The 60,948-nt window shown below is 38.7% G+C and overlaps 1 protein-coding gene across 7 annotated transcripts; it reads left to right on the forward strand.

The window, feature by feature from the left end:
• The first annotated feature begins 10,290 nt into the window (after nucleotides 1-10,290).
• Nucleotides 10,291-59,969, forward strand: PLGRKT (plasminogen receptor with a C-terminal lysine). Of its 7 annotated transcripts, XM_082694346.1 has the most exons (7): nucleotides 10,291-10,450; nucleotides 10,571-10,663; nucleotides 11,464-11,591; nucleotides 13,955-14,041; nucleotides 55,080-55,210; nucleotides 55,745-55,854; nucleotides 59,575-59,969. In XM_082694346.1, the coding sequence occupies exons 4-7, from the start codon at nucleotides 13,961-13,963 to the stop codon at nucleotides 59,694-59,696; spliced, it is 444 nt and encodes a 147-aa protein (XP_082550472.1). In that variant the 5' UTR covers nucleotides 10,291-10,450; nucleotides 10,571-10,663; nucleotides 11,464-11,591; nucleotides 13,955-13,960; the 3' UTR covers nucleotides 59,697-59,969. The 7 variants fall into 7 exon arrangements, 4 of the variants coding, with proteins under 4 accessions (XP_082550472.1, XP_082550471.1, XP_082550469.1 ...); XM_082694345.1 differs by lacking the exon at nucleotides 10,571-10,663 and having other exon boundaries at nucleotides 10,296-10,450; XM_082694343.1 differs by having other exon boundaries at nucleotides 10,305-10,663.
• The last annotated feature ends 979 nt before the right edge of the window (nucleotides 59,970-60,948 follow it).

Genomic DNA, 60,948 nt, shown 5'->3' on the forward strand with positions numbered 1-60,948 from the left:
TTTCTGCCAAAAACTTGTTGAATCCAGTTTTCTTGGGGCCATCCCTGGGTGGCTCATGTGCACACTAAAGCTTTAAAACTGATGGTATAATGTTTAAGGGAAAAATGAGCAAGAGTTGTTTGCTATTATAGTCTTAACTCCCCTTTCTCTATCTAATTTTGTTAATTGTTATCAATACCACCCTTCACTCTACCTCCGCTTATCCCACTTCCACTCTTGCTCCTAAAATAAGAGACGATCTTTGTTTGTCCTGATCTTAAAAGGAGGATAGATTCCAGGTTCTTATAGGGCTTGAAATCATGTTAGCAATTTCCCAGCAAAGGAGCAATTTCCAGTTAACTTTCTTGATCATCAAAAACAGGGTAAAAGTGAAGATACTTTAAAAATATCAACAACATGCTTTTTTCGCATTGAATATTTAAAAATGCATTTTATTACTATATATAAAGACAATATCCAGATTTGTCTCCATGTTCTATTTTTTATTGTGTAGGACTATAAACCGCTGCTCTATGTTATGCCTATTTCTCTCTCTGTGTCCCCATCCACCAACTCCTGTCTTCTGTTGGTTCTACCTTCACCATCTATTCCCAGTCTGTAGATTTGTGCCCAACAGATTTCACAGAGCACACTTTGCCCATGTTATACAACTGTTTAAAATATAGGAGTAATTTACATGCATGAACGGCCAGAGAGCAGCACCTGTCACCACTTGGTGCCCCCACTCAGATGTTTCCCTCGCTTGCACTGTATATGTCTCCCTCCTTCCTGTCCTGAGCTCTGGGGAAGAGCTGGCTGAGTGAAAAGCTCTAGCCTTCAAAGGGCAGCTCCCATATCATGGGTACTTTAAAACAAAGTTGAGACCTCCAACAAGTCCCCTGTCCTCAGGAATTCATAAACCCAGACATTAATAATTGTGACTTGAAAAACTGTTGTAGAGCTTTGGGCTCTATGGTGAATAATTTAATTCTAAGGAACCTTAACAAAAGAAGTGAAGGCCACTGAAAATAAAGTTTACAACTGAGAGATACCCTTTTAGAGGATACTAGGAAATATTTTATTGACTTAATATCCTAGAACTAACTGACCTAAGTGAATGCTGTACACATGAAATAGCCCCTTTGAGTCATTTCACTTGATTAAAGGGCATGATTTAGTTCAAATGTCTCTTGTGGAATTGCTTCCAGAAGTATTATTTTATATTCACACTTAGATTTAAACTGAGAACAATATGAGTCTTAAATGTCTAAAAGTCTTTGAAGCTTTTCCTTCCAAGGAATAACTGATTTTTGTTTTCTGGTCTGAGTAAGTGATCAAACACTAAGTAAGTTAGTCAAACACTAAGTTATTTAAAGGTTATTAGTCACATCTGAATTACTGGATTGAGAACCTACTTAATCTACCACTCATGACTGCAGACTCATCATAAAAAAATGAGAAGTAGATTTGCTTTCCCCACCTTACTGAAAGGACATTTAGGCCTTTCTGTTTCAAGAGAGAATGTGTCAGGAAGATAAGCAGTTTCGCCAAAACCCAGTAAGGGTTGTTGTAGGTTTGGTTTGGAAAAGGTAGTCCTAGTTTTGCTTCTGGTATAGTAGGGTTGGTTGGTATCTGTCACTCTGTATTTCACAGATGCCAGTAATTCTGGAGATAACCCTCATTGGATTGATTTTGGTGAAGGAGATAATTAATGCCTGCTGTAACCACAAACAATTTAGCATATCATTTTTCAGGTGTTTATGGAGGACAAGGGGAAGATGAGGAGTTGGCATGGAGAAGAATAAATTCTAATGTTGAAATGCTTCTTCCCAGTCTTACTTAGAAGAAATCAACAGGCCTGTACCAGTGGTGTAGCACTTCCCAGGGCTGCTTGCCATAGGAAGAGAGAAAAAGAATTAACACTGAGGTCTGGGTATGGTTTTTCTGTCCTTGGGTAGCGCAAACATATGTTGTGCCAAAGTGGATCATTTTATTCATCAGAGTTCAGAGACTGTTCTCAATTTTTTTAAAAAAGGGAATTCGTGCTGAATTTCTCAGGGGTGCAAGCGGCTGAGAATCACAGGTAGAGAACAGGATCACGTGAGCTGCAGGAGGAGGGAGTTAAGAAGGCTGTAGTCTAGTGGGATGGAGACCTCATAGTTGAGAATGAGGAGAAATATAAATAGCTACTGTGGTGGAAAAAATTCGGTAAGAGAGAAAGATCTAGAGAAGATTTTGGAGTCTTAAATATGCTATGCAGAGCATTGCAGGGACTCCTTAAGAAAGCTTAAGTATTATTTTTCAGTATTTCAGCTGTCAGTTTACGTTTCCTTAGAAAGCTACTACATGCTTGGCCTGAACCATGTGAAGCCTCAGCTTTATTCATGTTGCACTCTGAAATATAATTGCCCCCGGCTCAAAAAACTTCCCTTGACCTTGCTGCCCCCTTAAATTACTGTCATCTCGGGACTGTGGATTCTGAGAAACAAACTGAGGGTTATGGAGGGGAGAGGAGTGGGGAGTCTGGTGAGCCTGTGGTGGCTATTAAGGAGGGCACTATTCCATGGAGCACTGGGTGTGGTGCATAAACAATGAAGCTTAGAACACGAGTAAAATACAGTTAAATTAAGATGTTAAAAAAAATTACTATCATCTCTGACTACTCCATTTCAGTGGCAAACCTCAGCAAACTCTATCATCACTTTCAACTCTCAAATTAACAAAACAAAATGCAGTAATTACAATATAGATTGATGAGCAGTAATAAAACATATAGCATTTTTTACATGTTAGATACTTGGTAATTGACATGTATTAGCACATTTAAATTTTATCCTGTGAGAAGGATACTACTTTTTAAAATTTTTATTTATTTTTTAAATTTCTTTTCAGTGTTCCAGAATTCATTGTTTATGCACCATACCCAGTGCTCCATGCAATACGTGCCCTCCTTAATACCTAACACCAGGCTCACCCAACCTCACACCCCCCACCCCTCCAAAACCCTCAGATTGTTTCTCAGAGTCCATAGTCTCTCATGGTTCATCCCCCGCTCCAATTTCCCCCAACTCCCTTCTCTCCATCTCCCCATGTCCTCCATGTTATTCCTTATGCTCCACAAGTAAGTGAAATCATATGATAATTGACTCTCTCTGCTTGACTTACTTCACTCAGCATAATCTCTTCGAGTCCCATTCATGTTGATACAAAAGTTGGGTATTCATCCTTTCTGATGGAGGCATAATACTCCATAGTATATATGGAACACATCTTCCTTATCAATTCGGAGAAGGATACTATTATTGCCCCTATTTTAGAGCTGTGGGTACTGAGGCATAATGCTTAAGTAACTTGTTTAGGTTTTCACAGTTAGGAAGTGGCACAGCCAAGATTCAAACCCAGGTACCCTGGCTCCAGTGTACATGCTCTTAACTACTACATGGTGTGCAGTGAAATCAGTATCCTTATGCACTGCTGGTGGCATGGTGTATTTGTTCAACATCAAAAATTGAAACAGAGTCAGTTATACCTAAGAACTGAAAGCATATGTGCAAAAACCTATACACAGATGTTCACAACAGCATTACTCAGAAAGTGGGGATAATATCAGCCCATCAGTTTTGAATGGGTAAACAAAATGTGGTGTTTATTATTTTTTATTTGTATTTTTATCCATACATTTGAACATTATTCAGCCACAGAAATGAATGAAATACTAATATATGCCACAACCTGGATGTACCCTGAAAACCTTATGCTATGTGGAAGAAGCCAGATGCAGAAGACCAGCATACCGTATGACTCCATTTACATGAATGTCTAGAATAGGCAACTGTGTTGAGAAAGAAAGCAGATCAGGGATTGCCAGGAGCTGGGGGAAGTGGGAGAACGTACAAAGCTCACCGATGTTCTGCCGGTTCAAATTGTGCCCGAGCTACAAGCACACACCATGATTAAAGTGTTAGGTTAAAATTTAGACTGTGTTCCCCGCAGCATGGGACACCATTCCAGAACAGCTTAATATTGAAGTGCTTCTAGCGTGAGTGCACACCGTGCAACTACTTGCCCTCCTTTAGACAGGTTCTTGGCTAAACCTAGTTGCCAGATTAATAATGGAGAAATTCACACTCATTGTGAAATCATTTAACAGAAATGATTTCACAATGAGTGAAATACTACTATGCATATTTTGAATTTTCAAAAACTTCATTTTTTAAAAAGCTACTTTATGGTGTACTAGGAAATACTGAATATTTTTATGGTCCTGAGGGAGAGGACTTCCACTGAGTTCATGATTTTACATCAATTCTCTCTAACATTTATACTACTTAACTCAATATTTATAATCCACATATTAAAAAGTTATATATATGAAGCTGGTCATCACAGTGTTACTGACATAGCAAAAAAAAAAAGAAAAAAAATCCAACAATGAGAATTATATACATACTTGCAGAAAATCATGCACCTTTTAAAAATGGGACATATGAATGCTATTTAACAATATGAAAATTATTATGCTATAATGCAAAATGATTAAAAGCACCTATTTGTATATATAAAAACATAGACAATACATTCACAAATTCATCCACTTAGAAATAATGCACATATCCATGAAAGTTATATGTCATTTGATACTGAAATAAATTTCCTTTAATCCTCTTAGCCCACATTCTATTAAGTATGTTCAAAATTTATACCTAGATTTCTCTCCGTTCCCAAGGTATATATTCTCATGGTCGCCTTTTTCACTTATATTTTAAAATTGTGAATGATATAATACATACAAGAATATAATGTAGGTATACAGTTTAAAAGGTCAGTGCTGAGAGCATCAAGGGGAGCCTAGAAGGCTGGTTTGGTGTTTGTTCATGTGCTCAGCCTGGGGATGATTAGACATCTTCTCCACTGATGTGATGATCAACCAGGGCTAAGGGCAGGGATGGCCCTTCTTCAAAGCTAGAGCATATTCAAGTACATGCTATTCTCCCAAGTCATTTAGTAGCAAAGAACATAGTACCAACAGTTCAAGTATTTTTTTTTCCCATGAGGCTAGCTAGGAGAGCAGCTTGACATACTCAAGATGGAAACTGCTGGTGAGAGTAAGAAGAAATAGGTATTTCTCAGAGCAGTGGAGGAGAAAGATGGCTTTGTCCAAAAATAAAATTAGTAACTCTGGTCAAATCTGCTCTTTTTCATTTCCTGCCTTAACCTTTTTTGGCACTTAAAGAGCAGCAGACTGAGGCTCCAACAGATTGAATAAACCATGCTTGTGTTTAGGAGTGCCTGGGTGGCACAGTCATTTACACATATGACTCTTGGTTTGGGCTCAGGTTGTGATCTCAGGGTCTGGAGATGGAGCCCCTGGTCGGGCTCTGAGCTCAGTATAGTCTGCTTAAGACTCTTCCCTTCAGTAGTTCATTTTTGCCTTTGTTTCCCTTACCTTTGGCGATATATCTAGGAAGAAGTTGCTGTGGCTGAGGTCGAAGAGGTTGCTACCTGTATTATTCTTAAGGGTTTTGATGGACTCCCATCTCACATTTAGGGCTTTCATCCATTTTGAGCCTGTTTTTTGTGTGTGGCGTAAGGAAATGGTCCAGTTTCATTCTTCTCCATGTGGCTGTCCAATTTTCCCAACACCGTTAGCTAAAGAGAACTTTTTCCATTGGATATTCTGTCCTGCTTTGTCAAATATTACTTGACCATAGAGTTGAGTGTCCATTTTTGAGTTCTCTATTCTGTTCCATTGATCTAGGTGTCTGTTTTTGTGCCAGTAATATACTGTTTTGATGATTACAGCTTTGTAATAGAGCTTAAAGTCCAGGATTGTGATACCACCAGCTTTGGTTTTCTTTTTCAACATTCCTTTGGCTATTCAGGGTTTTTTCTGGTTCCATACAAATTTTAGGATTACTTGTTACAGCTTTGTGAAAAAAGTTGATGGTATTTTGATAGAGATTGTGTTGAATATGTGGACTGCTCTAGGCAGCACGAACATTTTTACAATATTTGTTCTTCCAATCCATGAGCATGGAACATTGTTTCATTTCTTTGTGTCTTCTTCAATTTCTTTCATGAGTTTTCTATAGTTTTCTGAGTACAAATCCTTTGCCAATCATTAGGTTTATTCCTATGCATCTTATGGTTTGGGGTACAATCATAAATGGGACTGAATCCTTAATTTCTCTTTCTCTGTCTTGCTGTTGGTGCTTAAAAATGCAAATGATTTCTGTGTATTGATTTTATATCTTGACACTTCACTGAATTCCTGTATGAGTTCTAGCAGTTTGGGGGTAGAGTCTTTTGGGTTTTCCACATAAAGCATTATATCATCTGCAGAGAGTGAAAGTTTGACTTCTTCTTTGCCAATTCAGATGCCTTTTATTTCTTTTTGTTGTCTGATTGCTGAGGCTAGGACTTCTAGTGGTGGCAGTGGTGATAGTGAACATCCCTGCTGTGTTCCTGACCTTAGGGGAAAAATCTCTTAGTTTTTCCCCATTGAGAATGATATTTGCTGTGGGTTTTTCATAGATGGCTTTGAGGATATTGAGGTATGCACCCTCTATCCCTATACTGTGAAGAGTTTTGATCAAGAAAGAATGCTGTACTTCGTCATAATGCTTTATCTGCATCTACTGAGAAAATCATATAGTTCTTATCCTATCTTTTATTAATGTAGTGTATCACATTGGTTGATTCACAGGTGTTGAACCAACCTTGCAGCCCAGGAATAAATCCCACTTTGTCCTGATGAATAATCTTTTTAAAGTACTGTTGGATCCTCCTGGCTAATATTTTGGTTAGACTTTTTATATCCATCATCCCATCATCAGGGATCCTGGTCTGTAATTTTCCTTTTTGGTGGAGTAATTGTCTGGTTTTGGGATCAAGGTAATATTGGCCTCTTAAAAAGAGTTTGGGAGTCTTCCTTCCATTTCTATTTTTTGAAACACTTTCAGAAGAATAAGTACTAATGCAAACCAACTTTTAATTTCTCTTTATCTTGCAGCCATTTAAAAAAATGAAATCTTGTCATTTGCAACAATGTGGATGGAACTAGAGGGTATTATGCTAAGCGACATAAGTCAATCAGAGAAAGACAATTATTATATGATCTCACTGATATGTGGAATTTAAGAAACAAGGCAGAGGATCATAGGGGAAGAGAGGAAAAAATGAAACAAGATGAAACTAGAGAGGGAGACAAACCACAAGCGACTCTTAATCTCAGGAAAAAAACTGAGGGTTGCTGGAGTGGATGGGAGTCGTAGGGATGGTGTGGCTTGGTGATGGACACTGGGGAAGGTGTGTGTTGTGGTGAGCGCTGTGTGTTGTGTAAACTGATGAATCACAGACCTGTTCCCTTGAAACAAATAATACATTCTATGTTAATAATAAAAAAATTTTTTTAAAGAATCAACAATGGACAGCAAATTAGTGGCTGTAACTATAAGAAACAGGCTATTGCTTTATTTTAGTATTTCTCCCCAAGAATTTTATTAATTCCAAAGATATAAATAAATAAATAAATCTTTAAACTGTGCTTAGATTCAAACAAACAAACAAACAAATTCCAACTTCAACACTAAACCTATTCTGCAAACAGAAAATCCATTTAAAATGTTGATAACTGTGAAAACTCTCAACAAAGTGGGTTTAGAGGAAAATGTGTTATAATAAAGGTCATATATTAAAAACTCATAGCTAACATTATACTCAGTAGTGAAAAACAGAATTTTCCTCTAAGATCAGAAATAAGACTAGGATGTACACTCTTGCCACTTTTATTCACACAATACTCGGAGTTCTAGCCACAGCAATCAGACAAGAAAAAGAAACAAAAAGCTTCCAAATTGGTAAGAAAGAAGATAAACTGTCACTATTTGTGGATGACATGGTACTGTACATAGAAAACCCTAAAGTCTCCACAAAGAAAAAACCATGAGAACTAATAAATTCAGTAAAGTTGCAAGATACAAAGTTAACATACAGAAATCAGTGCATTTTTTAACATCAATAAGTAGCAGAAAGAGAAATTAAGAAAACAATTCCATTTATAATTGTACCAAAAAGAATAGGATGACTAGTAATAAACTTAACCAAGGAGGTGAAAGACCTGCACTCTTAAAACTATAAATCACTCATGAAAGAAACTTAAAATAACACAAGCAAATGGAAAGATGTTCCATACTCATGAATTGGAAGAATTAATATTGTTAAAATGTCCATACTACCCAAAGCAGTCTATAATTTCAATACAATCTCTATCAAAATACCCACTGACTTATTTAACTTAGCATAATAACGTCTATGTCTACAGTGTTTTACACAGAACTAGAACAAATTAATACTAAGATCTGTATGGAACTACAAAGAAAAGACCCTGACAAGCCAAAGCAATCTGGTGAAAAAAGCTGGACATATTAAAATCCTAGATTTTAAGATACACTTCAAAACTGTAGCATAAGTAGTAACAGTATGAAACTGCACAAGAATAGATGCACAGATCAATGGAACAGAATATAGAGCCCATAAATAAACCCTCATTTTTATGGGTAATTAATCTACAACAAAGGAGGCAAGAATATAGAGTGGAGAAATGAAAGTCTCTTCAATAAATGGTCCTGCGAAACTGGACAGCCACATGCAAAACAATGAAGCTGAACCACTTTCTTACACCACACACAAAAATAAACTCAAAATGGATTATAGATCTAAATATGAGACATGAAACCACAGAACTCCTAGCACAAAGCATAGGCAGTGATTTCTTTGACATTGGCCTTAATAACATTTTCCTACATACATTTCCTCAAGCAAGGGAAACAAAAGCAAACATAAACTATTGGGACTACAAAATAAAAAGCTTTTGCACAGCAAAATAAAAAAGCAACCTACCAAATGGGAGAAGATATTTGCAAATGATACATCTAATAAGGGCTTAATATCCAAAATATATAAAGAACTTATACAATTAACACCTAAAAATAAACGATCCAATTAAAAATGGGCAAATGACCTGAATAGACATTTTTCCAAAGCAGACATACAGATGGTCAAAAGACATGTGAAAAGACACTCAACATCACTAATCATCAAGGGAATGTAAATCAAAACCACAATGAGATATCATATTACACATGTAAGAATGGCCAGAATCAAAAAGACAAGAAATAATAAGTATTTGCAAGAATGTGGAGGAAAAGAAAATCTCATGCACTGTTGGTGGGAACGCAAACTGGTGCAGCCACTGTGGGAAACAATATAGAGTTTCCTCAAAAAATTAAAATTAGAATTACCATATGATCCAGTAATTACACTACTGGGTGTTTACCCAAAGAAAATCAGAACACTAATTCGGAAAGATATACCCATCCCTGTTTATAGCAGTACTATTTATACTAATCAACATACGAGCAACCCAACATCCATCAGTAGATGAATGGGTAAAGAAGAGGTGGTGTATACACACACACATACACACACACAAACACACACATACACTGGAATACTACTCATCCATAAAAAAAAGAATTGAGATCTTCCCATTTGTAACCGTGGATAGACATAGATGTTATTATGCTAAGTGAAATAAGTCAGACAGAGAAAGACAAATATCATATGATTTCACTTATATGTGGAATCTAATAAACAAATGGAAAAAAAAAAAAAAAAAAGGAAAATCGGACCTATGAATGCAGAGAAGAAACAGATGGTTGCCAGACCGGAGTGGGTAAGGGAGATGGGCAAAATGCGTGAAGGGGAGTGAGAGGTACAGGCTCCCAGGGCTGGAGTGAGTAAGTCACAAGTGTGAAAGGTACAGGGAGGGACTATGGTCATTGGTACTGTGGTCAGGTTGTATGGTAGTGAACACAGAATAAGGTATAGACTTGTCAAATCACCATGTTGTACACTCGACACTAAAGTAACATTGTGTATCAACTCTACTTCAATTTTTAAAAAAATGTTTGCATTGGATTTTACGTTTAAGGGACAACCTCTCATGAGACACATTCTCTTCTGGGAAACAGACACAGCAGGGGTGGCTGACACCATTTCTGGAGAGTAACAGTGAGATGGCTCAGCTCGGCAGGGGAGCATGGATTTCTCACATGCTCCGGTAACTCAGGGACCTCCGTGAGGCCGTTATGTGAGATTTTCATCCTGCTTCCTCTTCGTCCCCTCGAAATCTGACAGCGGAGCCGCTGTTGGTTTGAATCTGCCTCTGCAGTCCCCGCGCCCGCCTGGCCGCAAAGCACACACCAGGCCTCAGTCGGGCGAGCGGCCCCTTTAAGGAAGCAAGCGCTGCCCTGATTGGCCGAGCTTCGGCGTCACTGTCACGGCCGTCTAGTCCCGCCCGAGGCTTAGCCCGGCGCGTCCCGGTCCGGTCACGATCCACGGGACCCCCGGGGTCTGCAGGCCTCTGCAGCGAGTACGGTCTCTGCGCACCTCCGCCACCTGCTGCCCAGTGAGTGAGCGCCGGTCGCACAGCCGGCATTCCGAGAGCTGGGGTGGGGAGGCCGGGCCGCCGGGCCGCGCTGGCCCCCTCCTCGGGCGCACCTCCAGTTGGCTCCCCTCCCGCCCCCAGGGCTGACCTGCATCTCCAGCCTCGCTTTCGAAGACCGCTGGGAAGGACTCCTGGCCCCTCCCCTATCGATGTAACGCAGTTGGGGGAAAGTAGGCAGGGCATTATTAACGGAAATAATCTCAGGACTGCAGGAAATCCCCGAGTTACAACAATGGGTCTACACTAGGGAAAACCTCCCGGAAGCTGTGGGGTGGTTCTGAGCTGGAATACTTTGGGGAAGTGGCCCAGATTGAATGGAATGTAAAAAAGACCAGAAACCCAATGAAATTATGCCACCAGTCATAAATGTGTGTACTGTGTTATTTGATCAGGAAATGAATCAGCACAGACATGTGGATGACAAGAGGTCATGGGTCATGAACTTATCTCTCTCTCTCTCTCTGTCTCTCTTTCAATAAGTAAAATCAAATCCTCATTCCCAGGGTGACTGGAGGAAGGCTGCCTGGAGCTTGCTGCCCCTGCACTCCTCAGAAATAGCCCTTCCCATTGTAAACTCTGGCACGGAGGAAAGGGGCTGGAGCATTGGAGAGCCCTTTCTAAGGTCTCAGGAATAAGCAAAGGAAAAATGAAGGCAGAAGAGACCAAATCAGCACTCTAAGCCCTCTGAGACATACTGGTATCTTAGTTGTAAATAGTGAAACATTTGTCACCAATGATAAAGTATTGGGAGTTTTGAAGGACTTAACCTTATTCAATTGAGTGAATTCAAAATTATCCCTATTACAAGATCACTCTTGCTTGATTTCATAGAGAGAAAGCTGAGAGTATTCTGGGCATCCTAAGGAACCTCCTAGACTTTGGAAAATGGCTTTGTTAGGATGTGAATGGAGAGGGAACTTGACAATACTGAACCCCAGCACATAGTTCACAAGGTGTTGTACACTCACTTTCAGGTGTGGCTTCTGTTGAGGAAAACAGGGAAGTTCTTCAACCTGCTTGGATTCTACCTTTAACCCTTGGGAGTGTTCTCTAACACATCCAAAATACCATCCAGACCCAAGAAACCAAGGTCCAAAACCAGGTAAGTCTACACCCTAAGCTTCCAGATAGTTTCTCTTCCCTAGAGGGCGGACATGAGGACCATCTCTCCACTTCAGGAGAGGTCCCACCCCTTTATAAACAGGAGCTCTATAAGAGACATAGTTCTGTGATATATGGTGTGTATGTGTAGGAGTAGGATTAGAGGACAGTTGTTTCCTTTATAATGTTTACAAAATATGGAAAAATTCAATCATCTACTCCTATGTACAGAAAAAAAAAAAAAAAAAAAGGGAATGGAAAGTGACCTGAGCTAGGTTTCTCTTGTACCAGTCATACTCTATGCAAACATTTATGGGAAAAAGACGTTATGGGGACTGCCCAGATGGAAAACATTGCTCCTTCCTTCAAGCAAGTTCTGGTCTGCTGTTGGAGTCAGCTGACGTGTGTGTGTGTGGGGGGGGTGCTGTGTGTCAAAGTCTGCAGAAAGGAAAGAACTTCTGTAAGGTCTCCCTGTCCTCATGGGGTGGCCTCTAACTCTCTGGACAGAGAGGATGGAGTGGGGGAGTGGCAGAGGGACAGGGAAACCTCATGACCTGCCTGTTCTGTACAGTTTAGTTTCCTGTGTCCATCATTGAGGCTGACTCTGGCTCAGAGGTTCCTATCTTTCAAAGATGCAACCTTGGCCATAATACAGGGAAGACACTGAAGGATGGCTTGCAGTTCCCACTCACATGGAGCCAGAGTAGCAAGGATAACACATTCTACCTGCCTGGCATGAAATGCCCTCCGGCCCCCAGTATCTTCTCCTCAGTTAACCAGAAGCTACTACTTCCTGATGATAGGGAAAAATAGAAGCTCTGCTGGGTTTCTCACAGAAGAATGTGAATTTGGGGTAGAAAGCATTGAGACTGACTACTCAGACCTAAGGTTCACAACCCTTCTGAGTAGCTTACCAAAGAAAACCAGCAATATTACTAGACATAGAGCAGTTGTAACATCCCTGAGTTTTGCAGTCTTCTGAAAGTAAAATTAACAACTAACTGAAAGCCTTCTGTAACTATCCAATTGGATTAAGAACAAAAAATTGAGGGTGCCTGGGTGGCTCAGTGGGTTAAGCCGCTGCCTTCGGCTCGGGTCATGATCTCAGGGTCCTGGGATCGAGTCCCACATCGGGCTCTCTGCTCAGCGGGGAGCCTGCTTCCCTCTCTCTCTCTGCCTGCCTCTCCATCTACTTGTGATTTCTCTCTGTCAAATAAATAAATAAAATCTTAAAAAAAAAAAAAAAAAGAACAAAAAATTGAAATTTGGGCCCCCTAGAAGTGATGGCTCACTTAAGAACTTTTTTTTTCTTTTAAGATTTTATTTATTTAACAGAGATCACAAGTAGGCAGAGAGGCAGGCAGAGAGAGAAGAGGAAGCAGGCTCGCCACTGAGCAGAGAGCCCGATGCGGTGCTTGATCCCAGGACCCTGAGCTCATGACCTGAGCCAAAGGCCAGAGGCTTAACCCACTGAGCCACCCAGGTGCCCCAAGAACTTCTTGAGTAAGATAAATAAGACAGGCAATGCCATGTATTCATTTAAAAATTGCTTTTCTCATGTGTTTTGGTGAGTGCTGTGAAGTGTGTAAACCTGGTGATTCACAGACCTGTACCCCTGGGGATAAAAATATATGTTTATAAAAAATAAAAAATTATATTAAAAAAATTGCTTTTCTCAGGACATTTAAGTATCATTTTGTTCTTCCCCTCTTGAGAAACTTCGGCAGTAGCCTAAAGAGAACAAAGGTGAAGCCAGAAGAGGAAAACTAAGGGATATTAGCAGTGTGTGACAGAATAAGGGGTACTGTAGGAGAGAGGCAGGGATTACAGCAAGAGTACTGACATAGTGACCTTGAGACACCTAAAACTCCCTAAAACACAAATTCAAGGAGCACAGAGAAATTTCTCCTCAAGGGGTACAATGCATCTTCTGAATCACCCCTTCTCAGAAGCAAAGTTTCTGTCATCCAATACAGGATGTCAGAGAATGGATGGTGTCCACCCTGTCGCTCACAGAAAAGAGTGGTCTCTTTGTTCGTTTGTAAGCATTCAGTTCTTTAAGATTTACAGTGGGAAGAAAAATCAGAAACATGGAGCTGTATGGCTATAGGGCAGGAGAAGATTTTGGAATTTGTCTAAGTTTAGTCCCCTGGTCTTAGGTGAGCAAATGTTGAGCAGGCTGGTTATATTTGCCAAAGATCAGACAGCTAGTTAGAAGCAAGAACTATAATCTACACCATGTTCCCAGGAAATCTTTTTTTTTTCTTTTTACATTGTTATAAGCTTACAGTAGCTCAAAGCAGAGCATATGAGGATATACATGAGCTATATTGTTTTACGCCTCTTTGCTTTTTCACATTTTAGGTCAAGATGGGATTTATATTTTCAAAATCCATGAGTGAAAACATGAAAAACCAACAGGAGTTTATGCTTATGAATGCTCGACTCCAGGTACATTTTCAAATAATTAAGCTTTTATGTTGTTACAGTGGTTAAAGTTTCTGCGACATGTACTCCAGAAGTACTGTTCTCTTTGACCTCAAAAGGTAAAATATTGGGGCGCCTGGGTGGCTCAGTGGGTTAAGCTTCTGCCTTTGGCTCAGGTCGTGATCCCAGGGTCCTGGGATGGAGCCCCTCGTAGGGCTCTCTGCTCAGCAGGGAGCCTGCTTCCCTTCCTCTCTCTCTGCCTCCCTCTCTGCCTACTTGTGATCTCTGTCTGTCAAATGAATAAATAAAAAAATTTAAAAAAAAAGGTAAAATATTCTTGGGGCTCTATCCTTAGGATCAAGATGAAATGCACTATTAATTATCTGGTGAATGGGTGTGTTTAGATCTCCAATCCAGATACTTTTTAAAAATCTCCATCCTGAAGTAAGACATACCTGCTTAGAGTATAGGGCAGGTAGAATGAGGCTGCTCCCCTCACCACATATCTGCAACCTAATCCTCTGTGAACACCTTGCCTTACATAGCAAAAGGGACTTTGCAATGTGATTAAGTTAAGGAGTTTTTGATAGGGAAGATCCTGGGTTATCCTAGTTTATCTGGATGGGCTCAAGGTAATCACAAAGGTCCTTATAAAGGATACAGAGTGGCAGGAGGGTCAAAGTGAGAGTGAAAGAAAGGTTTGAAGATGTATACACTGTTGGCTTTGAAGATCTAAGGAAGGGCAAAGGAATTCAGATAGCCTCTTGGAGCTGGAAAAGGAAAGGGTGTGGATTCTCTCCTAGAGCTGAGAGAAGGAATACAATCTCACCAGCCACCCACTTTGGATTTCTGACTGCAGAACTATAAGATAATAAATTTATGTTGTTTTAAGCCACTAACGTTGATAATTTGTTATAGCGACAATAGGAAATTAATATACAGGGTAAAAACTTGACACTGGGTTTATACATAGGCTAGATAGAAAAGATCAAAGCAAAGTAGATGATTGTCTGATTGCCTAATATCAGTTGTCAAAAAGGATTTTAAATTGTTGGATGTCATAGTCAAGTGTTAAAAGTTTGACTAAAATTATTTTCCTAAGATTTCAAATGAAGATCTCTTGACCTTTGGGGTTCATTATGGCCCTGGGAGTAAAAGATCCTACTGTGAGGCAGTATGACGAATGATTAATAGTAAGGACTAAAGGCAGACTAACTAGGTTTGAATCCCATCTCTACCCCTCGCTGACAGTATGATGTGGGCCTTACTAGTCTGTCAACTGGAGATGACAGTATCCGCTTCAGAGGGCTATTTTGAAGAGTAATAATGGTAGTGTACAGAACAATGTATACAATGTATAGAGTACAGAACAATGCCTCAAGTCTTTAGAACAGTGTCTCTCACTTTAAAAGTATTAGTTGTTGCTACTGTTATTATTGCTATGAAGAGTGTCTTCTGCAGGATAATGATTTCTTTTGGGAGAGTGGAACAATTTAAAGATTGGGAACTGAAGTGTTGTAACAGAGCAGAATGACATAGGGGAGGACCAAACATTGGGCATACACGCCAGCCAAGAATGTCATACACCCAGAGAACCCTTATCCAAGGCCTTTGGAAACTACAGACTTTTACATCAGTGAAGTCAGAATATGTGAAGGCCTGGGATTGTATCCCACCTAAGCTTGTTAGTTAGCCTGTTGCTGTTTCCTGGACGCTGGCAGAATACAGGAGATACTTCCGTCAGAGACAAAGAACTTCATTACTCCTAGCTCATGAGCAACACGATCAAGAGGTTGGTGGGAGTATCCCTATGTCCTTCAAGTCTCACAGAGGTGATTAAGATGGACTTAAATGGGTGCTGTGCACTCAGTGGGTGTATGGCACATTTGAGGAACACTGGGCTTGGGGAATCTACTGCTTTTATAGTGGTTAGTGAGCCGGAAGAATTGGGGGAGGACTTGACCTTATCCCTGAAGGTCATTCACTGTAAACACATCCCAGACAAATGGCCTGTGAAGAACAGTCTGGGCCTTGCATTCTTGGCCTACTCAGCAAGAATGTGTGGGGACATTCAGGGCCCATGTACAGTTACCCCTCCCAACAACCTGCCCCTCAGCGCAGCTGACCAGAGCTTTGATAACAGCCTTGATTTCGGTCCACTGATCGCAGTGACCACTATAGCTAGTGCTGAGTTCAAACGAGCAGGAGCACTATCGGCACCTTCAGTTTTCAGCTTAGCTGAACCAAAGGTAATCCAGGCCCATGCATGTAGGAGAATCTCTGTGGATCCAAGGGTCCTATTAAGCCAGTAGCTCTACTTCATGTGGCAGAGTAGGAGATGAAGATTTTCCCAAAGGGGCAGCTGCTACTCCTTTATGCAAAACTGAGTTGACAGTAGGGCCAGGCCAGTCATACCCTCAAATATGTCTTTATTTGACCAACAAACAGGCCCTTTCCTTATAATTGTCATGTCCTAGTTGACCCACCCCAAGATGGGGTTGAGGCTGGAAAGCCACAAGACTCCATGGGTCAGATATTCATTTTTAACAAGAGCTCAGTTGTAGCCAATAGCTGCCTCCCCTTTTTGAAAGGAGTATGCTGTGGGTTGAACTGTGTGTCCTTCCCACTATTCTTAATTAAGTTAAAGGCCTAACCCCTGCTATCTCAGAATGATATATTTGGAGAGAGAGTCTTTACAGAGTCAGTCAAGTTAAAATGAAGTCATTAGGATGAGCGCTAATCCAATATAGGACTGCTGTCCTCATAAAATGGGGAGCTTTGGACACAGAGGCATGCCTACAGAGAGAATGCTGTGGGGCTATGAGGCAGCTATTTATGAGGCAAGGAGAGAGGTGTGGAACAGATCCTGACACAGCCCTGGAAAGGAACTAACCCTGCTGACACCTTAATTTTGGACTTCTAGCCTCTGGAATGGAGACAATAAATTTCTGTTGTTAAGCCACCTAATTCGTGGTGTGCTTTGTTGTAGCAGCCCCAGAAACTACGAGGTATTTGGTTCCTGTATTTGCAGATGGTGATTGGCTGTGATTTTCTCTTTTTCTCCTTGGGACTCTATATTGTTTCTAATAGACCACCTGGAAGGGGTCAGGGAATCCCTGAATGAGAGAATGTCTCCTTATTACTATGAATATTTACAATATAAGCAAGTAACACATCAATTTCATTATACATTTATATGCAGGGGACATAACTGCAGTATCCTGAATCGGCTCAAGGGTCACTTTCATTTCCCTTTCTTACTGCAAATGTTGCTCAAACTCTTATCAGTTGAATTCCAATGCTTTTTTTCCCTCTATGGGAACACAGACCAAAGAATTTAACACAGCGGTTAAACAGTTGTACTAGCTGAGGTTATCTCCGAAGTTAAGGAGACGATACTGTCTCACAGCTGCAGATGATGGGGAATGCAAAGGGACAAGGACAGCCTTTTGCCCTTTGGCTCCTCATTCCAGAATTGATGCTGCTTCCTCCCCGGCACACCCCTGGTTGCTGGAGGGCACTGGTTTCAGGGCCATTCTTTAGCCTCTACTGAGTCATTGCTCGGCCTTGCACCCTCAGCTCTTAAAGCCATCCTGGTGCTGAGTTCACCCTCCCCACATAGGACCAAGTGTACTTGAGCACTTGTATCCAACAGAGCTATAAACATTTGAATTCCTCCTCTCTCCTCTCTGAATGAAGCTCTTCAGCACACCTATCCTTCCTCCCTAAAGCAACTAAATTGGGAGGAGAGAGTAGCTGAGGGCCAGTAAGCAAGGCTTTACATTTCTTCTCCATTTCAAAGGGCCTCCCTTCAGCTACAGCCACACTGCCAGGCCTTTGGGCAGGGCTGTGGGACTTGCACCCCATCTTCTGGGTAACAGTCTTTCCCTCTCCCACTCCGCAGGACAACAGGCCACAATCACAGCACCCCCCGGGGCAGCTTATTTGAATTCTACCTTTTGTTGTTCAGCGCCATTTAACCTACTAGACAGTGAGAGACCTTCCTATTCCTTCCCATTCTTACCACCATCTGGGTGAGACTATTTCCTACCAGATCTCAGAGTCTTTTCATATCTAATAACCCAACCAATGAGGTCCCTTTCAGAATGTCCTTTGGCTTTCAGAATGCCATGTCTCTCTCAGTAACTCTTCCTTGTTACTCAAACTGGCAGGCTCTGTGATTTTACCCAACTGGCAGGTTAACAATTTAGTCCTTTGCTGCTTCACAGATACTGGTGGAAGACTTGATACAACACTTCAAGCAGCCTGAGTGTATGTTCATGATCTACTACTTTAGCCATGAGTGGTCATCTAGGTTGCTCTTAGGTGAGACATGTTACTTCATCTCTCAGGTTCCTTACTGCAAACATAATTCTGAGAAATGGCCCATGTAAACAGCAGTCAGAGCCTGTATCCTTGGCTCACCCAGTAAAAAGTACCAGTTGCTCCTGGCCCACACAGATTGATTCTCCCAACATGTGTTTGGCTAAGAAGATTAGTTTTTCCTTGTTGATCAGGATAAACCTTATTATTTACCTTCTAATTTTAACAAAAGATGACAAAGAAGATATAGATCAACATGGCTGAAGCAGCTTTCCAACCCTAAAGCTACTTAAGTTCTGATCCTAACTAGAACAGCCTAGAGAGAAAAATAATCTGTGGACATTTTGGAAGATCAGGTGGAAATATCACAAAACATTTGATACATACTGAAGAATATATTTATAAGTTTTGAGGCATAATAAAATGAGCACCAATGATCACAATACCCCTGAAGCTACTGATAGGTATGTTCCATCCTACATGTTGAATGAACCCAGACTGCTAAAGCTGACCTGGAATTGATCTCATATCCCAGAGCTCCTGGGACTGAGAAGGACTCAGCAAATGTAAGGAATGAGCCACTGGAATAGAAGATTACATGCCTTTGCGACTTCTTTAAAAGATTTTTTAAAATCCCAGTTGAAACACCATATATACTAATGCCTTCAGCTCATGAAAGTATATCTTTTGGCTCCTTTCCAAAATAGGGCATCTCAACCAAAGGGGTAATTAGAATAAAGCAAAACTTATAGTAAAGAAAAACCTAATGACTAGAATCCTTTCCCCAATGGCTTTTTCTTAGTTCTACTTTTTATTTCTATTTTTTTGGTAAAAAAAGAAATCATAACTCAATAATCCCATATTATTGGGTTCTTTTTTTCATTCAGGGAAAAGGACCCAAATTAGATATTCAGCTACGTTCAGGTTCCTAGCTGGCTTTACATTCTATTCACCTGGGAGCCTTGGGATTTTAGTCCCATTCAGACCAGTTAGATCTCTTCATGGTCAGGCATGTTGTTATTGTTCTAAGCTCTCCCGGGGACAGTGATGCACAACCTAGCTTGAGACCTCTGCCTTTTCTTTTTCTATGATGCTACATAATTATAATTAATAATTGGCAGGGATTTAATATAATGCATATTGAAGATGGAACCAAATAACTTTTTCAATTTAAGTAAGTTAGCCATGAAATTAAATCAGTCATAGGAGTCTGATTAATAAAAATTCATAAAAAGCTTCAAATCAGAAAGTTTTTTTTTATGAACAACTTTGGTTCAAGTTGAGCTGGAAAGGATTCACACTACTAGTTATAATGATATTTTCAAATCATTAGCAAACTTCAGTTTCCCGTTGCTTTGTTTCACCTGTTACTGAGGATTGTAGACGGATGGCTATACTCAGTAAACTAAGTATCACTCAGTAAAAAATGAATACTTCCTTAAAATCCCATTAGATGGCATACCTAAACTAATTTTATATCACCTGAGTGACCAGTAAAGCATTTCGATGTTAAACAACAGGATGGCAATTGGAAGTGGAAAGCAGCAAGAATGAAAGAAGATTCCAGAGGTCCATGCTGTGCTCTACTGCTGTGTAGGCAAAGCAGATATAGTCCATGTAAAGATGAGTCAGGTACCTTTTTCACTGTTCACTGTGTATAGGCAACAAACTAAAGATTTAAAAAATACATGAACGCCATCCTTTGCCCTGTATGTCTGTTGTTAAGAGTTTGCTGTTAAGGAAATGACAGTTACGAACCAGAAAAATATAGTTATTTAATACACACAAAATAATGTGCTATATGCTAAGCAGGACCCAGAAATGTATGAGGTACAGGCTCTGTATTCAAGGAACTTCTCATCTAGTTTAGTGGGAAGAGGTTGCATTACGCTGCAATAACCAAATGTTTGTATGGATATGGATATATATGGTAGGCAGAACACTGGCCCCCTAAAGATGTCCACAGCCTAATCCTGGAACTTGTGAATATGTAACCTAATGTGGCAAAATGGACCTTGCAGATATGATTAAGGGAGCAGACCTGGAGATGGGAAAATTATCCTTGATTATCCATGTGAACCCAGTCTAAACGCACAAATTCTTGAAAGTGTTAAGTAAAGAGAAAAAAGAGATATAAATACCGTATGACTTCACTCATATGTGTAATTTAAGAAACAAAACAAATAAGCAAAGACAAAAAAAGAGAAACCACAACAAAAAAGGCTCTTAACTATAGAGAAAAAATTGAGGGTTACCAGAGGGGTGGTGGTGGGGATGGGTGAATTAGGTGAAAGGGATTAAGATACCCTTATGATGAACATTGAGTAATGTATAGAATTGTTGAATCACTATATTATACACCTAAAACTAACATTGTTTTACACATAAAACTAACATTGTTGAATCACTATATTGTATACCTAAAACTAATATAACACTATGTTAAGTATACTAGAGTTTAAAAAAATTTTTTTAAATAGGCTGTACGCCTAGCATGAAGCCCAATGCAGGGTTTGAACTCAGGACACTGAGATGGAGATCTGAGATGAGATGAAGAGTTGGCCACTTCGCTGAACCACCCAGGTGCCCCTGGAGTTAATTTTTTTTTTTTTTTTTTTAACCGAGTGTCTCAGTTGGTTAAGGGGCTGACTCATGGTTTCTGCTCAGGTCATGATCTCAGGGTTCTGGGATCAAGCCCTCCATGCTCAGTAGGGAGTCCGCTTGAGCATTTTCTCTTGACTCTCCCTCTCCTTCTGCCCCTACCTCCACTTCCTTCTCTCTCCCTCAAAAATAAATGAAATAAATCTCTCTGCTCAGCAGGGAGCACACTTCCTCCTCTCTCTCTGCTTGCCTCTCCACCTACTTGTGATCTCTGTCAAATAAATAAGTAAAATCTTTAAAAAAAAAAGGGTGATGTTGCTGGCTTTTAAGATGGAGAAAGAGAACCAGCCAAGGAATGCAGATGACCTCTAGAAACTGGAAAATGCTAGGAAACAGATTCTCCCCCAGAGTCTCAGAAAGGAATGTAGCCTTGCCAGACACCTAGTTTTTAGACTGTGTCAGACTTCTGATGTCCAGTAGTAATCTGTGTTGTTTTAAGCCACTAAATCTATAGTAATTTGTCTATAAACCAGCATGGGCTGTGATAGGCTTATTTCTACAACAAAAAATAATGGGTACTCAATACATGCTTTTTCAAATATATAAAAATTAAAACAGCAAATAATTATTGTGAGAACTTTTTGAAATTGTTTAAACCTCTATAACTCCCAACAATCTGTCATTTCTATGTCCTCTCATCTGTTTCTTTGAGGTGAAAGCTGTACCAACATCTTGAAATAGGAAGGGCTTAATGTTCTGAGGCAAGCAAGAGAGTACAGTGTCTGCCCTGTAAGTGAGTCTTGCAGCAACAAGGAACCCAAAATAAAAAGCAGGTAGTGAAGAAAGGAGGAAAGCAGCCACCCCTTCTGTATGTAGAAAGATGAGCAAGTGGAGTTGTCTCTAGAACCAGAAGTGACCAGAAAGTGCCTTGAATAAAAGAGGCAGCATGTCAACACATGCTCACCAACAGTGGGGGAACTTGGATTTAAAAGTCTTCACCTTAACCCTTTGAAAATCCCTTCTGTCCAGTCCCCATCCCTGCTACCTGCTCTTAGACTCCCTATGTCCCTTACTCATAATCATTCTTCTGAGGTTTATTTATATTGTGGTAAAAAACACATACTAGAAAATTCATCATCTTGAAGAGTACAATTCAGTGACATTTACAATGTTGTGCAACCATCAACACTATTTAATTCCATAACATTTTCATCAAAAGGAAACCCCGTGGCCATTAAGCAGTTACTCCCCATCATCCCCAGTTCCTGGAAACCATTAATCTGCTTTCTGTCTGTATGGATTTGCCTGTTCTGAACATTTCATATAAATGGAATCATACAGTGTATTTTTGCGTCTGGCATGAATCAGTATTCATTCTTATTTATGACTAAACAACATTCCATTGTATAGATATATCACATTTTGTTTGTCCATTCATCTGTTAATGAACATTAAGATTTCCACTTTTGGCAATTGTGAATAGTGCTGCTATGATGATTCTTGTAAATTTTTATTTGAACACTTGATTTTCAGTTCTTTTGAGTATATACCTAGGAATAGAACTGCTAGATCACTTAATTTTATGTTTAACTTATTGAGGAACCACAAAAATGTCTCCCATGGTGGCTGTACCATCTTACATTCTTACCACAATGTATGGGTGTTACTATTTTTCCACATCTTTGCCAATACACATTATCTTCCTTTTTAAAAAAAATTTACCCATTGTAGTAGATTTGAAGTTGTTTCTCATTGTGTGTGTGTGTGTGTGTTTAAGATTTAATTTATTTAATTGTCATAGAGAGAAAGAGAGCAAGAGATCACACAAGCAGGGGGAGCAGCAGGCAGAGGGAGAAGCAGGCTCCCCACTGAGCAAGAAGCCTGACACAGGACTTGATCCCAGGACCCAGGGATCATGACCTGAGCCAAAGGCAGACGCTTAACAGACTGAGCCACCCAGGCATCCCTCATTGTGGTTTTGACCTTAATTTCCCTAACTAATAATATTTTTTCATGTATTTGTTGGCCATTCATGTTATCTTCTTTGGAGAAAATTCTAGTCCTGCTCATTTTTAAATTGGGTTGTTTCTATTTTTGTTTTTGAGTTGCAGGAGTTGCTCAAGTATGATAGACACTAGATCTTTATCAAACATAAGATTTGCCAATATTTTCTCCCATTATGTGGGTTGTCTTCCTACACTCTCCCAGTGTTCTTTCACACATACAAAGTTTTTAATATTTATGAAGTCCAATTCATTTTTTCTTTTGTTGGTTATATTTTAGGTGTCATATTGAGAAACCATTGTCAAATCCAAAATCATAAAGATTTCCCCCTATGTTTTCTTCTAGGAGTTTTACAATTTTAGCTTTTATATTTAGGTTTTTGATCCATTTTGAGTTCATTTTTATATACGGTATGAAATAAAGGTTCAACTTTACTCTTTTGCATGTGGAGATCCAGTTATCTCAGCCCAAGCTCATTCTTAATAAACATAAAGAAGTTAGACACTGCACAGTAAAGATTATGGGTCACATGCTAAATATGTAACTGACTCAGGGTTCAGGTCCTCTGAAAAGAGCATCTTGACCTTTTTAGTGGTCTTTAAGTACCTGAGGTTCAAGATGGTGGGAAATTGTTACTGGCTTTTTCTATTAAAGTTGAAATGGATAGAAATAATTTAACAACATTATGAAGAATTGGGTAAATACAAAGAATACAATATGTTAACTGACTTTTTTTTTTAAGATTTATTTATTTATTTGACAGACAGAAATAACAAGGAGGCAGAGAGGCAGGCAGAGAGAGAGGAGGAAATAGGCTCCCTGCTGAGCAGAGAGCCCGATGTGGGGCTCGATCCCAGGACCCTGGGATCATGACCCGAGCTGAAGGCAGAGGCTTTAACCCACTGAGCCACCCAGGCCCCCCTGTTAACTGAGGCTGCTAAAAATGTCCAGCAAGTCTTTTTAAATGTGGGGTAAAATATTAATACATCTAGAATCACTTAGAGGAGTTAGTGAAAATAGTTATGATTTCCTACATACTGCCCATATTCAGGAATGGCAGGAGTGACAGGAAATGGAAGTGAAATAATAAGGTCTCTGGTGCCTCAGGCACTTACTTCTGCAAAGGTAAAGAAATGACAAAGAAAGGTCAAGCCACCAAGATGCTGCCTAGTTCTTCTAGGACCCTTCCTACAATCTATCCTCTAAAGGGGACACTTTGGTTTTAGGTTTGTTTGCAAACTTCAATGAGACCAATGAATGCCATTACAGACCATCAGAAAGCTTTTGTTTTTCTTTTCCTCCCTCAATAAGACCGAGATGTTTACTCTCACCACTTTTATTTAACATAGTACAGGAAACAATCAAGAGGGCAGTTAGACAACTTAAAGAAATAAAAGCTATCCAAATCTGCAAGGAAAAAAGAAAATTTTCAATATTTGCAGAGGACATGGTACTCTACATTTAAAACCCCAAGACTCCACCAAAAAACTGCTAGAACTGATGAAGAAATTCAGTAAAGTTGGAAGATACAAGATGAACATAAGAGAAATCTGTTGCATTTCTATACACCAATAATGAAGCAGCAGAAAGAGAAATCCAGAAATCGATCCCATTTACAACTGTACCCAAAATAATAAGATACCCAGGTATAAACCAAACCAAAGAAACACCTGTACTCTGAAAACTATAAAACACTGATCAAAGAAATTAAATATGATACAAAGAAATGGAAAGACATTCCATGCTCATGGATTGGAAGAACCAATATTGTTAAAATGTCTGTATTCCCCAAAGCAATTCACACATTTAATGAAATCCCTATCAAAATACCAAAAACATTTTTTACAGAGCTAGAATAAGCAATCCTAAAATTTGAAAGAAAAGGAAAGTCCATCTTTACCCGCCCCTCTTCTAGTGATTTGAGTTCACTGAGCTTCTGCATATACTCAATGCTGTCTCTGGACATGCGATTCCAGTAGCCAATTTGTCTATTCAAGTATTAGTATCTTACTATTGTAACTTTAGATTCTTTATAGTATGTTTTAATGCCTGCTTCAGCTGATATATCCTTGTAGTTTATTTTTTCAATGTTTATTACATATTTGCATTTTCATAAAAAAGTTGGTATCAACTTGTCCAACTCTATAAAATAGTTTGTTGATTTTTTAAAATTAGGATTGCATGCATTTATAAATTTACTTAGGAAGAACTGTTGAGTCATTCTACCCAAGAACTGAGTATGTTTATCCCCTTATTAGAGTCTATTTTTATGTCTTTCAGGAGTTTATAAATGAATTACAGTCTAAAGTAAAGTGGGGTTTTGTTTAAAAAAAAAAGGAGACATTAAAGTTAAATTCCAAAATTTCTGTAAATTATTATAAAAATAATCTTTCAGTTAAATTCCTTGCCTGTTTGGCAAGGGACTATGTTAGCAGTGCACACGCTGGCAGGACATTCTTACTCTGAAATGTGCAAGACTGAAGAGTAGGAAGACAGAGAATGGCAGAACTTCTGGTGGCACAATTGGAAATCTAGAAAAGAAAACTAAGCCCAGACTGCTGCCTACTGGCCAGGATATGTCTGCGAAGGACTGTGGATTTACTCTCCTTGTATGCACTGGGAAAATCAAAGGCACTAGGGGAAGACACATTGAGGGTCAACAGCGGCTCCATCGCTTACTGGTTTTATGACCTTGGATAAAGAGTGTAGGTTCTCTGAACCTCAGCTTCATCACTATGATGGGGAGAAAGATACCCAACTACTATCCTGTATGCTAGAAGAGATGCTCAGAAATGCTCCCTTCTTTCTCATTTATCTTCTTTCCTCTCTCTTATGTGCTCACAGTCACTACTTCATTCTTTATTCCATCTCTAATTTCATTCTCCATTTTTCATTCTTCGTCATTTTTTTTTAAAGATTTATTTGACAGAGAGAGAGAGATCACAGGTAGGCAGAGAGGCAGGCACAGAGAGAGGGGGAAGCAGGCTCCCCGCTGAGCAGAGAGCTGGATGCGGGGCTTGATCCCAGGACCCTGAGATCATGACCTGAGCCGAAGGCAGAGGCTTAACCCACTGAGCCACCCAGGTGCCCCTCTTTCATCATTTTTTATCTTTCCCATTCTCTATAACTTCAGTTCTGCAGTCAGGCATATGCTTTTCTAGTTCCCTTTCACCTCTGTCTTGCAAGGTGTTCAGCACTTTAAATAATCAATCCTGATAGGGAACCATTTAGCCTGTCAGCCCCACAGCCTTCACAGGCACTCCTGCTCCCACTGAGCAAGCTCAGCAGTAAGACACAGATATTTACAGGTGTCTCTTCTAGAGCCATGGCAGAAGGTAAGTCATTCCTGAAAAGTTCCTGCAACCTAATCCAGAGAACATCAAATGTATTCCTGTGCCCACCTTAGTACAAAAACAAATGGTTCTTTTTCATTCCTTTTGCTCATATGATATTTTAGGGTTCTTGCTTTCCACCCTCCCCCAGGAAATTTTTGAACAAAGAAAAAAAAATCCCAGTTTAATATTAGTTCACTAAATACTAATTTACTTGTAATGTATGTGGAACATGGCTCAGGAGTCAGCATAAATTTAAGAAGGTAATGAGTAAGCATTGTCCTGAAGAAACAGAGTAATTGAGAGGAAAATAGTTCTTCTTTCTTTTTCTTTTTTAATATTTAAATTGAATTAATTAACATATAATGTATTATTAGTTTCAGAGGTAGAGATCAGTGATTCATCAGTCTTCTATAATACACAGTACTCATTACATCAGGTGCCCTCCTCCAGTTAGCCCCTCCCCTCCAGCAACCCTGCTTGTTTCCTAAGATTAAGAGTCTCTTATGGTTTGTCTCCCTCTCTGATTTCATCTTGTTTTATTTTTTCCTTTTTTCTCCTCTTGCCTTGTTTCTTATATTCCACATATCAGTGAAATCATATAACAATTGTCTTTCTCTGACTTATTTTGCTTATCATAATATTCTCTAGTTGCATCCACGTCATTGCAAATGGCAAGATTTCTTTTTTCTTTTTCTTTTTTTTTTTCTTTTTTTTTTGATGGCTGAGTAGTACAGATGAATGGATTAACAAGATGTGCTATATATACACAATGGAATACAGCTCGGCCATCAATAGTTCCTCTCTTGACTATTTAAATCTGATTGACTCTAAAAACAGTTTAAAGTATGCTTTTATTATAGAACTGTTGAATCACTATACTGTACACTTGAAACTAATATAACACTATATGTTACCTAAACTGGAATTAAAATTAAAAATTCAATAAAATTAAAAATAAAGTATGCTTTTATTATAATTACTGAATGAAAGTATTTCCTGTTTCCAATTTTTCTTGTCAAGAGATTTGGACGTCTATTTTAATACCATTTACTTTACGACTAATATTGATTTGTACATAACCATACTTTCTTTTAAAAATTTTTTAAAAAGCAACTTGAAATTTGCTGCCCGTTTTTAGTACTTGCTAAGACTTTGGATCTAATCTAAACCAGAACTCTAAACATTCTCTCCTGCACAATCATTATTTCATATAAATCAGGTCACCGCTTTGTTATTGTGTCTGACCCCCTCTTCCTGCCCCTACCTGGATCCAAGCTCTGCCTTTCCCTGAGTGTGTCCTGGGGGTCTGAACCTCAGCCCTGTGTCTCCCAGGCTCCTGTGACCTCTGGCTTCAGGTTGGGCTCAGCCAGTGGGAGGCACCAGCAGGAGCCTGGAGGGTGGGCAGACAGTGAATTTAGGTATATGGGTCTGGAGGTAGCAGTGGTTTCCTAGAGTCACAGCTCATTTCAGGCTTTGTCTCTTTCATAGCTCCAGGCCTCACTGGGCTCTGGTTAACACCTTGTTCTCTTTCCCCTTCCAGCCTCAGTGTTAATGGGTGCCTGCTGTTTGTCATGGGGGGGTGTTGTAGGGGGGCTGGGGAGTTGGGGGGGGGTGGGAGAACACCTCACTGCCCCTTTTGGTCACCTTAAACTCTGCCTGCAGTCAGGACAGTCCCTTCATTAAATTCTTGTCACTTAAACTCTTGAAGGAGCATACTCTCTACTGCCTGTTGACACTACACAAATAAATGGGTATGTTCATGTTTTTCTATGAAAAACTATCCAACTTTTAAAAGATTCCTGTATTTACTATGAACACTAAAAATATGCACTTTTAAATTAACAATTAACAATTCTTCTGACAATTGTAGACTGAGATACAAGAAAACTTGAATGACTTACTTCACTGTCATTAATGCATATAAAGAGTCTGGTCATCTAAGATAGTAGGGAGAAATGAAGACCATGGGGAAATGGAGATCCATGTCCTCCTGAAATTTAAGTGATTATTAAAAAACACTCCTTCCCTCTCTTCCTTTGAAAGATTTTATTTATTTATCAGAGGGAGAGAGAGAGAAAAAAAGAAAGAGCACCAGCAGAAGGAGCTCCAAGCAGAGGGAGAAGCAGGTTTCTCACTGAGCAAGGAGCCAGATGTAGGGACTCAGTTCCAGGACCGGGGCATCATGACCTGAGCTGACAGCAGACACTAAACCTACTGAGCCACCCAGGCACACTCTTATTGGTTAAATTATTATTACTTTAGGTTTTTGCTGAGCTCCTGTTTATTTCCATGTTTGAGCCTATTGTGATGTCTATTGCACAGGTTGGATAACAGAACACTAAATTTTTGTATTTGAAAATGATAGATACTCGTATCAACCACAAATACAAAAAACAGAGGTATAACCAAAGCCAGCAACAGCAAATTTTCTTTCCTTCCAAAAATAAAGTTTTAAAGTCAAAACATTATTTTTAAAATTCTAATCTAATTATTTTATGATCTATATTATTTGATTTCTAGAGCTTTTGAAAGTGAAATCTCCCGGACCTCACTTCTCCCACACTTGTCCTCAAGCTTAGGTATAAATTTGCAAAGCAATGCTTCAAAATGTTTTTGGAAAAATATGTTATAATTATATTATACTGCTGTGTAGCACTATAATCGACATGGTGGCATTTCTACTTGCTTTTTACTAATGTTTACATAAAGTACAGAACCCCAACGAGAATACTCTGATACTCATTCATTTTTTTTAGGGTTTATTGACCACTAACAGTATGCCAGGCACTGTGTTGGTCAATGAAGACAGATAGGAAGAGACAAAATTGAGTAATTTTATAATATTTATATGATCTGAAATGGTTCATTATTTCACATAGTGCTTTTCTTGGAAAAAGAAATGGTTGCATCATTTTCGGTAATGAAAAATTTTGTGTTCCTTTTGAATCTCTTTGGCAAATTAATGGTTAATTTCTGATTTATGGTGAGGTTCAGTTCACGTATTTCCTAATGATAAATTAGAAATAATGTGGGCCATTAAATTATTTTATTATATAAATAGTATTTTAAAACTTAGGATTTGAATTTTTTAAGAATTTTATTTCTTTATTTGAGAGAGAAACAGCACAAGCAGTGGGAGTGACAGAGAGGGAGGGAGAGACAGACTCTTCGCTGAGCAGGGAGCCAAGATGGGGCTCAATCCCAGGACCCTGAGATCATAACCTGAGCCAAAGACAGATGCTCAACCGACTGAGCCACACAAGCACCCAGGATTTGAATTTTTGTTGTGTATGAATATGTTCACCTGATTTTTAAATAATTATACATGGTTTGGGTGACAAATTATATAGTATAAAATATTTTTTTTCAGTTATGTGCCAAAAAAGAAAAATACTAATTTGAAACCATATTTATTTTAAAGAAGATTTTATCATGAAGACTTCAAAGCTTAAATTATACTAGAGTAGGTGATTATAGGTGATTTTCCTCTTGTGACAAATCTTTCTGAAAATATATATGGATATATCTATAATGTACACAAAAAATCAAAAAGCACACTGACAACTGTCACTATAGGCCTCAACATTAGCAACTGCTGATCTACACATGGGCCTGTAAGGGTATTTTTAGACACATATTATAATAAAAAGTCAATTCCACCATAAGAGCTGATTGGGAATATATATTTTAATTAAATATTTTCTTTATATTTTAACATTTAAATAGTTGTATGTTTAAAGGCTTTATGAACTTGAAGGCAAAGGTAATTCTATTAAGTTAGATATTTTTTTAAAAACTGTTAAAATTAATTCATTTCTAAGTATCACTTTGCTAGCATGCCCCTTTAATACATACGTCAATTAGAACTTTTATTTGCAAGAACTGTCATTTTCAAGAACTGTAAATCCAAACTGCACAACTATGAGGAGAAGATGGGGGGGTCTGCCTGCTGTGATAGACAAAAGGGAAGGATGGCCAATGTTCATCAAGCTGTACATGCAATTTTCATGACCAATGTTCATGCAAGAAATGTAAGGTTAAAATGAGGATGGCACTGGTTTTGTCCACTTTATGTCTTCTGTTAGACAAAAAACTACTGCCACTGAACATCTTAAAATGATTTAGTATACTCGCATGTGTGGCTCTGTCTCAGTATGTGTCTCACTCTTTCTCTATATATACATATACACATATATGGAGGAATGCATTTAGATATATATTTAAACAAATATATATCTTTAAATAAATACACATATATATCTAAATATGATATAATTTTGCCTAAAATTTATAATGTAAACAAATGCATTTCAGATGTGGACTTCTCTAGTAAGAAGATCCCAAAGGCCCATCTATTTGCTTTATGACACTCACATTCTACCATGGGGTGGGTACAATGGAAAATAATGTATATTATTTTATATAATATATATTATAAAGCATGTTCATAGCTTTATCAAATTGAAAAGTTAGAGCATCTAAGTAGTAATCACTTCAAAATGAAACTTCATCAAAGGCAAGTTCACCAAGGGGATTTCACCAAAGAGAATCAAACCATATTGCTATAAAGGGGGAAGATCACTACTCACTTCTCTCAGTTTTCCTTCCTTTAGTGGAAGCCTAGTGCCACTTTCTTGACTTAATAGAATTAACTTTTCCCCATTGAATCACTTGATATGGTCCTTATAGAGAGTTCAGTTCCTATATCACTCTTGTGATTAAGAGCCTATAACTTCCGGTGGTGGGGGCTGGGGAGGGCAAGTGTCCCTGGCAAGCTAAAGTTCCATGACTAGGACATAGGTTTCTCACTGTCCCTAAATTAGAGCAGCAAATCATTTCTGGAGGATGAGCCTTCTCCTGATGCTCCTCCTTTGGGGGAGGGAATGCAAATACAACTAGTATTTGTATAGAATCAGTATATAGTATAGTATATCAGCTCCCATAGTTACAAAGAGAACGTCACATTTGGATGGGACCTTATTCTTGTCTGCTCCCATTCTGCCATGCATCCGCTGGGTATCCTTATCTCCCTTGCTGCATACCTTTGGAAGATGTGTTCCAGGCTCAGCTTTAGCCCACTGCTCCAATTTTGGCACCTCTGCTTAAAAGTTCTTATTTCCACAGATGTCAAGTAGGCCACCTTTCAAATTCTATGTTCACAATCCTACCCTTTAAATACAAGGAAATCAGATGGAGAAAAACAGTAACCAAGGCTCCCTAGCACTGCCTCAGAACTAGGGACAGAAGTTCACAAACCTGAGGGGCTGTGCTGAGTACAACTGACATGAATGCCAGCCAATATTCCTCTTTCTACCCCATTCATTCAGTAAACCTCAGGGCAGCCCCCTGGACAACTGTCTGCAGCTGCTCCACTTTCTCCTGCCCCAGCCACAGGCATTTTCCTGAAAGCCCCCAACATTGCTGATCATTACTTCATGCTTTCCTTTGTTTATTCATTCATTTATTAGTCATTCAACAAATATTTATTAAACACCTACCTCAAAGGGGATGTGAAACTCAACCAAATTACTGCTCATAAAAAGTCTACATTTTAATGGAGAGGACAGACAACATGCAAGGAAATCTAGGTTAGACTGCAATAGGCAATATGATGAACACTAAGGTTCAATGTGGGGTCAGGAAGAGCTGTCTCTGAAGAGGACATTTTAGGCAGAGACCTGAGAGAAATGAGGAAAAAACCATGAACAAGATGGAGCAAATGGCAAGAGTGGTCACTTCAGTCATCTTTCCTGAAAGGATATGAACTCATTTCCTGATAGGTTGGTTCATCTGTCACCACTCATAGGAAGCCCACAATTTCATTTTGTAGCCCTCCTATACATACTTAACACTAAAATATTTGCTTCCAGGGTAGAATTTTTACTTAGAGAAAACAGGAATGGGGACGCCTGGGTGGCTCAGTTGGTTAGGCAGCTGCCTTCGGCACAGGTCATGATCCCAGCGTCCTGGGATCGAGTCCCGCATCGGGCTCCTTGCTCCGCGGGGAGCCTGCTTCTCCCTCTGACTCTGCCTTCCACTTTGTCTGCCTGTGCTCGCTCTTGCTCTCTCTCTCTCTGACAAATAAATAAATAAAATCTTAAAAAAAAAAAAGAAAACAGGAATGGAATTAAATTTTAAACTTTTGGTTAAAACTATGCCTTTTAAAATTCTGATTTAATAGAAAAGTATTCATATTTTTGCCTTTATTCTTACAATTAAGTGTGAATTGCTTCAAAAGTTCACACTTTTAAGAATGAGAATCATTCTGTGATCCCTCAACTTGCTGTAAAACACAATGCCTAATTTGGGTGAAGTAAGCTGTTTCAATATTTGTTGTAGCTTTACATTTATCTAAACTGGCTTCAATTATTTTAAGGCCAATAATGATATAAATGCAATAAAATAATACTTATTTCTACACAGCCTTCCAGCACAGATTACCCAGACCACAAAAGCATTTTTCTGCTAGGTTTCTGTCCTTCCTAAAAAGTTCTTCATCTAATATTTTTAAATGCCTTCTGGATATAAAGAGCTTTTAGGTGTAAGAATAAAAATAGCCTTTCATATGTGAAAATGCAGATTTTTGATCTTCCTGTTAGCATTCACAAACCACCAGATAGATTCATTTAGAATCATAAAGTATGATTTGAGGTGTCATGTTAAAGAACACAGCCCTAATGTATTTCTTAGTAGTATCTCACCTAGTAAAAAAAGCCACTTTTGGGGAGGGTCAATGTGTACATGAGGATTTTTGGAGAAAATGAACCATGCAAATTAGGAATAAGAAACCACATCTCCATTTGGTCCTTACTGCCTATTCCAAGGAATGGGGTTCCAAATTATAATGCTTTCACACAGAAGAACAAAGGAAAATGCAGTGTGAGGTAGTGAATAGAGATTATTACACAAAGAAATGGGCACTGTTGTAAAGACATTTTTAAATGCAATGTTTTCTTCTTTCGCCTACATTATTTTCTGCTCCCTGAGTCCCTACTTTCTTACTCCCTAATGATTGCTGCTCTTATTTTCTGATGAGATTGCTCCACGTGTCCATGGATACATAGTCAGAACTACTGACCAAGCTCTCAATGACTTCTGGATCAAGTGACTGATGGTAGAGCTCTCATGCCAATTACTGTAAACAAACTAATATCGGGCCTCAGAGTAATGATCACACAGTCAGTTAAGAGTCATCTTTCACTTACCTGGTTTTGTAGCTTACATGAGTTATTTAGCCCAGACCTTAATAAAAGTCTATCCTCTGACCCTGATCTCTGAGCCTCCTGCACCTTCACAGTGTGCCTGCTGCAGCCAGCCGCACTTCCAGCTGCTGTTTGGAAAGAGTTCAACCCCAGACTCTATCTCAGGCACAAAGAGTTGATCAAAAACAGGTTTAAGTCAATGCTAGAGGGAGCTCAGAGTGAATTTTGTCTGCAGCATCTAGTATGTGGTTCCTTTTTCTAAAGGAAAGGTTACTTAAAAAAATCTTCTCGGGGCACCTGGGTGGCTCAGAGGGTTAAGGCCTCTGCTTTCAGCTCAGGTCATGATCCCAGAGTCCTGGGATCGAGCCCTGCACTGGGCTCTCTGCTCAGCGGGGAGCCTGCTTTCCTTCCTCTCTCTCTGCCTGCCTCTCTGCCTACTTGTGATCACTGTCTGTCAAATAAATTAAAAAAAAAAAAAAAAACCCAAAAAACCTTCTCCTATTGGAAGTTTCATTCAGTTCTATTACTTTCAATTATTTCTCCTTCTTTATTCATTTCTTTACATTTGAGCCATTAGTTTTGGGTTCTTCCCTCAGTGACTATGTTAAAAACTGATAAATGTATTTTGTCTCCCCTATTTTCTTGCTCTGCACCCTCCCCTGTGTGACATCATCTTTGTACCCAACAGCACAGCTCATTACATGTGACAAACAACTTTTGTGGAATTTTCTGACAACCCAAAGTGTGCTACCCTCATGAAAAATACGGTGATAATCTAGGTAAAATTAGTACTATAGTTGGTTCTGACTTCCTTCTGTTATCTTAGCCCTTTTCCCCCAGGCAGTGTTTCTGGACATCTTGGTTGTTTTCTATTTTACTCTGAGTAACCAAATGTCCTAAATTGCAATTGCTTCAAGGATAAGTAATCTTATTTTGATTTTGCACAAATCAATACTGTATTGCATCATAAAAAGTTGCCCTAAATCACTGACTATAGATAAACTTTAAGCACGCAAAAACATTTAATCATTGGAAGCCAAATTTCAAGGTCTTTTCGGGGCAATATAAATTCAGCAAAGTATTTTTCTGGCTATTGGTATGTGTTGTATATCCTTCAATTGCTATTCTTAGAAAATTGTGCTACTTTGATGTTTAGGATGAGGAGACCTAATAAGGCAAAAGAACAAATATCTCCTTTGTAACAATTCTGACAGTTAAGCATTATGATAGTTGGCTGCATTTTATGGATTGGGGAAACTGCAGTGTAGAGTCCCATGTCTATGTCAGAGAGCTAATACCCAAAGGAGTGTGAGTTCAGAGTCTGGATCTCCCTGGGTCCAAACTCACAAACCCCAACTTCACATGGTGAACTATAGAATGCCACCAAGAATATACCCTGTAAAAGAAAGGTGAGGATGGTGTGCCAGTATTCACATTCTGCTCTTGACCCTGTGGGAGAAAACCCAAGTAGGAAGGGTCTTCAGGGGTCACAGCCTGCCTCTTTGAATTTCTGCCTGAAGCCACTCTGTTTGGCCTTTCCAGATTCTGAAACTGGTCCAGCATCAGGACGCCTTGATCATTCTGTCAACATGCCCTGATCTTCCCTTAGCAGTCCCATGATTTTACAGATTAATTTTATATGGAGAAAGGCAAGCAAAATATAAACAAGGCCTTAACTAGGTACAGTGTGGGCAGCTGCTGAGATTGTAAATCAAAAACCTCCTAGCCTGAGGCAGATGAGGGCTAGAAGCAAGGTTCCAGAATCTTCCAGATACCTTGTATTGGTTTCTTCTGACGCTACTAGATTTTTTTCAATGAATATCTGATTCAAAAGACATCTTCTTAGTGCTTCTGGCCCCATGACACCAACCCTCCTGAGTATTTTACACTTCAGCCCCCTGGAAACCTTACCGTTGCTCCTCACTCCTCCTTGATAGTTCTCTTTGACAGTTGAATTTTCCTGATGTGCATTCTAGCTGGGAGTTTCTAGGGACCCTGTCCTTCAGAGAAGGTCAGTTTCATCTGTGAAGGTCAGTTTCCTCCACTTCATGTTTGTAATGGCTTTAGGTCACCAAGGACAATGCCATCTTATTCTGGAGTGTATGTCAGACTCTCTTTCCTCCACGAGCCAGAAGCAAACTCCTGTTACTTCCGATTTTATTTCTTTGGGTGACCCCCTAAGTTTCTGTCCATTTCTGGGAGCTTTCAGGGAGTGTACCATCTGTAAAGCAGAGGTGATGCGTACACCTAGGTCTAACTATTCGGAATTTAGTTCTCTGGCCATCTCCCCAGGTTCTCCTTGATGACTCATTACTCAGATGCTGTCAGAGGAAACTTCCCAGAGTCTTTTAATCACACCCCTCAAAGCACATGTCAGTTTGTATAGACTGAGAAAGAAAAATGGTACCCCTGACAGCCCAGACCTGGTACTGTCAGGCCGCAGTGTGCTCCTGTGGAACATAAACTATTTCACAGATCACCACCATAAACTGCTCTATAATCAGGTCAGAACACAGACAAAGATGTGAACATTGTCCAAGCTACAGAAATGACTAAGCACCCCCCATGCTGACAAATATGAGTGCTGCTGCTTCTTTACTATTTACCCCTTACAGCTGCTTATTAGTTCCTCCCACCCTCTACATAAGACTTAAAATATCCAATCATGGAATTATTCCCACTTTCTGACAGCATCCAATCCAGATGATCTTTGAACCTTCTCCCAAATTATCTAACACATGTCCATATCCTATAAACCTCCTCTAATATCCTCTTTCTGAGACACCCCATGGCTCCCATGGTGTGTGTCTCCTTTGGTGCAGCAAGTTGATGAAGACCACTTTTTTGACTATAGGTATGTTCCTGTGGGCTTCAACTGGAGGACACTAATATTAGAATGATAAGATAACAAATATCTAATGCTTAGTTAGCATTTTCTATGTGTACTGTTCTACTCTTTGTACACATTAACCCTTATAAGCCTTGTTACACACTATGACATGGCTACTACTATTACTTCCCTCTGTATACGAGGAAACTGAAGGACAGGGAGGTTGAATAAGTGGCTGTTCTGTTTCCCAGAAGAGCAACATTCCCTTGCAAGTTTGGGCAAAACAGACCAAGAAAACACTTCGTTTCTCTCTGATCTGGAGGACCATCATGACTGAAGACTAGGCTAGATCCCTAGGTCTGGGTACTTGCTTATTTTAAGCCAAAACCTCAAGGGTTAGTGAAAAAGAATGGAAGACTGAGCTCATTTCTGAAGAATTTTTATTTTCTTCACTGCAAAAGTATCTCTTGCCAAGAACAGTGAGTTTATATTGGCTTTAATGTTTATTCCCCATTATATTTCTCCATATAGCCGGTGATATTTGAGTGATTACTATATGATAGGCATGGTTTCTATGTTTACTAGTTAACAGAATTAATCTCTCAGCCCTTGTCTCAATTTCTCAACAACTCTCCCCCCACCTTTTTAAAAAAATTTGTCCGAGAGAGTGTGAGGGGGAGAAAGAGCACAAGGGTGGGGGGCAGGCTCCCTGCTGAGCAAGGAGCCCAATGTGGGGACTCAAACCCAGGACTCTGGGATCATGTCCTGAACTCAAGGCAGATGCTTAACCAACTGGGCCACCCAGGCGTCCCTCTGAACAACTTTTGCCGCAGTTGATCACTGATCACTCCCTCCTTGAAACACTCCTCAGTCGCTTTCTGGGAAACCACACCTCCTGTTTCTCCTCCTCCTTCACTAATCAATCCAGCTCAGTCTCCTTTGCCTCCTCTGCTCCCTGACTAGTTCACATTCCTGGGAGAAGCCCTGGCTCATATCACAATTATCTTCTCTTCTCCATCTGTACTCATTTCATAGGGAATCTTGTCCAATCTCATTATTTCAAATACCACCTATGTAACTGATGACTTCAAATTTTATTTCTACCCCAGACTTATCATACTGTCTACTTGACATATCTACCTAGATATCCATAAACACCCCAAGCTAATATGTGAAAACTACAATTCCTTGTTCTCACCCCACTGGGTCCCATTCTTATCCATCAAATCTGCTTGTCCTGGAGGTTTTCTCATCCCCGTAAGTGGCACTACCATGCCGTGCTCAAGCCACAAAGCAAGGATTACCTCTTACTCTTCCCTTTCTCTCACACCCTGTTATCCAGTCCATCAGAAAATCACTTTCAGCTCTAAATTCCAACCATTTCCTGAATCCAACCACTTTTCACCACTTCCATTGCGATCACTTTCCTCCAAACCCCCATCTTTTGCCTCGATTTGTGCTGCAGCCTCCTAATTGCTCCCCTACAACGTCTTCTTTTCTTCTTATGTTGAAATATATTACAAACATAGTAAAGTGCACAAATCTTAAGTGTACAGAAAAAAAATTTCTACATGTTTATGCCTGCATAATTACCACCTAGATCAATATATAGAACATTTCTAGCCCCAGGAGGCTTCCTCCTGCCTCTCTCTCCCACTGTTAAAGACAAAAGTTATCCAGACCTTTCCCTCATAAATTAGTTTTGCCCATGTTAATGTTTCCTATGTATGGGATCATGCAGTATGTAGTCTTTTGTGTCTTGTTATTCATTCAGTATTATGTCCACATTGTTTTTTCACATTGTTGCTTGTAGCAATAATTCAATTTTTTTCCAAGCATTTTTCCATTATATAAAACCATGATTTATTCATTTATTCTACTGTTGATGAATATTTGGATTGGTTCCAGTTTGGGTCTATTATGATAATTGCTTCTATGAGTGGTAAATATACATGCTAATCTCTTATTAAATACAAGATATCATTAAAAGCCAGACTGATCCTACTAAAATGCCAATTCACACAAATTCCTGTTCACAATCCTCCAGTAGCTTCCCATCTTCCTCAGTAAATGCTACAGTTCCAGCAAGGGCCTATAAGACTTTGTACTCAATTGTGATCTATTCTTTAAAAGCACTGACAATGGAGTGCATTACAAAAAAAGAATTACAGGGGCGCCTGGATGGCTTAGTCAGTGAAGCATCTGACGCTTGATTTTTGGCTCAGGTCATTGTCTCCAGTTGTGGACTGTGCCCTGCATTGGGCTGTGTGCTCAGCACTGAGATGGCAGAGATTCTCTCTCCTTCTCCTTTTGTCCCTCCCCCTGCTCTTGTTCTCTCTCTCTGTAAACAAAGAAAGAAAGGGAGAAAGAAGGAAGAACAGAGAGAGAAAGAAAGAATTATGTGTCCTCCTAGTGCTACTGAATCAGAACCTGCTCTTAACAAATCCCTCAGTTCAATGACATGCATACTGAGACTTGTGAAGCACTGCCCTTAGTGATCTGTCCCCTCACCACAATTTCTCTGACCTTGTCTTCTACTACTCTTTCCCTTGCTCACTCTACTCTGGCCACACCAGTCACTTTGCTGATACCCCAGACATGCTCATAACTGCAAGGTTGTATGGAAAGGACCTGGTCAGCAGGTTCTTCAGACATGACAAATGATACAGATACAAATATATAGATACAGATGTGGAGACAGAGATAGAGATATAGCTACCTCCATGCATCTATATATGTGTGATAGGCTGATGGAAAGTATTTTATATGTATTTACATGATATACAGTATATGTGTGCGTGTGTGTGTATCAGACACATACATAACTCTACATGTTGTTACTGAGCACTTGAAGTATGACCATTGTATCTGAGAAACTGAATCTTTAATTTTATTTAATTTTAATTAATTTCAAGTTAAATACAAACATATTGCTGGTTGCTACCATAATGTATAGCACACCTCTAAGTAACTCTGGATGTCTGGCAGGTAAGACAATTTTCAAAACTGACTTTTGTGTTATATTTTCCCTCTAAGTAATTTTCACAACAAATGAAATTCACTTATTCCTGGGTATTATATAGTATTTATAATATTATGAATAGTTTTTTATAATGGTTTCTGGCACATAGAAATTTTTTAAAATTTTTATGTTGACTTTATATGACCTTATATTCAGCCATCCTGCTTAAATTATCTTGTTGATTTTAGTTATTTTCCAATTTAAAAAAAAATTAGTTATTTTCCAATTTATTTTCTTAAATTCTTATAGATACTTGTTTTCCATCCTACTTTTATGGCACTATGATTTAAAAAAATGGTCTATGAGATTTCTGCCTTGGGAATTTATTAAGATATTTTATTGTGGTAAACACAATGTTCCCTGAATATTTACAAAGAATATTTTTCTATGTTTATTGGGTTATACACATACACACATAATTAACTTGTTAATTTAATTGCTCAAATCCTCAATATTTCTACATTTTCTATCAGAGCTATCAATTTCTGAAAGAGTTGGTTAAATCCTACCATTATTATTTATAATTTGTAAAATTGTCTTTGTTTTTCCCAACACTTTTGCTTTATATATTCTAATGCTATAATGTCTAATGTATAAAAGGTTCTGAACTGCTACAGCTTCTTGCTTATTTGTAGAGCTTTCATCACTGTTGAAGTGTGCAGTTCACTCAGTTTTCACAGCCTATGACCTCTTGCAGCCCCTTGCCCCTCCCCCTTTGAGGACAGTTATGATCCTGACTTCCTACAGCATAGATTAGTTTTGAATCTGATTTTGATCTTTGTGTCACTGGAATCCTATGGTTTGTACTGTTCTGTGTCTGCCTCCTTTTGTTCAACATTATAACTGTAGGACTGACTGATATCACGTGCAATGCTCTCACTCTCTCTGTAGTTTACCCCAGTGGGACCTAAAAGCCAGCTAGAGAAACCATGCAGCAGTTTCCCTTGTAGACAAATCCAGGAACAGAGAAAGAAGTTTCTAATCACACAGACTACAGTTTTTCTGTGTCTCATATTATCTCAATTTCAGATTCCAGGTATTTTCTTTCTGTACCTTGGTCTCTCTCTGTTAATGTTCTCGATTGCTCTCACCTGTCCGGGGTAGCCCTTAGTTGCTTGTTCATATATGCGATGAAGAAGTAAGTTAATCAGTTGGCATGAATTTCCTCTGAATCTGTGGGCTTCGTAGAACGGATGACACGTGCCAACACAAGAGCTGCTCTTTAGGGTGGCTAAGCAAGGAGCAGGCTTAAGAACCCCACAACTGCTTTGGGATGGAGCATGGTGTCATACTCCAGACTGAATGAACCGACTTTTTAAAAAAATGTCTTCCTTGTCTGTTACTGAAGTCCATAATTGCCTCAGTAACATCTCTTCTATCTCTGATCCCAGCCCCAAGAAAAGGAGCTTCCTCCAAGAAATTTTCCACTTTGGAGAAAATTTGACTAGGGGCAAACACTGCCACTTCTCTCTCTGTGTTGCAGGGTATGGATAACCTTTATAGTTACATTTATAGGTAGTTATTAATTAATTCCCCAAGCTTGAAGCTTTTCCAGCATTCTTATAGGTAGAAATGTCCTCCTCTGAGTCTGTTTTAGGTTGTAGTTTCTTCTTTTCTGGTTCTACCATCATTCTGATTCCATCTGCACTCTACTCTTTCAGAAATTCCTCAAAATTTCTTGTTTGTTGATGTTTCCAGACACCATTATGGATGTTTTTAAATGTTACTAGTTTATTTTTATATAGATAACCATAAAGAAAAAAAAAGGTCCATAATCTTACTACCCGGTAATCCGTACTTCTGTTTTTCCATTTAATTATTATAATTCTTTCATTATAAAATAAACAAAATAAATTAATAAACTAATAAAACTCAATATACATTTATGATAAAAAACTCTCTACAAAATGGGTACATATGAAATTTACTTCAACATAATAAAGGCCACATATGACCAACACACAGCTAATATCAGACTCAACAATGAAAAGCTATGAGCTTTTTCTTTAAGATCAGGAAGAAGACACGGATAACAAGCATTCTTGCCACTTTTATTCAACATAGTATTAGAAGTCCTAGCCACCACAATTAGGCAAGGAAAAACAATAAAACACATCCAAATTGGAAAGGAAAAAGTAAAACTGTCACTATCTGCAGATGACATGACACTATATATTTAAAAAAAAAAAAACTAAAAAAACCCCTAAGACTCCACCCTTAACCTATTAGAATAAATAAATTCAGTAAAGTTGTAGGATACAAAATTAATATACAGAATTTGTTGCATTTCTATACACTAATAATAAACTATTAGAAGTAGAAATTAAGAAAACAATCCATTTACAATTACATCAGAAAGAGTAAAATACCTAGGAATAAATTTAATTTATTTAATTTAATTTAAATTTAATTTAAACAACCAAGGAGGTAAAACCTATGTGCTAAAGACCTGGATGAAAGAAATTGGAGATAACATAAAATAAATGGAAAGATATCCTATGCTAATGGATTGGAAGAATTAATAGTGTTAAAAATGTCCAAATCACTCAAACCTGTTTACAGATTCAGTACAATCCCTATCAGAATACCAAAGACATGAAATGTGCTACATTTTTTAAAAAAGATTTTATCCATTTAGGGGCACCTGGGTTGGCTCAGTGGGTTAAGGCCTCTGCTTTCAGCTCAGGTCATGATCCCCAGGGTCCTGGGATCGAGCCCCGCATCAGGCTCTCTGCTCAGCGGGGAGCCTGCTTCCTCCTTTCTCTCTCTCTGCCTGCCTCTCTGCCTACTTGAGATCTCTGTCAAATAAATAAAATCTCTAAAAAAAAGATTTTATCCATTTATTTGATAGAGAGAGATCACAAGTAGGCAGAGAGGCAGGCAGAGAGAGAAGGGGAAGCAGGCTCCCTGCCGAGCAGAGCGCCTGATGTGGAGCTCCATCCCAGGACTCTGTGACCATGACCTGAGCTGAAGGCAGAGGCCCAACCCACTGAGCCACCCAGGCGACCCTCTGTGCTACATTTTAAGTTAACCTAATTGCTATCATACTCTATATAAAATTCTGTATCATGCTTTTTAAATTTGACACTGTGCCTGCACTTTCCAGTGTTGTAGATAGCCTTTACAATGTGGACAGTCATTGGTAAGGCTGCAGAATATTTCATTATATGAATATTCTATTACCCACTTATCCACTGCACTCTTGTTGGGCATGAAAACAAGTATCTAGCTTTCCAGACAGCTCAAGTTCAGATTCAGTCTGAAATGGAGCTTGGGGGCTATATTTTTCTTTCTTTATAAAAATTAGGTTTGAATAAGTTAACATGTGCACATGATACAAAATTCTGAAATAAGGAGAGAGTATATAGTGAAAACTTCCTTCCACCCCTGTCCCCAGCCATCTAGTTTATCTCCTCAGATGTAATCACTGTTAGTAGTTTCTCAAAGTTTCCAAAGGCAGTCCACAGAGTCAGGTATATATGACTATGAACACTATGAACACATGAACACTATGAACACGTGTGTGTGTGTGTGTGTGTGTGTGTGTGCATGCAGTGGTAGCATGTTATACATTCTTCTATGCCTTGTTTCTTTCCATTTAACAATATATCTTATAGGTTTTTTCACACCAGAAGATGTATCTTCATAGGGAAAGTAATGATACTGATGATGACAAGAACAGAAATAATAACTAGTTTTTATTAAGTAATGCTACTTCTCAAAAGTGGAATTGCTAGACCAAAAGGTAGGTGCATTTTAAAAAAATATTTATTTATTTTAGAGGTGGGGGAGAGAAAGAGAGAATGCATGAGTGGGGCGAGGGGCAGTGGAAGAGGGAGACAAGTAGACTCCCAGCTGAGTGGGAAGCCTGGTGCAGGGCTCAATTTCACCATCCTGAGATTATGATCTGAGCCAAAATCAAGAGTTGGACACTCAACTGACTGAGACACCCAGGTACCCCAAAGGGTAGATGCATTAAAAAAAATTTTTTTTATAGTTCTTTTTTTAAATTTTTTTTTATTTAATTTTTTATTTTTTATAAACATATATTTTTATCCCCAGGGTTACAGGTCTGTGAATCGCCAGGTTTACACACTTCACAGCACTCACCAAAGCACATACCCTCCCCAATGTCCATAACCCCACCCCCCTTCTCCCAACCCCCCTCCCCCCAGCAACCCTCAGTTTGTTTTGTGAGATTAAGAGTCACTTATGGTTTGTCTCCCTCCCAATCCCATCTTGTTTCATTGATTCTTTTCCTACCCACTTAAGCCCCCATGTTGCATCACCACTTCCTCATATCAGGGAGATCATATGATAGTTGTCTTTCTCCACTTGACTTATTTCGCTAAGCATGATACGCTCTAGTTCCATCCATGTTGTTGCAAATGGCAAGATTTCATTTCTTTTGATGGCTGCATAGTATTCCATTGTGTATATATACCACATCTTCTTTATCCATTCCTCTGTTGATGGACATCTAGGTTCTTTCCGTAGTTTGGCTATTGTGGATGTTGCTGCTATAAACATTCGGGTGCACGTACCCCTTCGGATCACTACATTTGTATCTTTAGGGTAAATACCCAGTAGTGCAATTGCTGGGTCATAGGCAGTTCTATTTTCAACATTTTGAGGAACCTCCATGCTGTTTTCCAGAATGGTTGTACCAGCTTGCATTCCCACCAACAGTGTAGGAGGGTTCAGGGAGGCTTAGTTTTATCTTTTTGTTTTACTTCTCTTTTGCTTTGTTTCAATTCCTGAAAATAAGTACTTCACAAATTTTCTGGCTATTATTATAAGAGGTATAAACAATATTACTCCCCATTTTATTTTAACTGTAATGGCATCTCATTAGACTGAAGTTATCTATTTGACAACCTCTTATCTGGAACATGATGAGGAAGTAAGAAGAAATACTTAAAGACAAAAGAACCAAATGACTATAACAAAGCCATATTCTAAAATGCATGCAACATACCCACAGGAGGCCCCTGACTTTCAGTCATAAGAATGTATTAGGAATACATGTATTTTTATTTTATACACAGTTCTAACAAGCTTTGCTCCCTTACTGCCCTTAAGACAATTACAAGCAACAGATCATCGAGAAAGAAAGAGAGGAAGACAAAGAACAGAGAGGGAATCCCAGAGAGACTGGTACTTAGAAGAGGATTTCCTACCATGAATGAGAAATAACTACTTGATACAGGAGGAGACAAAAGACAAATGCAGAGGCCTAGAGCCATTTTGTGAGCTCCAGCAGCACCCCTCATTCAGCAGCACAGGAGACCTAAAGATGATTGTTTTTTTTTTTTTAAACATATTAAGATATTATTTATTTATTTGACAGACAGAGATCACAAGTAGGCAGAGAGACAGGCAGAGATGAGCAGAGAGCCCGATGTGGGGCTCGATCCCAGAACCTTGGGATCATGACCTGAGCCAAGAGCAGAAGCCACTGAGCCACCCAGTCACCCCCTAATGACTATTCTGTGTCTTTACAAAAAGAAGTCGCCTAATGCAAACCTTCTTGGAAAAGGGTATATAACCACTAACTAACTAAATTTATAAATAAGCCACCAAACAACTTTGCTTTGTTATATTCTATTATGAAGGCAACAGCATATTATACTGTATACCAGAGTAAAAGCAGTATATAACTTTTATACAAATGTCTATTAAAATGGTTAGAAATCCTTTATGCAAATTTTTTTGCTTAAAGGAGTATATTTTTAGTCCTCTGGATAATGCTTTTAAATGTGAACACCTGATTCCCTAATATTGCTGAAAACGTAACATTTCTTTATTTTTGTTGCTGTTGTGTTTGTTTTTTTGTTTTTTTGGCCTGTTCTCATCGACTGATAAAAATTAAGATGCTAGGCTAATGTCTGGAAGATTCTAACTCCATTTGTAACGAGCTATTACAACATTTAAAGTTCTCTCTATATAGAAGTTATTGATTATTGCTGGGTAAGTTACATTTACAATAAAATAAACATCTTATGAATTAAATAGGTTATATAAAACATTTTTCTATTCCTAAATGAACAGCATAACTTATTATGTGAAAATAAATATTAGGGAAGATAGGCTTTATTGAGAACATTGGATTAACAGTCCAGAGAAGGAGCTCTAGCCTTGCCAAACACTCATTCTACACATTTGTATGTGCCTTTAAGTTTTGGAGCTATGGTTTGTTTATCTAAAAGGTAAAAGAAAACTCAGAACATACAGAACTATACATACTGGCAAGTTACTTCATCATTCTTACCAGTTTCCTCTTCTGGAAAAATGGGGATGTTACTAGCATCTGCCAACAGACGGTTACAGGAAGTAAATGACTCAATAGCCATTAGCTTTTGAGAATAATATGTTCATTTCTGTGGAGATTTTGTCTCTTTCCCCTGAAACACATTTTTACTTTCCTATAGGCTTCAAGATGTATAGAAATGTATTTCTGACTGATACAATGTAGAGCTGCTACTGCTCTTCCCATACAAACCTCCTTTCCTCCAACCACCCTAAGCATGATAAAAAAAAAAAAAAGAAAGAAAGAAAGAAAGAAAAAGAAAAGAAAAGGTGCTCTGTAGACATAATTTCTTTTTAGTCTCCTAAGAAAATAAACTCATGAGGTAGGTACTGTTACTGTGCCCATTTTACAGATGAGAAAACTGAAGCTTAGATACATCCTGACTTGCCTGAGGTCACATGGCTGGGAAGAGAGGGCTGGAGTCCCATCTAGAAAACTGCAGGAGGCCAGGCTGACCAAAGCTGGGAAGGGCTGTAGCAGAAAATGAGATTGTCCAAGGGCACACCTGGTCTGGAAGACCTGGAAAAGCCAAGCAAGCATTTACGTGTGATGTCACAAAAAGAGAAGCCTTAGAAGTTTTTGAGCAGGGCAGCAACAAGAGCAGAATTGATATTTTTAAAATCAATCTCAAAATTTTATATCTATTTTCTAGGCAAATAATAGCAACTAACTTTTATCTAACCCTTATTAAAGCTGTGCTCTAGACCTCTACATGTATTTGCTCATTTAATCCTTACACAACTCTTTAAAAGGTAGGCACTGTCAAGGCGCCTTCAGCTCAGGTCGTGATCCCAGGGTCCTGGGATTGAGTCCCACATGGGGCTTTCTGCTCGGCGGGGAGCCTGCTTCCTCCTCTCTCTCTGCCTGCCTCTCTGCCTACTTGTGATCTCTGTCAAATAAATGGATAAAATCTTGAAGAAAAAATAAAAAAAGTCAGGCACTGTCATTTGTCCATTACAGATGAGAAGACTGAAGCACAGAAAGGTGCAAGAACTCACCAAAATCTAGACAGCTTGCAAGTGATGGAACTCGCCTTCACATGCAGTATGCACCAGAGTGCACAGTAGTAACCTCTGGGCCACAGTGCTTTTGTTAATAGACTTATACCACAGGCTAGACATATAAGGCTATCGCAGGGCCACTGCAGTAGCCATGGTCTGAGGTAATAAGGACTTGGATGCCAGGGGAAGTGACAAGGGTGGAGAAAATGAGAGATTTCAAGAGAAAAGTTGGTGGACTTTCTGAATTAGATATTTGCAAGATTAAGAAGAGGGGTTAGCTGAAAATGAGACCAACATTTTCATTCCCCTGGAAGAATCCCAGAGCCTCTGAGGAATCCAAGGACCTGGCAGAGAGGCTGGTCAGGAGGAAAAGTATACCTCAAGTGCAGGGAAGGTTGAATTCAGCATAGTGCCAGGAATGCTAGGTTGGATGGCTGCAGCTGGCAGCATTGCTCAGTGAGTAGATGGGGCTCCAGAAAGAGAGGTGGGGGGTCTTCAGCAAAGAGGAACTTCAAACTCAGGAAAACAGAGAAACTCTCTCAGAAAGAGAGAGTGAAAAAAGTGAAAGAATACTCCAACAGGGACAGGAGAAAAAGGGTAAAAGGAAGACAAAGGGGCTAACATACAGGAATGGCTGTGGTGCTCCAGTCCCTTGCAATATGCCACATTATTTAGGAAAACAATCTGTAAGTAGCTATACTGCTCCTAAAGACAGAGAATTGGAGTAAAGATATTTAGGGGTCTTAACACAATCACATAGCAAGTAAGTGACATAACTAGAATTTGAACCTAGTCCATGCAACCCTAAAGTCCGTCTTCTTCCATAAGCAAAAATGTGTGGAAAGGGAAACATGGTTGGGGCAGGTGAGGGCTGGTGGCTGGAGTCTAGGAAAAGATGGCAAGACATGAAGCCCAAGAGGCAAACCAGAATAGGATTTTTTAAAACTATGTCATGTCTAGGAATTAAAGAACCAGTGAAAGGTTTTCAGGAAAGTGATATAAGAATCATTTAAAGATAGGAATATAAATATAAACAAAGATAAAGAGAGAAATATTAAAAAATGGATGGATTAAGGAAGAAACCAGGAACAGAGAATACAGATTGTGATAATACTATATTTTTGTTGATGAATAATGATGGTCTCAGCTGGAGCAAAGACAGCAGAGAAGAAAGAGCCTGGACATTTTGGTAAGACCTCCCTATCAGTGTCCCAGGGGAGACGCCCAGAAGGCAGTTGGAAATAGTATCTACCACTAAAAGAGTTCTAGGATGGAGATTTAGAATTCAGAAGTCATCAGCAAGGGGTGGTAGTTGGAGACTACAAGGTGATGATATCACCAGGAACTAGAAGATCAAGAGGAGAAGGCTAAGCAGGAAACTCTGGGGGAAAGTAAACAGAGGATTTGAAGGACCTTCTCTGGAAGCGTCTCCAACGCTCATTTGTTCCTAGGAGTTGCCTTTTTCCTTTGTATCCTATTTACAGAAGGGGAGCAGGTCTCAGCTTTTCAGAACTTTCTCAGCTTCTTATTCTGCCTTTGTCTAGAGCAGACACTATTTTCCTTATAAAGCCATGGGCGTGGGGGTGCCTGGGTGGCTCAGCTGGTTAAGCAGCTGCCTTTGGCTCAGGTCATGATCTCATGGTCCTGAGATGGAACCTTGTGTAGTCCTGTCTGGTCCCTGCTCAGTGGGAGGTCTACTTCTCCCGTTCCCTCTGCCCTCACTACTACTTGTGCTCAAGTGTGTGCGTGCATCTTCTCTAATAAATAAAATCTTACAAAAAAAAAAAAAAAAGTCAAGGGCTTGACTTATTCTCTCCAAGGGCACTTGGCCTGGAGCCCCAAACCCATGTCTGTGCCACAGGATAGGGGAAGCCACATCTCAAGAAGTGTTTAGACAGTCAAGTCTGCAGACCAGGGTCATTATTTGGGAAGTGGTGGTGCCTCCCAGTTCTCTGGGTAATTAGATATGGCATTGAGAAGGAGGTCTTATAAGAACCTTGGGAGGCTCACATTCAGAAAGTGGTGGTCAATGAAATCACTAAGGGAAGGGAGACATGAAATCCAATGTGAGAACCTGGAGGCAGTGTGTTGTTAAGGTTCTTTCAAAGAGATTTAAACAGAATAATTCAGACCAGTTTGAACCCCAGGTCAATGTAGAGCTCTTTGTGCAGTCTTTCTAAAATTCTGGCATTAATTAATATGGAAAACTAACAGCTTTTCAGATGGTAATCACATACCCAGTCCATTCACCCCCATTTTCTATACTGACTTGATTATTCCAAGTATACTTAGAGTAGACTGCAAATTTGGACTTTGGGACAGGCAGGTATAGGTCAGAATCCCAGATCTGCTGTTTAATAAGTGAGGCCACAGGGAAAATCACTCAGACTTTGATTATCAGTTTCCTCAACTGTAAACTGAGATAATACCTTCCTTGGCAGTTAATGCTGACCAGATCATTTAACTTCTGTTCCATTCTGACTCCTTTGGAGAGTGCCTGCCAATGCAACAGAGGCTAAAAAGCCAAAGATTTGAATTTGAATTTGAATTTCTCAGACTCCTTTGCAGCTGAGCTTCACATCTGACCTGAAGCTGCCAAGTAGGCATGCCCAAAGGATACTGCGGAGGTGGATGTGGGTGGTGTAAATTTCTGAGAAGACACTGGATCTTCTTGTTACCCCTGTAGCAGAAGTGACTAGTATTCTGGGAATGTGGAGGTGGAGTTTCAGCATTTGGTCCATAGTATCTACGACAGGAGATGGCAGCTGTGGGTTTACCCCAGGTGAGCCCCACGTTCCAGCAGAGCATTTCTCCTGTTGTTCCTAATAGTACAGGAGGCAAATTGACTCTCATGGCTCCCCCAGAAATTCTTAAGCTGCTACATACCCTGCAATAATTGTCATTTTGTTTAAACTACTAGTTGGAATGGATTCTGTTTTCTTCAACTCATAGACAGACCTCACAGGGTTTGATGGGAAAGTTGATGTAACTAACTACTACAGCACCAAACACCTTGCTAGTGGGCCACATTGTTAGTAGTAGTGTATCAGCTGCCACAGTGAAGTAGAAATAAGCATACTACAATTTCTTTTTCTTTTAAAAGATTTTATTTATTTGTTTGAGAGAGAGAGAGAGAGTACAAGAAGTGGGGGGGGAGTCAGATGGAGAAGGAGACTCCCTGCTGAGTGGGAAGCCCCATGTGGGACTTGACCCCGGATCATGACCTGAGAGGAAGGTAGTCATTTAACCGACTGAGGCATCCTGCATCCTGCAGTTTCTTAAGGATTTTCTGATTTGATCTTTTGAAGCATGTTTTGGTTCTAAGATTCTTAGTTCTAAGTATTATAAAATAGAGGTTTTAGTTTTGTGCACAGTTAGGACTGACATAGTGGAACATTAATTATCAAACTATGAAATAGTACTTTTTAAAATGAGGAAAACCAGGATAAAAGAAAATACCCTCACTGTTGTTGTTATTTAAGTTGTGAAATTGTCTTCAATTTCAGTTATTAGTGCTTATAGCAGATGCAGTTAGGAATGGTCTTTAAAGAATTTTAGATAATGGTTGAGAAGGTCAATAGTCTTTTGTTCTTTTCCAGCCTCTGCTCATCTTGTTAGCATCTTTCGATACTGAAAGTCAATACAGGGACACCTGGGTGGCTCAGTGGGTTAAAGCCTCTGCCCTTGGCTTAGGTCATTATCCCAGGGTTCTGGGATCGAGCCGCTCTCTGCTCAGCAAGGAGCCTGCTTCCCTTTCTCTCTCTCTGCCTGCCTCTCTGCCTATTTGTGATCTCTGTCTGTCAAATAAATAAATAAAATCTTAAAAAAAGAAAAAGTCAATACATTTGGAATCCATGACTTAACACAGTGGGTTTTTGCCAAACTGGCATTTTTATTTTTTACTTAGGGTGACCTTACTGTTTACACACATCTGGGAGTAAAAATGGATTTAATTATGTTTACTCTTTATAGGAAGATGTGTAACAAGATGCTTTAAGTGAAGCTTTTAAGCTTCTAAATGCTACTATAATTTTGTTTATGTTCAGTTATTTTCATAAGTCATTCATAAAAAATTATTGCTCTTTTTTTTTAAAGCTCAAGCTTATTACTCATTTCCCCTTCTGGATCCTCTCCAAACTACTCACTGGATATTGAGCATTTAAAATATCTGTAGAGCAAATTAAGGATAAATCTACTTGTCACAGCTTTCATTATAGTTGCTTTATTTTAACAATCTTAGTTTATTTTATGCTTACCTGAGATTATGATTTTGCATTTAGTTTAGAGGGTATCAATAATGTTTCTGCTAATTTAACAACGGCAAATAAAAAATATTTTCATTTATGATAAAAATAAATCTCTTTTGTGGCAGGACACAGAGAATACTTTTTGACATTGCCCAATTGAGCAAATAAAAACACAACTTTTCTGTTACTTGGAAATGCATAAGTTAAAAGAGAAAGGGCTCCCCTCTTACTCTGTTGGTGGTAAGGCAAACTGGTGTAGCTACTCTTGAAAAAAGTATGGAGATTCCTCAAATGGGTTAAAAAAACCAACAATTGTACTACTGGGTATTTATCCAAAAGATACAGACACAGTGAAAAGAAGGGGCACATGCACCCTCATGTTTATATTAGCAATGTCCACAATAACACAAATATGGAAGGAGCTCAAATGTCTATCAACAAATGAATGGATAATGAAGATGTCATATATACATACTATGGGATATTACTTAGCCATCAAAAAGAATGAAATTTTGCCATTTACAACCACATGGATAGAACTAGAGGGTGTTATGCTAAGTGAAATAAGTCACTCAGAGAAAGACATATACCATATGATTTCACTCATACGTGGAATTTAGGAAACAAAACAGATGAACGTAAGGGAAAGGAAGGAAAAATAAAACAAGATGAACTCAGAGGAGGCAGACCATAAGAGACTCTTAACTAAGAGACAAACTGAGGGTTGCTGGAGGGGAGGTGGGTAGAGGGATGGGATAACTGGGTGATGGGCATTAAGAAGGGCACTTGATGTAATAGGAACTGGGTGTTGTATGCAACTGAGACAAATCACTAAATTCTACCCCTGAAACTAATAATACACTATATGTTAATTGATTTTCAATAAAGAAATAAATAAATGAACAAAGGAGTAAAAAAATTAATATAGACAGTTATTATTACTGGGCATATGACTACAGAATTATAATTAAACATTCTTATAAACAAGTCTTTAAAAATTACTTTAAAAATAATTAATTAATTAAAATAAAATAGATAAAGAATTTTATATTTATAATTTGGTTAAAGACTGCTAAAAAAACTTACTGTACATGTTCTCTTTTGCTCTTATTTCTCATTAGTGTCAATATTGGGAGAAGGGTAAAAATGAATGTACACTTAATTATGTTATGCCTATTATTGATAAACTAATAACTGTATCAATATAATTATCCCTTTAAGGCTACTAAAAAAGTTTGGTAATAAATTAACTAATTTGGTTTTTATAATATTTTATTTATTTATTAGAGAGAGAGACCACATGCAGGAGGATAGGCAGAGGGAGAGGGGGAAGCAGACTCCCTGCTGAGCAGAGAGCAGGATGCAACTTGGGGCTCCATCCCAGGACTCTGGAATCATAACCTGAGCTGAAGGCAGACACTTAACTGACTGAGCCACCCAGGCACACCCTGTTAATTAATTTGAATTTTAAATGTATTTAGATCTACACCTATGATTTTTAAGCATAACTTTATGAAGTATGTGGTAGTTAATAAAGCTCTAATTGATAATTAAAATTATACCTCAGTGGTACCTTTCGTCAGGAAATTTTTGCCAATGGAAAGGGTATGCGTAGATTTTTTTTTAAACTCTAGGCTCAGAGTCTGTTACAGATACATAATCTTGCTGATTTTCACAATTTCTCTATGATACATGGAGATACATGGCTCAATTCTTATCAGTAAAAGAGACCCAGAATATAATATTTGTTCATAACCATTTTTTAAACTAAATTTTAGAACAGTTTTAGATTTATAGAAAAAGAGGACAAAGTTCTTGAATACCTCTTGTATACTCTACAGATAATATCTTACATTACTATGGCACAGTTGTCACAACTAAGAAATTAACATTGATATACCACTTTTAAATAAACTTCATATTCAAATTTCATGAGTTTTTTCCTTGATGTCCTTTTTCTGTCCCAAAATCCCATCCTGGATGCCCCATTAAGGTTAACACTGAGGTTCACTCTGTGCTGTAAAGTTTAAAGGGCTCTGAGAAATGCAAGGTATCCACCATGACAGTACTATACAGATGAGTTCCACCGCCTTAAAAAGCCTTCTGTCCCCAATCTTTTGAGAGTTCCAAGAGGTTCAGTTTTCAAACTGATATTTCAGTGTGATTTTTGGTGGGAAAAACCTAGGTTTTGAGTTTTCAGGCAGTGGTTCTCAATCTTAGCTGTACACTGGAATTACCTGGCAATCTTTAAAAAATACTAATGACTGGTCCTAATTCCAGATCCCAGTTTCATTGGTCCCTTCTGGTTTCATTGGTCTGATATGTGGGCCTGGGCACTGAGATTTTTAAAAGCTCCCTAGATGCTCACAAATGTACAGGTAAGATTCAGAACCACTGATCCTACATTCATCTGTGTCATGACTAGATTCAGCTATCGTTTGATAACAGCACAAATGATTAATTCATGCATTCTACATCACTTTGGAGGGATACTATGAACTATCATCTAAGTTTTTTAAATAAGTAATATAACAAGGATAAATCTCACATTCTAAATAATCATGTATGCAAAAACACTATTTACTCACTAACTGAACCCAAAATAAACTTCAATTTCTACTACTGAGGGCAAATTTAATTTTGACAAGTTAAAGTGACTCAATTACTTCATCTTAACACACTTCTTTGTGAATTCAGCTTGGCTCCCTCCCCTTCTCTGTCCATTTTTTCCTGGACCAATCTAGTTTTGAGTCCAAGTGATCTCAAGTGGCATGGTCATAGGGAAGGCACATCTGGTTGGAGGAGGCTTCTGTAGTTATTTTCTGTTTGATCAACCTGTGTAGTGCCAGGTGGTCTGTTGTGGGCGTTCCACCATGTTTCAGATTGGTTTGGCCATCTCTCTGCCCTCCAGGGTGCTGCTAATCCTCTGACATCCAGCCACTTTTCCTGCCCAGCGCTTGGTTTATGGCCTCTACTGAAGTGTCTTTTATGGGGTCCCCAGGCTCTAGGTTTCGGTGACTACCTGCTAAGCCACCTGCTTTCAATTCTCAGCCACCTTCTGTTCCCCTCTTCAGGCTGATATGGGAACCTTGCAGATATTCTCCACACCCCTTGGCGGCTGAGGGAGCCGGAGTGGCCTCTCTCAGGTCTGATCTAAGCTTAGATCTGCACTGAAACCATTTCAGCTCTACTTTAGTTGCCCCTTCCCCAAATTCTTGATAGAAGATAGGTCCACAAGTGCTTTCTCTCCAGGGATCCCCAAATCCCAAATTCATCACAACTCTCCAAAATTTCAACTCCTAAGAGAAGCCAAGGAACCAAGCCCCATCTTTCTAAAGTCTCCTTTTTCCTCTTCCAGTTTCTTCTCACAGTAGAAAGATGGGAAAAAGAGAAAACTGAGTCATGTTACTACTCATTCCTTCCCACCCTATGGTTTACATCACGAATTCTATGCTTGCTCTCCTCTAGGTTCTGCTAATGATACACAGTGCCAAGATTTTAGACTTTAAAAAACAATTTTCTTTCTCAAGAGTCTTTCTCAAAATAATAGACTATTGCTTCTCTTGTGTGTTTTCTAAAAATCTATCCAGAAATCCAGTCTCCTGTGTTCTGGGCTATACCTGCTTTCTGCTCAAATGCAGGGAAAGACACTCACTAAAGTAACAAAAGACTTGAGGCATCAAGAGAATAGTGGCAAAGAAAAATCTCCACTGATGTCTCAGAATAATACCCTCTCCCCTCATATCATAATATGATAAGGACCTGCTACTCCAAATGAATGTCAATTTGCAGTTGGATAAAATGATTTCAGTACAAGTTGTAATTAAGATCAGAAAGATGTACCTTCATTTAAAGACACATAGATCTTTTCTCACATGTGACAGAATAGGCTGAACATATATTTTAGAGTTGAATTAAAGCTCCAGGCCACATGCATTCGAGACCTTGGGACACAGAAGAAGAATATCACATCCATTCTACATACATTCCAAGATTTCACTGCCAAGATGATGGAGATAGCTATCCAGAGGAACTTTAGTTAAAGTTTACTGAGATTAAAAAAAAAAAAAAAAAAAAAGACAAAGCAAAGCAATTGAAGAAGGAAAATCCCCTGGAAAAGCAGATTATTAACTCTGTGCTCAGAATGAAAAAATGAGTAACCAGACTGTCATTTGTTTCATCCTCAGCTGGAAAGGCAGCTAATGATGCAGAATGAAATGAGAGAAAGACAAATGGCCTTGCAGATTGCTTGGTCTCGGGAATTCCTTAAATATTTTGGAACTTTTTTTGGCATTGCAGCCATCTCTTTAACAGCTGGGTATGTTTGCTATTTACTTTAAATTTTTCTTAATTTGCTTCTTTTTTGTTTTTGACATTAGCTTATTACTATCAAGTTGGCCAAGATAGGACTTTGGTGTATATGTAAACACAATAACCCCTTATGGGTTAGTACTTGGAAGTGACGGTAGAACCAGGGTAGAAATAGTTCATTCTACCTCTAGTTTCTCAGATTTCTCCCATCTTTGTCTCCATTATATAAGTTGACACCAAGACAGAAGAAGGCCTCTGCAAATTGATCTCCATAATCCCTAAAGGACAGATATCAATACTTAACCATTTTTTAAATGAGTAATCTGAGTATCAACATCAAATAAAAGTGGGAAAAGTCATAGATTCTGCCCTTGAGAACTGCAGTATCTGGTGAGGCCTTATTTCCATACATGATTCAAATGAACTAAGTAACTTCTAAAATGGTGGACATTATTCCAAAAAGAAGGTAATTTTTTTTCATTGTGTTTACAGATATGTATTTATAGGTCATTGATATTTTTTCTTTTTGTTTTTGAACCAGAGCAATAAGAAGGAAGAAGCCAGCCTTCCTCTTCCCTATTATTCCATTAAGCTTTGTGTTCACCTACCAGTATGACTTAGGATATGGAACCCTTCTACAAAGAATGAAAGGTCAGTCTTTGATAAACTAGAATATATTCCTGATTTTTTCTGGTTCAAGGATCGTCTTCTTATGACCCCTTGATTTATGATCCTGACAAGACCCCACTCCCAGAGCTACCAGTGACCAACATTTCTGTTCCCTCTCATGCAATATGCTGGAGTCAGCTCATACCAGCTCACAAGAACTGACTTATCAAATTTTCAGGAATTTGTAAGCTGGTTATTAAATATAGTCATTGTTAAACATTATATTAAAGTTATAATTAAATAAATTACAAAAAATATTAAATTATGTTTTTAACAATGGCAATAAATACTCAGAACTTAATCAGTTTTTCATTATTTTACTATTATTATCTGCACTCTGGTTATGTATACCTGTCTTAGTATATCTATTGTATCTGTATGGTAGAAATAAAGATACAATATACACACACAGTAAGAGAACACATATAACTCCAACTTCAGTGGCATCCCATTGGTAGCCTGAAGTTGGTCATGGTGGGAGTATTTACACCATGGAATCTGCAAACACCAAATCAAGGCCTGACATCATTTTGTTGACTGTCTCGGCCAGGGTTCGGCAAACTGTGGCCTGCAGGGTGGTCACATGTTTTTGAAAGTAAAGTTTTATTAAAACACAGACATGCCCATTCATTTGTGAATTCTCTATGGATGTGTTTCCATTACCATGACAGAGCTGAGTGACTGCAACAGAGATGTAAGGCCCCACAGACCTAAAATATTTACTATCTGGCCCATTTTAAGAAAGCTTGCCAACCAATAGTCTAGATTTAAGGAAGTGATGAAGCAAATGTTAATAATGCAGATTATGCTTAAATGTTTGTTGTGTCAGTAGCCATTACATTGTGAATAGTATAAACAACTGAGGAAATATTCTCCTGACATTTAAAAACTATTATCTGATTCATCCAAGTTGTTTACATCATTCCCAAAGAAAAAATTTCCAACATTTGTCATTGTTTCCATTTCTCTCCTATTTGTTAGGGTAAATGAAAATAACAACCATCATTCGTGTTGGAATTATACTCTCTCATCATTTGCAACTATAGATTAGTTATGAATATAAGAGTTCAACAAAAGTCAATAAAAACATTCTATGAGAATCCATCCATTTGCTATGTGAAATTAATAATAAAATATATTGAACATTTTATTATTTTTTATAAATTATGTGCTACATTTGTTTTATAAAGTAAAATTTATAATAAACTTATATTCACAATAAACTTATATACATTTTTTTCCTGCATTTGATCTTAGCCAAAGGCCGAGAAGCAATTACATATGTTTCCCTGGAGAGCTGGTTGTTAAATGATCACTGCACCATGCTGCTCTCCCAGAACTCCCCCTTTTATTGCCCTAGAAAATAGCACCTCTGCCCCAGAAGCCAGCCCTGTACCAGAAAGACGCTCTCGTGAGGGCCCCTGTGTCTCTTCTTCTTGAGCCTTCAACCCAAAGCATATTGGAAACTGTGCTTTCCCAAGCCTTCATTTTTGGCATCCTTTCCTCTCCTGGACTATCTGTGTACACCACTGTCGCTAAAGCTCTGTGGGGACTGATGTGGTACAGGAAAGGAGGAAGTGCAGACTTCTCTGCAGGTATTGCAGTAGGGAGTAGAACATCTTTTTCCCAGGCCTAGGGAGATACAAGGATTATATGTTCTTAAAAATTCCCACTGAAGTTGGAAATACATTTTCCACACAGAAACTCTGCTAAAAGGTCTGTTGGGGTCAAGCACTACTATTATCACCGTTCACCTATACTGTGGACTAAACATTTTTGCTGGTGGCCTAGCAAGTGATTTATTGCATTATCACTATGGTAAAATGTATTCTGAGTTCTAAAACACTTATCTACAGATTAAATTTTGGAGTACAGTCCCATTTTAAGCTGGAAACTTACTATACAACTGATTTACCAATGTTAAAACTGATTTCAATAACTTGTTCAGTTTCATATTACTCATCTGCTTAAGAATTCATTAGTCTGATTTCAACTCTGCTCATTGCTTATATGGACATTAGAATTCTAGTGTCCTCATAAAAATTAATATGCAGTATTAAATATCAAGTCTATTACACAGCATTCACTTAAACATACTACTAATAGAGAACAAGTTTATCTTCTAGTAATATCATGACTGTATATTTGGGAAGTAATTTTATTACAGGTGCACCAGAGTCCACAGAACATACAATTTTAAACTTTAAAGACAGGTAGGAATTTCCTATTTTAAAAAAATACAACTTTATAGTCTACCAGGAAACTTGGAGTATTTAAAGTTTAGGTTATAACATTTAGCCCTGTTAACTAGTGACAAACCAACCCAAGATATACAGTCCTTGTTTGATGGACTTTATTGTCAGCCTTTCTGCAAACACATGAAAATTTGTCATATGTGAGGCACCATCACATGGGAACATTTATTTAGTCTGTCATTAAATTCCTGTCTAATTACATTTTTTAAAGGATCTTACTTATTTATTTGAGAAAGAGAGTGAGCAAGAGACAGCATGAACGGGCAGAGGGAGAAGAAGAAGCAGGCTCCACTAAGGAGCAAGCCCAATGTGGGGCTGGATCCCAGGACCCCCTGGGATCATGACCTGAGCCAAAGGCAGATGCTTAACCAACTGAGACACCCAGGTGCCCTGTGTCTAATTACATATAATTTATAATTATTTTTGCTTTCTATTCAAAACTGAGGCAAAAAAAAAAAAAAAAAAGATGATTGCAGATGGTTGAAATGTTATAATTTGAAAATTGCAGCCAGCGTATTCAGTCTGGAGTATAAATTAATGGTGTGCTTAAAGAGAAGTACTTAAAAAGAAACATTTGCCTTCATTCCCAAAGAAAGTTTATAGAATGTCAACAATGTATACAATATTTTTTAAAATTTTGCTAATTAGTATTCAACTGGGCCTAAGAAATTACTAGCTGTCACTTTAAAGAGGAATTGTTTATAAAAATTCTTATGCTGTGTGTATATAGGTATAAGGACTAAAGAACATTTAATATTATTTTGGGTATTTACAATTGGTTTCAGGTAAAAGATTAGTATTCCTGAAAAATAATAAAAAGCTTTATTAAGCTTTATTTTCTCTCATGTCACTTACATATTAAGGGGCAGTACAGCAAACACTGTATTTTTCTTCTCCATCCTACAACCCTCCAAACACAACTAATGCTTATCATCCTGACGTTCCTTCAAGGAAAAAGATATTACTTGGTATTCTTTTCTATATTTTAAAATGCTGTCTTCTGTCAAGTAAAACCTATGGCATCTGATCTCTCAAAGACTTGTTTATTTATTTATTTACTTAAAAGAGAGGAAAAAGAACATAAGCAGGGAGGAGGGGCAGAGGGAGAGGGAGAAGCAGACCCTCTGCTTAACAGGGAGCCCTTTGTGGGGCTTGATCCCAGGATGACCTGAGCAAAAGGCAGAGGCTTAACCGACTGAGCCATCCAGGTGCCTCTGACTGATCTCTCGCTCTGTCTTCAGAATTTCTTTTTCCTCCCAAAGGAAAAATGACCTTCCCCTGGGCGGTGGCTTCCTCTGAGGCCAACAGGTGAAATATTTAAGTGTGAGATTTAGAGGCATGCCTCCACATAGTGTTCCCACTTGCCACTGGAATATGGCATTTTGGCTTTTTCACGAAATACTAAAGATCTTTTAGTCACCTTGCATATTTCTGTACTTTATTTAAGGTGAAGCTGAGAACATACTGGAAACAGAAAAGAGTAAGTTGCAGCTGCCAAGAGGCACGATCACTTTCGAAAACCTTGAAAAAGCCAGAAAGGAACAGAGTAAATTCTCCACAGAAAAATGAAATCATGTTTACCCATCAAATCTCAAAACACATAATTGTTGACTTGAATCATGGTTTTTACAACTTTTTAGATGCTTGAGATTTTGATATGATTATTTTATTTTAAAATATAAAAATGCAAGATGGGTTTTGTTAAACTATTTTAAAAAAATTAATAGCATCAACACAAAATCATGGAGGTACTCTAAATAACTTTCATATTTCCTATGTATGTGTGTATTACAAATATCTAACTGTATAATTAATAAATTATATTGTTTTGAATTTCTGGAAGCAAATGTCCTGCTGTTCTCATTTCTCTCTCACACACATTTTTCCCATCACATGTATCTCCCACAGATACTTATTTTATTTGGATATTTCAATTGAGTCCTCCCTCCACATGATAGAAAATAACTAATATTAATGACTAACATGTATTTGTACTTATTAAAGCCACTTTATGAGTGTCTTGCATATATTATTGTAATCATCCTAACAGTCCCATGAGGCAGGCATCATTTCATGGATGTGAAAACTGAGGCACACAGAGCTTAAATTACTTGCTCAAGGTCATATAGGGACAGAACTGAAACATAAACCTAAATGGTTTGGCTCCAATGAATATGATCTAAAAGGCCTTGAAAAGGTTAGGTGTTTATCACATTCTGGACATACAAAGACAGCTGTGAAAAACAAAAGGTAAAACATTGAAATGACTCAGGACAGAGCTGCTGAAGAGGTGGGAATGGGGCGAGGTTGTTTAGGATGCCTACCTTTTTATTTTCACTCACCAGAAAACCTTTGCTCATAACTGTATTTATACCCCTTCTTCCAGTTGCAAACCCTACATATAACACAATAATTCCAAAGATATTTCCTGATACCTACCCTGTGTCAAGCACCATTATAGACACTAGGCTAAATGAGTGAATGAGAAGACAAGGTTACTGCATCCCAGGCATATGTTCTAGTAATGGGGTGGGAGAACTGAAGATGGGAACAAATGAACATGGAGATAAACAAGACCATTTTTGATGGTTATGAACGCTTCAGTAGAAATGAAATAGGATGAGTGTAAGGGCCTATTCAGCTAGAGCGGCCCCACCCTGGTTGAACTGCCATTTTGCTGTAAAACTTAGATTGGCACCCCCCGCCCCCCAGGGGAACTTACTTAAAAGCAAGTCCGGGAAACCGGTCCCAGGTAACAAAATCCAAATACAAGGGTGGGTCAGACCAGGTGGAGGTATTCAATCAAGGGGGCACATACTGT

This window comes from Mustela nivalis, assembly GCF_964662115.1.
Source record: "Mustela nivalis genome assembly, chromosome: 13".
Taxonomy (NCBI): Eukaryota; Metazoa; Chordata; class Mammalia; order Carnivora; family Mustelidae; genus Mustela; species Mustela nivalis.

What these genes read in the sequence shown, in the direction of transcription:
- PLGRKT (XM_082694346.1), top strand. Translation starts at nt 13,961, where the DNA reads ATGGGATTTATATTTTCAAAATCCATGAGTGAAAACATGAAAAACCAA. An exon ending in TTATGAATGCTCGACTCCAG is followed by an intron (nt 14,042 to 55,079) that starts GTACATTTTCAA and finishes TTTCATCCTCAG; the next exon opens with CTGGAAAGGCAGCTAATGAT. An exon ending in CCTTCTACAAAGAATGAAAG is followed by an intron (nt 55,855 to 59,574) that starts GTCAGTCTTTGA and finishes ACTTTATTTAAG; the next exon opens with GTGAAGCTGAGAACATACTG.